This window comes from Zea mays, chromosome 2 (genome assembly GCF_902167145.1).
Source record: "Zea mays cultivar B73 chromosome 2, Zm-B73-REFERENCE-NAM-5.0, whole genome shotgun sequence".
Taxonomy (NCBI): domain Eukaryota; kingdom Viridiplantae; phylum Streptophyta; class Magnoliopsida; order Poales; family Poaceae; genus Zea; species Zea mays.
In genome coordinates, this window is record NC_050097.1 from 5,410,897 (window position 1) to 5,482,412 (window position 71,516).

Below are 71,516 nucleotides of genomic sequence, written 5' to 3' on the forward strand. Positions count from 1 at the left end.
CTTCTGCCCATACAGGTAATGTCTCCAGGTCTTTAAAGCATGAACCACTGCTGCCAACTCCAGGTCATGTGTGGGATAATTTTTCTCATGGATCTTCAGGTGTAAAGATGAGTATGCTACAACTCTTCCTTCTTGCATTAGCACACATCCCAATCCGGTGTAAGAAGCATCGCAATACACTGAGAATGGCTTGTGAACATCAGGCAGGACTAACACAGGAGCTGTAGTCAATCTATTTTTCAGTTCTTCGAATGCTTCCTGACACTTTTGGGTCCACTTAAACTCAACTTTCTTCGCTAGTAACGCTGTCATTGGTCTAGCAATCTTTGAGAAGCCTTCGATGAAACGCCTGTAGTATCCGGCCATTCCGATGAAGCTCTTGATCCCACGAACATCCTTCGGTGCTTTCCAGTTCAGGATATCTGCTACTTTCTTTGGATCCACTGCCAACCCATCTTGGTTTATGATGTGACCCAGAAATAAGACTTCATGAATCCAGAACTCGCATTTGCCCAGCTTGGCATACAACTGATGCTCTCAAAGTCTTTGCAATACCATCTTCAAATGCTCTACATGATCTTCCTCACTTTGAGAGTATATGAGAATATCATCGATGAACACTACCACAAACTTGTCTAGATAGTCCATGAACACATTGTTCATCAGGTACATAAAGAAGGCTGGCGCATTTGTCAAACCAAAGGACATAACTGTGAATTCATATAACCCGTACTTGGTGATGAATGTTGTCTTCGGTATGTCCGAGGGTTGGATTCTGAGTTGATGGTAGCCTGACCTCAGATCTATCTTCGAGAATACGCTGGCACCTCTGAGCTGGTCGAACAAATCTTCTATCCTTGGCAGGGGGTACTTGTTCTTGACAGTGACTTCATTCAAGGCTCTGTAGTCTATGCACATCCTTTTGGTACCATCTTTCTTCTCTACAAACAACACTGCAGCGGCCCAAGGCAAGGTACTTGGCCTGATGTAACCCTTCTCTAACATCTCATCTATCTGCTTCTTGAGTTCCACCAATTCTGGTCCAGACACTCGATAGGCCCTTTTGGAAATGGGGGCGGTACCAGGGATAAGCTCTATGGCAAATTCGACTTTTCTCTCGGGTGGCATGCCCATTAGCTCCTCGGGAAACACGTCCGGGAAGTCCGACACAACCTTGATAGCCTCGAGCGGGTTGGGCTCCTTACTATCAACTGAAATCTGGTGACAGACTCCCTCCGCTGATTTAGGCATCCTTAGCTCGGCCACTACCTCTTCTCCTGACGGGGACTTCAATGTTACGGTCCTCTTGTCACAACTAACATTTGCTTCATACTTCATTAACCAATTCATCCCTAGAATAACATCTATCCCAGGGGTGTCTATTACTATTAAGTCACTGGGGAATCCTATCCCCCTTATTTCCACCATTATATTTGAGCATATTTTATCTGTTTGCACCTTGCCACCAACCGAATTAATCCTCATGGGCGGCATCATTGCCTCTACTGAGATGTTATGCAATTCTACCCATGTTGCAGTGACAAATGAATGAGTTGCACCAGTATCAAATAGCACTTTTGCGGGATGAGATTCGACTGAGAACATACCTACTGCCACATCTGGTGCATCCTGGATTGCTTCGGCCTCCAAGTGGTTCACCTTTCCACGGTTGTACGCTTGGCTACGATTGCCTGCTGCCGGCTGCAGTACACCTTGCCTTGTTGGAGCATTGGGGTTGGTCTGCTGCTGCGCCATCTTCTTTGGGCACTGCATCGCCTAGTGGCCTTGTTCTCCACAGTGGAAACATCCTCTGCCTCCTCCTTGTGCTGAGGCTGCTTGGTTGCTCTGGTTTGCTGCTGGGGCAGGAAGGCGAGGTGCCTGGTTGTTCTGCTTCTGATACTGATTACCTCCCTGCTGGCCGTTCTGACGATACTGCTGCTGTTGTGGGTACTGCCTCTGAAACTGCTGCTGATGCGGACGCTGATTCTGATTCTGGTATCCCTGTGGGTGACCAGGCCTGCCTTGCTGAGATGAACTGCCTGAGAAACGTGGACGGCTGATGCTTCCGGACTGGGGTCCACTCATCTTGCGCTTCCGATCTTCCATATCCTTACGCTTCTTCTCAGTCATAACTGCCCTATCGATCAGGTGCTGGAAGGTGGGGAAGGTGTGGTTCATCAGCTGGTAATGCAGGGGATCCACTAAACCCCTCATGAACCTGTACTGCCTTTTAGCATCAGTGTTGACATCCTCAGGTGCATAACGAGATAGCTGCAGAAACTTGTCTCTGTATTCACTAACAGACAGGGGTCCCTGCTTCAGAGCCAGAAACTCCTCCTTCTTCACGATCATCAGTCCCTCTGGAACATGGTACCGACGGAAACTCTCGCTGAATTCCTCCCAAGTGATAGCCTCAGGGTCAGCATGGGTGGCGAGGTAGGACTCCCACCAGGACTGGGCTGCTCCCCTTAGCTGACGGGGACCATACAGAACCTTCTCCCTGTCGTCACATTGGGCGGTGCGCAGTTCCCTTTCCACTGCGCGCAACCAGTCTTCTGCATCCATGGGGTTAGCAGAATGGGCGAAGGTAGGAGGGTGCCCTCTCATGAACTCGCCACGCTTATCCCGTGGCATCTGGGGCATCTGCACTTGCAATTGGGGTTGGGGTTGCTGTTGAGCCTGCTGCATGGCTGCCAGAGTCTGCCCAATGGCCTGCACTGCCTGAGTTTGCATCAAGAACATCTGCTCCACTGTCATCGGGGGTGGTGGGGGAGGCTGCCTCTGTTGTTCCTCCTGCTGGGCATGCTGCTCTTGCTGAGCACGCCTGTTGCATCGGCGCCTGTTGTCAGACATCTGTGGAAGACATTCATACATCAACATTGATCTTACAACCCTTCAGCATAAGAAAAGAGAATACAGAATTCTTCATGACACTGAGTGAACAAAGAGCTTCACTGATCCTCATTATGATTCAACACAGCTTCTCCGATAGAAAGGAAAGTAGAAGTAAATGGCTTCCCAACTAAATAACTGACTTCATTAACATTATAGCTAGGCCAAACTGCAGGAGAAACCCACAGGTTGGCAACAGTCATTACAAAGATTCAAATCCAGCACAAGTTCATCATAACAAGCATGTAAGCAACTGATAAGCAAACTAAGCTAAATGGAAGCAACTGATAAGCAAACTAAACTAACTATCTAAGACTGAGACATCTGACTTAAGAATTATTACAAACTCCGACGCTAACGATCTAAGGATCCAGATCTATCCTGGTCTTACAGGCAGGGGAACCATAAGTGTGGTGACCACGTGGCGGCGAGCGGTAAGGGTGCTGAGTCCCAACAGGAGCGGGGGAACCACCCTCCTGGTGATGGCGCTCTGCCAGCTCAGCACGCAACTCCGCAATCTCCGTTCGAGCCCTGCTTAGCTCGTCCAGAGAGTGATCCAGCTCAGTGTTAAGCACTACGACTAGGTTAACTGTGCTGCTCAACCTAGGGTTAGCCTCACCAACAGGTGAGACAACCACACTCTCTGTGCTGCCAGTAGGGCGGCGGGGGTAGTACCGAAGGTTAAGACCGTCGGCCACCCCACCGAACAAAGAACAGTACTGGGAGAGTGCACGTCGTGCTGCATCCTGCATAGCCGCCTCTGCAGTGTCCCTCTCGGAGATGGAGTAGTGCTCCGAAACGGCCTCTGCTCCCCGGAGATCATCCTCCGGACGGCGAACTAGGCAGGTAGCCTCCCAGCGGTCCAGGTACCTCCCGCGACTGTGCTGGTAGACTACACAACGATACTCGATCGACGAGGTGTGCCGGTCGAAAGCCTGGCGCAGCAAGGTGTCGAGTGCGTCGTGGAAGTGACAACCGCGAGCGGCGTCACGGGTGATGGGTCGGTCGACCCATCCTTCCGCCTCCTGCGGCTCAGAGGACTCCGTGCTGTGGTCTGAGTCGTCGGGGTCTCCTCCAGGACCTCCTCCAGTAGCTCCTCCAACAGCCGGGACGTCCCGTGGTGGTGCAGGGGGCGCCTCCAGCTGGGCAACAGAGGAACGGCGCCTCACGGACTCCACCTCCTGCTGGGGTGGGGAGGAAGAGCCCTGCCGCTCTCTGTGCTGGCGCCGGCGTTCCTGCTCCTCACGCAGGCGGTGGTGCAGTCTCTCCAGGTGACTCGACTGACCGGACACGGTGCGGCGCAGAGGACGCTCCGCAAGTCGAGACGGCAGGAAAGGAATCACCGACTTACGTGCAGTGTGTCTAAGACGAGCCATCTACAAAAGACACCGTAAGCATAAGAGTAAGAGCAGAACTAATATGACAAGTGAATAAACCATAGACAGAACAAGATAAAAATTTTAACAAGGTATAATATAGTATATATATGTAGTAAAACATAGGGTTGGTCGAGGTGACCGACTTTTGAAGTAACATCAGAGGTCAAGGTGAGAGGGAAGGTCAATAGTCCTTAGTACGACCAGTGCTACTCTAGGTCAGCGGTCCTACAGTCAGCACGGCTTTGATACCAGTTATGTCACACCCGGTTTTGGAAGGTAAACCGAGTGCGAACTATGTACGTGCCAGGATCAGAACTCACGTACACAGCGATTACATAAATGAACATCAATGCACATTGCTCGAATAATAACATAAAAGAGTATTAACTTATTACATCACAGAGTCATAGACATCCACAAAGTCATCGTCTTAACAGATAGATCAAAGTGCTAGCGAAACGCAGTAAAGATAAGGCCTCCACAGGCAGCTGACTGGGGGTTGCCGCCAACCCACACCTAGAATTCATCGTAATCTTGGAACTCCTGGAAGTCTCCTTCCACGGCTTCACCTTCTCCTGAGCAGTGGTTACAATGTGGACAACCTGGTGTTTTGTGGTAAAGCAAGGGTGAGTACACATCAACGTACTCAGCAAATGTCCCGTTTGGCTGAGGTGGACTAGCTTTATGTGGGGTTAAGGTCAAAGCAGTTGCTTTTATTTGGTCAAGTATTTATTATTAGTGGAAGCCAAGTTTTAGTAATAACCAACCCGTAAACCATTCCCTCATCGAGGAGTAACATCATCATAGTCGAACCGAAACCATAGCATAATCATTGTATCTCGAACCATCTGTATCTCTAATCAAAGAGGATCCCAAGGCTGCTCTTAACCGTGAGCACGGCTGATATATCAGTTTCACTACCCTCTGCAGAGGTCGCACACTTTACCCATGAGCCGTGATTCCCTTTCTACCCGGGGAGAGCTAATCCCCATTGACCACTACCTAGGTGGTCCGGCAGGGCATCACTACGTAGCTTTTACAAAGATTCCCTAGAGATCATAGCTGCCCGTTAGGTTTCTCCAGTTTGATAAACACAGTACTCCTCCCCGCAGGAGAGTGACTAACAAAAAGCAAAACGAAAGAACCTCGGCACTCAGCCTCGGCAGAGCAAGCACTGTGCCTGGACCCCATTGACGGCATGACGGCTAAGCAACTACACCTCTAGTTCCTCTAATTAATTGGCTAAGAGCATCCCATTTCACCCTCATGGTTGCACTGTTATCCCGGGTGGTCTCTCAACGAACAGGTCCTTACGGAGAGGTACTCAGGAAACAGCCTGAGCCCCCTAGAGTATCACAAGATCATCAACATCATCATGATAACAGTATCACAAATAGTCACATCATGTTCATTGATTAAGTTAAGGCAATAGCAGAATGCTAACCATAACAGCCCATAAGGTCATCAAGGATAAACTAAAGTGTAAAGCTAGTCAATCCTTAGGTTTCAAGTAAGTAATGCGGGATAGTAAGTTATAAGTGAATAGGACATAATGGGTCAGAGGACACTTGCCTTCACCAAACTGCTGATCAGGGACTCCCTCTGCAACTTCCTCGGGAAACACAGACTGCTCGTTGTCTACGTAAAGTAATCATTCACACTATGCACTTGGGAAATAACAAACAAAAGCAATATACCAAACATATGCAGCAGAGAGATCACAAGTTCATAATAGAAAAGGATTGGCCCTCTGGTGTTCCCTAGGTCTAAGGTAGAGGACTATACAAAGTGATTCATTATCCACTAATCAGGTCTAAGTCAGTGGTGGGGTTAAATCATTACATGATTTTAAGTCCCTAAACTTAGGTGTTTAAATCCATAAACTTAGGTGCTCCAACTTTTATTAAAGTCTACTATCTTCTATTTATCTCAAATAGGGTTCCAATAACCTTAATCTTATCCTAATGATCAACTATTAATTGGGACATGAAAACAGCAGGGGAACATTGGTTAAATAGGTAGACAAAAATACTATGAGCATTTTGCAATTTGAAGCACCTAATTTGGAGTTCATATGACAAAGTTATGAATTTTACAAGATTAGGGATTAAAAATATGCCTTAAATACTTATTTTGAATTAAATAAAAGGTCTGAGGTCCTAACTGTGAGAATCCAGGGACGGCGGGTTAATTTGCGGAAAGGCGGGGGTCTCTTTCAGAAAACGCGCGGGCGAAGGGGTATCGGGCTCTAATAGCCGTTGGATCTCGGATCAACGCCCGAGATTAGATCCGCGGGCGGGCGCGCGAGCGCGCGGCGGCCTGAGCGGCTGACAGGCGGGGCCAGGCGGGCAGCGCGGGCGCGGGCGGCTGACAGGCGGGGCCAGGCGGGCAGCGCGGGCGCGGCCGGCTGACAGGCGGGGCCGGCGGGCAGAGCGGGCGCGGGGTGTGGGGGAAGCGGCCTTGGGCCGTTGGATCTCCGGTAGGCGGCCAGGATCGGGCTCGGGCTATTTAAAATAGGGTCATCCGATCTGAGATGGACGGCGGGGATGGGGCGGCTGGCTTCTGTCTTCCCCTCCGGCTAGCAGAGGCGGCGGCGCCCGTCCCCGCGGCGGAGGAGCTCGCCGGAGACGAGGGGCGCGGGGGCTCTGCGGGTCCTTAGGCGTCCGGGGTGGCCTGGGAGGTTGGGGAAGGCGCGGGGAATCTTCTGGCGGGGGCTAGGTCGGGACAGGGGCACCGGAGGGGGGCGGTTCACGGCGAAGCGGCTCGGCGGCGGCGTTAATCGACTCCGGCGAGGAATTAAGCGCAGCAGAGAGCAATAGAAAGGAAGGGAGAGGGCAGGGGAGGTTCCTTACCTCAAGGCGAACTCCGGGGACTCCTTGGTGGCGGCAATGGCGCGACGACGGCCCGGGTCGACGGTGGCGGACCTCTGCGGTTGCACGGAGGGCGGCGGGTGAGCGCGGACAGGGGAAATTAGAGAGGGGGAGGGGGAATTGGGGCGTGTCCCGGGTTGCGGACGTCGAGGCGAAGCTCACCGTGGCAGAGGGCACATCGGGGCTCCGACGTCGACGGAGAAACGGGCTCGGGACGGCGGCGGTTTAATGGCGGCGGCGCTCTGGCGTGCGCGCAGCGTGGGGGAGGCGAGAGAGGGGTCTACAGGTGCGCAAATGAGGGAGGGGGAGAGGGCGAGCTAGGCTCCGGGCTCAAGTGACCGAGGGCGAGGCGGTTGCGAGCTTCACGCGCGACGTGGGCGCGGAGTCCGCGGCACGCGCGGACCGGGGCGGCGGTTACGCGAAGACGGAGAAGCTGACAGCCGGGGCCTGCGGGCAGAGAGAGAGGGGAAAGCGGGCGCGGGGAAAGCGGACGCGCTGACGGGCGGGCCCGCCAGGGCAGAGAGAGAAGGGGGGGGAAGAAGGCGCGCGCGGGGGATGGGCCTGGTGGGCCGAAAGGCCGAGGGGGCGGGGGGAGTGGGCTTCTTTCCTTTTTCTTTTATTCTGCCATTTGTTTTCCCTTTTTCTTTTTATTTATTCTATTTGATTCAAATCCAAATAGGCCACAATTCAAATTAGCATTTCTAAGGATTATGCACCAAACAAAAGTGAAATCTAGGGTTCAACATGATGCAACATTTCATACTCCCTTGGAGTTTAGCCTACTAGTTTATAATTACAAATAAGAATAACCACTCTTCTTCTATAGAAGTGAGAAAGAGGAGATTAGGGGAAGATGTGAAAAGAGAAGTAACACCTGAATTTGTGAATATGAGCAAAGAAATTTTATACCCCCAAATTCAGGGTGTTACACTTGCGTAGAATTGACACCCTTGGCAGGTGCGTACAATTCTAGTGGCGTCGGCCACCGCGGTTGGCCAGTAGAAACCTTGTCGGAAGGCATTCCCAACGAGGGCTCGAGGTGCTGCGTGATGACCGCAAGCCCCCGAGTGTATTTCTTGCAACAGCTCCTGACCTTCGGCGATGGATATGCATCACTGGAGGATGCCTGAGAGGCTGTGGTGGTAGAGCTCTTTTCCGTCACCCAGCAAGACGAACGACTTGGCGCGCCGCGCCAGTCGCCGAGCCTCGGCTCTGTCAAGGGGTAGCTCCCCTCGGTGGAGATATTGCAGGTACAAGGTCTACCAGTTTCGATTAGGCGGGACCCCATTCCGCTCTCCCTCGACGCGCAGTGCCTCACCCTCGGCGGCCGAGGGTGCCTCGGGCAGGGCCGAGGCCTTCTCGGGCTCGGGCGTGTCGTCGGTCTTGATGGAGGGTTGATGTAGGTCTCGGGAGAAGACGTCCAGGGGAACTGTTGTCCGCCCCAAGGCTATCTTAGCCAGCTCGTCCGCAGTCTCATTGTATCGTCGAGCGACGTGGTTGAGCTCGAGCCCGTAGAACTTGTCCTCCAGGCGTCGAACCTCGTCGCAGTAGGCTTCCATCTTCGGGTCGCGGCAATGGGAGTTCTTCATGACTTGGTCGATGACAAGCTGCGAGTCGCCATGAGCGTTGAGGCGCCGAACCCCTAGCTCGATGGCGATGCGCAACCCGTTAACGAGAGCCTCGTACTCGGCCATGTTGTTGGACGTTGGGAAATGGAGGTGCAACACGTAGCGGAGGTGCTTCCCAAGGGGTGAGATGAAGAGCAGGCCCGCGCCCGCTCCTGTTTTCATCAGCGACCCGTCGAAAAACATGGTCCAGAGTTCCGGTTGGATCGGAGCTACTTGAAGCTGGGTGTTGACCCATTCAGCCACAAAGTCCGCCAAGACTTGGGACTTGATGGCCTTCCGAGGAGCGAATGAGATTGTCTCGCCCATGATCTCCACCGCCCACTTTGCAATCCTACCCGAGGCCTCTCGGCACTGGATGATCTCCCCCAGGGGGAAGGATGACACCACAGTCACCGGATGAGACTCGAAGTAGTGTCGCAACTTTTGCCGCGTCAGAATTACCGCGTACAGTAGCTTCTGAATTTGCGGCAGATTTTGGTCTCGGAAAGTACCTCACTGATGAAGTAGACTGGCCTCTGGACGGGCAATGCATGCCCTTCTTCTCGTCTCTCGACTACGATCGCGGCGCTGACCACCTAAGTGGTTGCGGCTACATAGATCAAGAGGGCTTCTCCCGCAGCGGGGGGCACCAAGATGGGCGCGCTTGTAAGGAGCGCCTTTAAGTTCCCGAGGGCTTCCTCGGCCTCGAGGGTTCAAGTGAAGCGCTCGGTCTTCCTTAAGAGGCGGGACAGGGGTAGGCCTCTTTCGCCGAGGCGCGAGATGAAGCGGCTCAGAGCCGCAAGGCATCCCATGACCCTTTGTACTCCTTTCAAGTCCTTGATGGGCCCCATGTTGGTGATGGCCGCGATTTTCTCCGGGTTGGCCTCGATGCCCCGCTCGGAGACGATGAACCCCAGGAGCATGCCTCGGGGACTCCGAAGACACACTTCTCAGGATTAAGTTTTACGCCTTTCGCCTTGAGACACTTGAATGTCGTTTCAAGGTCAGCGAGGAGGTTGGAGGCTTTCCTCGTCTTGACTACGATGTCATCGACGTAAGCCTCGACCGTTCGACCAATGTGCTCTCCGAACACGTGGTTCATGCACCTTTGGTATGTCGCGCCTGCATTCCTCAAACCAAATGGCATAGTGATGTAGCAGTAAATGCCAAAAAGGTGTGATGAAAGAAGTCGCGAGCTGGTTGGACTCTTTCATCCTGATTTGGTGATACCCTGAGTAGGCATCGAGGAACGATAGGGTTTTGCACCCAGCAGTGGAATCCACGATTTGATCGATGCGAGGCAGAGGGTAGGAAACTTTCGGACATGCTTTGTTTAGACCAGTGTAGTTTACACACATCCGCCATTTCCCACCTTTCTTTTTCACAAGCACAGGGTTGGCTAGCCATTCGGGATGGAATACCTCTTTGATGACCCCTGCAGCCATCAGCTTGTGGATCTCCTCGCCTATGGTTATGCGCTTTTCTTCGTCGAATCGGCGCAGAGGCTGCTTCACGGGTCGGGCTCCAGCTCGGATATCCAGCGAGTGCTCGGTGACATCCCTCGGTATGCCAGGCATGTCCGAGGGACTCCACGCAAAAACCTCGGTGTTCGCGCGGAGAAAGTCGACGAGCACGGCTTCCTATTTGGGGTCGAGCTCGGAGCCGATCCGGACTTGCTTGGAGGCGTCGTTACTGGGGTCGAGAGGGACGGACTTAACCGCCTCTGCTGGCTCGAAGTTGCTGGCGTGGCGCTTCGCGTCTGGCACTTCCTTGGAGAGGCTCTCCAGGTCGGCGATGAGGGCCTCGGATTCGGCGAGGGCCTCAGCGTACTCCACGCACTCCACGTCGCATTCGTACGCGTGTCGGTACGTGGATCCGACGGTGATGACCCGTTGGGGCCCGGCATCTTGAGCTTGAGGTAGGTGTAGTTGGGGACGGCCATGAACTTGGCGTAGCATGGTCTCCCCAGCACTGCGTGGTAGGTTCCTCGGAACCCGACCACCTCGAACGTGAGGGTTTCCTTTCGGAAGTTGGAGGGAGTCCCGAAGCAGACGGGCAGATCGAGTTGCCCAAGGGGTTGGACGCGCTTCCCGGAGATTGAAAGGGAATTAGGCTTACACCTATTTCCTAATTGATTTTGGTGGTTGAATTGCCCAACACAAATAATTGGACTAACTAGTTTGCTCTAGTCTATAAGTTATACAGGTGCCAAAGGTTCACAAAAGGCCAATAAAAAGACCAAGAAAAGGGTTCAACAAAAAGAGCAAGGGATAACCGAAGTGTGCCCTGGTCTGGCACACCGGACTATCCGGTGTGCCACCGGACAGTGTCCGGTGCACTAGGGAACTCCAAGCTGAACTCAACACCTTCGGGAATTCTCAGAGGCGCTTCACTATAATTCACCGGACTGTCCGGTGCACCACCGGACAGTGTCCGGTGCTCCAAGGAAGAGCAACTCTGAACTCGCCAGCTTCGGGAATCCGCTCCGCTAAAATTCACCGGACTGTCCGGTGAGTCACCGGACAGTGTCCGGTGTGATGGCGGAGCAACGGCTACTTCGCGCGCAACGGTCGACTGCAACGCATTAAATGCGCGCCTGCGCGCGCAGAGGAGCAGAGCACGCGCGGGTGGCACACCGGACAGCCTACAGGGCCTGTCCGGTGCACCACCGGACACCCAGGCGGGCCCACACGTCAGAGCTCCAACGGTCGGAACTCAACGGCCTGGTGACGTGGCTGGCGCACCGGACTGTCCGGTGCGCCCGTCGACAGCAGCCTTCACCAAACGGCTAGTTTGGTGGTTGGGGTTATAAATACCCCCAACCACCCCACATTCAAGTAATCCAAGTTTTCCACCTTCCAACTACATTACAAGAGCTAGCATTCAATATAAGAAACACCAAAGAGATCAAATCCTCTCCCAACTCCACACAAAGCTTTAGTGATTAGAGAGAGTGATTTGTTGTGTTCATTTGAGCTCTTGCGCTTGGATTGCTTCTTTCTCTCATTCTTTCTTGTGATCATCTCATTTGTAATTGAGGCAAGAGACACCAATTGTGTGGTGGTCCTTGTGGGAACTTTGTGTTCCGATTGATTGAGAAGAGAAGCTCACTCGGTCCGAGGGATTGTTTGAGAGAGGGAAAGGGTTGAAAGAGACCTGGTCTTTGTGACCACCTCAACGGGGAGTAGGTTTGCAAGAACCGAACCTCGGTAAAACAAATCCGTGTGTCACACTCTTTATTCGCTTGCGATTTGTTTTGCGCCCTCTCTCAGACTCATTATTATTTCTAACGCTAACCCGGCTTGTAGTTGTGATTAAGTTGTTAAAGTTCAGATTCGCCCTATTCACCCCCCTCTAGGCGACTTTCAATTGGTATCAGAGCCCGGTGCTTCATTAGAGCCTAACCGCTCGAAGTGATGTCGGGAGATCACGCCAAGAAGGAGATGGAGACCGGCGACAAGCTCACTACAAGCCACGGGAAGACTTCATCGGAAGAGTTCCGCAACAAAGGGAAGGGGAAGGAAAAGAAATCCTCTTCCCACAAGTCGCGTCGGAGTGGCGACAAGAAAAAGAAGATGAGGAAGGTGGTCTACTATGAGACCGATACTTCATCGCCTTCCACCTTCGGCTCCGACGCGCCGTCCGTTACTTCTAAGTGCCATGAGCGCAAGAAGATTAGTAAGATCCCCCTACGCTATCCTCGCATTCCTAAACATACACCTTTACTTTCCGTTCCATTAGGCAAACCACCAACGTTTGATGGTGAAGATTATGCTAGGTGGAGTGATTTGATGCGATTTCATCTAACCTCACTCCACAAAGGTATATGGGATGTTGTTGAGTTTGGTGTACAGGTACCATCCGTAGGGGATGAAGATTATGATGAGGACGAAGTAGCCCAAATCCAACACTTCAACTCACAAGCCTCAACTATACTCCTCGCCTCTCTAAGTCGAGAGGAGTATAATAAGGTGCAAGGGTTGAAAGGTGCTAAGGAGATTTGGGACACACTAAAAACCGCGCACGAAGGAGACGAAGTGACCAAAATCACCAAGCGGGAAACAATCGAGGGGGAGCTCGGTCGCTTCTGACTTCGCCAAGGGGAGGAGCCACAAGACATGTACAAACCGGCTCAAAACCTTGGTGAACCAAGTGCGCAACCTTGGGAGCAAGAAATGGGATGACCATGAAATGGTCAAGGTTATTCTAAGATCCCTCGTTTTTCTTAACCCTACGCAAGTTCAATTAATTCGAGGGAATCCTAAATATACACTAATGTCTCCCGAGGAAGTAATTGGGAATTTTGTGAGCTTTGAATTGATGATCAAAGGCTCAAAGAAGATCAACGAGCTTGATGGCCCCTCCACGTCCGAAGCACAACCGGTCGCATTTAAGGCGACAGAGGAGAAGAAGGAAGAGTCTACATCGAGTAGAACACCCATCGATGCCTCCAAGCTCGACAACGAGGAAATGACGCTCATCATCAAGAGCTTCCGCCAAATCCTCAAGCAAAGGAGGGGGGAAAGATTACAAGCCCCGCTCCAAGAAAGTTTGCTACAAATGTGGTAAGCCCGGTCATTTTATTGCAAAATATCCTATTTCTAGTGACAGTGACAGGGGGCGACGATAAGAAGGGAGAAGAAAGGAGAAGAAGAAGTACTACAAGAAGAAGGGCGGCGATGCCCATGTATGTCGCGAGTGGGACTCCGACGAAAGCTCTAGCGACTCCTCCTCCGACGAGGACGCCGCCAACATCGCCGTCACCAAAGGTCTTCTCTTCCCCAACGTCGGCCACAAGTGCCTCATGGCAAAGGACGGCAAAAGGAAGAAGGTAAAATCAAGATCCTTCACTAAATATGAAACCTCTAGTGATGAGGATAATGCTAGCAATGAGGAGGATAACTTACACATTCTTTTTGCCAACCTCAACATGCAACAAAAGGAAAAATTAAATGAATTGATTAGTGCCATTCATGAGAAGGATGATCTCTTGGACACCCAAGAGGACTTCCTTATTAAAGAAAATAAGAAGCATGTTAAGGTTAAAAATGTTTACGCTCTAGAAATAGAAAAGTGTGAAAAACTATCAAGTGAGCTAAGCACTTGCCATGAAACTATTGACAACCTTAGAAATGAGAATGCAATTTAATTGCTAAGGTTGATTTAAATACTTGTGATGTTTCAATTCCCAATCTTAGAAATGATAATGATGATTTACTTGCTGAGATTGAAGAATTAAACATTTCTCTTGCTAGCCTTAGGATTGAGAATGAAAAATTGCTTGCTAAGGCTAAAGAATTAGATGTTTGCAATGCTTCCATTTCTAACCTTAGAAGCGAAAATGATATATTACATGCTAAGGTTGTAGAATTAAAATCTTGCAAACCCTCTACATCTACCGTTGAGCATGTTTCTATTTGCACTAGATGTAGAGATGTTGATATTGATGCTATTCATGACCATATGGTATTAATTAAGAAACAAAATGATCATATAGCAAAATTAGATGCTAAAATTGCCGAGCATGAACTTGAAAATGAAAAATTTAAATTTACTCGTAGTATGCTTTATAGTGGGAGACGCCCTAGCATCAAGGATGGCATTGGCTTCCAAAAGGGGGACAATGTCAAACTTAATGCCCCTCCTAAAAGATTGTCTAATTTTGTTAAGGGCAAAGCTCCCATGCCTCAGGATAACGAGGGTTACATTTTGTACCCTGCCGGTTATCCCGAGAGCAAAATTAGGAGAATTCATTCTAGGAAGTCTCACTCTGGCCCTAATCGTGCTTTTATATATAAGGGTGAGACATCTAGCTCTAGGCAACCAACCCATGCTAAGTTTCCTAAGAAGAAAACTCCTACCACATCAAATAATCATGACATTTCATTTAAAACTTTTGATGCATCTTATGTTTTGACTAACAAATCTGGCAAAGTAGTTGCCAAGTTTGTTGGGGGCAAACACAAGGGATCAAAAACTTGTGTTTGGGTACCCAAAGTTCTTGTATCTAATGCCAAAGGACCCAAAACAGTTTGGGTACCTCAAACAAAGAACTAAACTTGTTTTGTAGGTTTATGCATCTGGGGGCTCAAGTTGGATCATCGATAGCGGGTGCACAAACCACATGACAGGGGAGAAAAAAATGTTCTCCTCCTACGAGAAAAACCAAGATCCCCAACGAGCTATAACATTCGGGGATGGAAATCAAGGTTTGGTCAAAGGTTTGGGTAAAATTGCTATATCACCTGACCATTCCATTTCCAATGTTTTTCTTGTAGATTCTTTAGATTACAATTTGCTTTCCGTTTCGCAATTATGTCAAATGGGCTACAACTGTCTTTTTACTGATGTAGGTGTCACTGTCTTTAGAAGAAGTGATGATTCAATAGCATTTAAGGGAGTGTTAGAGGGTCAGCTATACTTAGTAGATTTTGATAGAGCTGAACTCGACACTTGCTTAATTGCTAAGACAAACATGGGCTGGCTCTGGCACCGTCGACTAGCACATGTTGGAATGAAGAATCTTCATAAGCTTCTAAAGGGAGAGCACATTTTAGGGTTAACAAATGTTCATTTTGAGAAAGACAGGATTTGTAGCGCATGCCAAGCAGGGAAGCAAGTTGGTGCTCATCATCCACACAAGAACATCATGACGACTGACAGGCCACTGAAGCTCCTACATATGGACCTATTCGGCCCGATAGCTTACATAAGCATCGGCGGGAGTAAGTGCTGTCTAGTTATTGTGGATGATTATTCTCGCTTCACTTGGGTGTTCTTTTTGCAGGAAAAATCTCATACCCAAGAAACCTTAAAGGGATTCTTGAGACGGGCTCAAAATGAGTTCGGATTAAGGATCAAGAAAATAAGAAGCGACAACGGGACGGAGTTCAAGAACTCTCAAATTGAAGGCTTCCTTGAGGAGGAGGGCATCAAGCATGAGTTCTCTTCTCCCTACACCCCACAACAAAATGGTGTAGTGGAGAGGAAGAATAGAACTCTATTGGACATGGCAAGAACCATGCTTGATGAATACAATACTTCAGATCGGTTTTGGGCCGAGGCGGTCAACACCGCCTGCTACGCCATCAACCGGTTGTATCTACACCGAATCCTCAAGAAGACATCATACGAACTCCTAACCGGTAAAAAACCCAATATTTCATATTTTAGAGTCTTTGGTAGCAAATGCTTTATTCTTGTTAAAAGAGGTAGAAAATCTAAATTTGCTCCTAAGACTGTAGAAGGCTTTTTACTAGGATATGATTCAAACACAAGGGCATATAGAGTCTTTAACAAGTCCTCAGGACTAGTTGAAGTTTCTTGTGACGTTGTGTTTGATGAGACTAACGGCTCTCAAGTAGAGCAAGTTGATTTTGATGAGATAGGTGATGAAGAGGCTCCGTGCATCGCGCTAAGGAACATGTCCATTGGGGATGTGTATCCTAAGGAATCCGAAGAGCCTCCAAATGCACAAGATCAACCATCCTCCTCCACACAAGCATCTCCACCAACTCAAAATGAGGATGAGGCTCAAGTTGATGAAGGAGAAGATCAAATAGATGAGCCACCTCAAGATGATGGCAATGATCAAAGGGGAGATGCAAATGATCAAGACAAGGAGGATGAAGAACCAAAACCGCCACACCCAAGAGTCCACCAAGCAATCCAACGATATCACCCCGTTGACACCATCCTCGGCGATATTCATAAGGGGGTAACCACTAGATCTCGCGTTGCACATTTTTGTGAGCATTACTTTTTTGTTTCCTCTATTGAGCCACACAGGGTAGAGGAAGCACTACAAGATTTGGATTGGGTGGTGGCGATGCAAGAGGAGCTCAACAACTTCACTAGGAACGAGGTATGGCATTTAGTTCCACGTCCTAATCAAAATGTTGTAGGAACCAAGTGGGTGTTCCGCAACAAGCAAGACGAGCATGGTGTGGTGACAAGGAACAAAGCCCGACTTGTGGCCAAGGGTTATTCACAAGTCGAAGGTTTGGATTTCGGTGAAACCTATGCACCCGTAGCTAGGATTGAGTCAATTCGTATATTATTAGCCTATGCTACTTACCATGGCTTCAAGCTTTATCAAATGGACGTGAAAAGAGCCTTCCTCAATGGACCAATAAAGGAAGAGGTCTATGTTGAGCAACCTCCTGACTTTGAATATAGTGAGTACCCTAACTATGTATACAAACTCTTTAAGGCGCTTTATGGGCTCAAGCAAGCCCCAAGAGCATGGTATGAATGCCTTAGTGATTTCCTTATCACTAATGGATTCAAAGTCGGAAAGGCCGATCCTACACTCTTTACCAAAACACTTGAAAATGATTTGTTTGTATGCCACATTTATGTTGATGATATTATATTTGGGTCTACTAACGAATCTACATGTGAAGAATTTAGTAGGATCATGACACAGAAATTCGAGATGTCGATGATGGGGGAGTTGAAGTATTTCTTAGGATTTCAAGTAAAGCAACTCCAAGAGGGCACCTTCATTAGCCAAACAAAGTATACTCAAGACATTCTAAACAAGTTTGGGATGAAGGATGCCAAGCCCATCAAGACACCCATGGGAACCAATGGGCATCTCGACCTCGACACGGAAGGTAAATCCGTCGATCAAAAGGTATATCGGTCGATGATAGGCTCCTTACTCTATTTATGTGCATCTCGACCGGATATTATGCTTTCCGTATGCATGTGTGCAAGATTCCAAGCCGACCCTAAGGAAGCTCACCTTACGACCGTAAAACGAATCTTGAGATATTTAGTTTATACTCCTAAGTTTGGGCTTTGGTATCCTCGGGGATCCACATTTGATTTAATTGGTTATTCGGATGTCGATTGGGCGGGGTGTAAAATTAATAGAAAGAGCACATCGGGGACTTGCCAGTTCTTGGGAAGATCATTGGTGTCTTGGGCTTCAAAGAAGCAAAATTCCGTAGCTCTTTCCACCGCTGAAGCCGAGTATATTGCCGCAGGACATTGTTGCGCGCAATTGCTTTGGATGAGGCAAACCCTTAGGGACTATGGTTACAAATTAACCAAAGTTCCTCTTCTATGTGATAATGAGAGTGCAATCCGCATGGCGGATAATCCCGTTGAGCATAGCCGCACTAAACACATAGCCATTCGGTATCATTTTCTAAGGGATCACCAACAAAAGGGAGATATTGAGATTGCATATATTAACACTAAAGATCAATTAGCCGATATCTTTACCAAGCCACTAGATGAACAAACTTTTAACAAACTTAGACATGAGCTAAATATTCTTGATTCTAGGAATTTCTTTTGATGTCTTGCATACATAGCTCATAAATATACCTTTGATCATATCTCTCTTATATGCTATGACTAATGTGTTTTCAAGTGAATTTCAAACCAAGTCATAGGTGTATTGAAAGGGAATTAGTGTCTTCGGCGAAGACAAAGGCTTCCACTCCACTCCATAACTCATCCTTCGCCGTCGCTCCGAGCATCTCTCCATCTTTGGTATAATCTTCACTCATATGTTATTTACCAAAGGGGGAGAAAGTAGTTCAAAAGGGGGCTTATATTTCATTCCAAGTATCCATTTTTGGCAATTCATGCCAAAGGGGGAGAAAGTGTTAGCCCAAAGCAGGACCGCACCACCACCTAATTTTAAAATGATTCTCAAATTGGTATCTTATTATGGTCAAAAGGGGGAGAAAGTAGCACTTTCAAAAATTTGATATCTTAAAACCCTCTTGAACACTAAGAGGAGGATTTCATTAAGGGGGAGTTTTGTTTAAGTCAAAGGAAAAACATTTGAAACAGGGGGAGAAAATTTCAAGTCTTGAAAATGTCTCTCGAAATCTTATTCATTTACCTTTGACTATTTGCAAAAGAACTTTGAAAAGAATTTACAAAAGAATTTGCAAAAACAAAACATGTGGTGCAAGCGTGGTCCAAAATGTTAAAAATAAAGAAACAATCCATGTGTATCTTATAAGTATTTATATTGGCTCAATTCCAGGTAACCTTTGCACTTACAATTATGCAAACTAGTTCAATTATGCACTTCTATATTTGCTTTGGTTTGTGTTGGCATCAATCACCAAAAAGGGGGAGATTGAAAGGGAATTAGACTTACACCTATTTCCTAATTGTTTTTGGTGGTTGAATTGCCCAACACAAATAATTGGACTAACTAGTTTGCTCTAGTCTATAAGTTATACAGGTGCCAAAGGTTCACAAAAGGCCAATAAAAAGACCAAGAAAAGGGTTCAACAAAAAGAGCAAGGGATAACCGAAGTGTGCCCTGGTCTGGCACACCGGACTGTCCGGTGTGCCACCGGACAGTGTCTGGTGCACCACCGGACAGTGTCCGGTGCACCAGGGAACTCCAAGCTAAACTCAACACCTTCGGGAATTCTCAGAGGCGCTTCACTATAATTCACCGGACTGTCCGGTGCACCATCGGACAGTGTCCGGTGCTCCAAGGAAGAGCAACTCTGAACTCGCCGGCTTCGGGAATCCGCTCCGCTAAAATTCATCGGACTGTCCGGTGAGTCACCGGACAGTGTCCGGTGTGACAGCGGAGCAACGGCTACTTCGCGCGCAACGGTCGACTGCAACGCATTAAATGCGCGCCTGCGCGCGTAGAGGAGCAGAGCACGCGCGGGTGGCACACCGGACAGTCTACAGGGCCTGTCTGGTGCACCACCGGACAGCCAGGCGGGCCCACACGTCAGAGCTCCAACGGTCGGAACCCAACAGCATGGTGACGTGGCTGGCGCACCGGACAGTGTCCGGTGGCGCACCGGACTGTCCAGTGCGCCCGTCGACAGCAGCCTTCACCAAACGGCTAGTTTGGTGGTTGGGGTTATAAATACCCCCAACCACCCCACATTCAAGTCATCCAAGTTTTCCACCTTCCAACTACATTACAAGAGCTAGCATTCAATACAAGAAACACCAAAGAGATCAAATCCTCTCCCAACTCCACACAAAGCTTTAGTGATTAGAGAGAGTGATTTGTTGTGTTCATTTGAGCTCTTGCGCTTGGATTGCTTCTTTCTCTCATTCTTTCTTGTAATCATCTCATTTGTAATCGAGGCAAGAGACACCAATTGTGTGGTGGTCCTTGCGGGGACTTTGTGTTCCGATTGATTGAGAAGAGAAGCTCACTCGGTCCGAGGGACCATTTGAGAGAGGGAAAGGGTTGAAAGAGACTCGGTCTTTGTGACCACCTCAACGGGGAGTAGGTTTGCAAGAACCGAACCTCGGTAAAACAAATCTGTGTGTCACACTCTTTATTCGCTTGCGATTTGTTTTGCGCTCTCTCTCTCGGACTCATTATTATTTCTAACGCTAACCCGGCTTGTAGTTGTGATTAAGTTGTTAAATTTCAGATTCGCCCTATTCACCACCCCCTCTAGGCGACTTTCAGGGATGATCCCGTGAAAGGGCGCTGCGCCGACCCGGATCGTGGACAGATCGATCTGCAAGAGCCCGAGGGTCTCGGCGTAGATGATGTTGAGGCTGCTGTCTCCGTCCATGAGGACCTTGGTAAGCCTGACGTTGCCGATGACGGGATCGACAATGAGCGGGTACTTCCCCGGGCTCGGCACGCGGTCGGGGTGGTCGCCTTGGTCGAAGGTGATGGGCTTGTCGGACCAGTCTAGGTAGACTGGCGCCGCCACCTTCACCGAGCAGACCTCCCGGCGCTCTTGCTTGCGGTGCCGAGACGAGGCGTTCGCCACTTGCCCATCGTAGATCATGAAGCAGTCATGGACCTCGGGGAACTCCTCTGCCTTGTGGCCCTCCTTCTTGTCGTTGTCGTGGGCTCTGCCACCTTTCGCCGGGGGCCCGACCTTGTGGAAGTAGCGCCGAAGCATGACGCACTCCTCAAGGGTGTGCTTGACGGGACCCTGATGGTAGGGGCAGGACTCCTTGAGCATCTTGTCGAACAGGTTGGCGCCCCGGGACGCTTCTAAGGGTTCCTGCGCTCGGCAGCGGCGACAAGGTCTGCGTCGGCGGCGTCGTGTTTCGCTTGCGACTTCTTCTTGCCCTTCTTCTTGGTGCTGCGCTGAGCGGACGCCTCGGGGACGTCTTCCGGCTGGCGCCCCTGAGGCTGCTTGTCCTTCCGGAAGATGGCCTCGACCGCCTCCTGACCAGAGGCAAACTTGGTGGCGATGTCCATCAGCTCGCTCGCCCTGGTGGGAGTCTTGCGACCCAGCTTGCTCACCAGGTCGTGGCAAGTGGTGCCGGTGAGGAACGCGTCGATGACATCTGAGTCGGTGATGTTGGGCAGCTCGGTGCGCTGCTTCGAAAATCGCCGGATGTAGTCCCGCAGGGATTCTCCCGGCTGCTGGCGGCAGCTTCGGAGATCCCAGGAGTTCCCAGGGCGCACGTATGTGCCCTGGAAGTTGCCGGCGAAGGCTTTGACCAGGTCGTCCTAGTTGGAGATCTACGCAGGAGGCAGATGCTCCAGCTAGGCTCGGGCGGCGTCGGAGAGGAACAGGGGGGTTGCAGATGATGAGGTTGTCATCGTCCGTTCCACCCAGCTGGCATGCCAGCCGGTAGTCCGCGAGCCACAGTTCCAACCTTGTCTCCCCCGAATACTTGGTGATGGTAGTCGGGGTTCGGAACCGGGTCGGGAACGGCGCCCGTCGTATGGCTCGGCTGAAAGCCTGCGGACCGGGCGGTTCGGGCGAAGGGCTCCTATCTCCCCGCTGTCGTAGCGTCCCCCATGCCTGGGGTGGTAGCCTCGGCGCACCTTCAAGTCGAGGTGGGCTCGACGGTCGCGGTGGTGGTGCTCGTTGCCGAGGCGACCCAGGGCCGCAGGCGCTGTGTCCCACGTGCGCCCGGTGTGGACCGAGGCTTCCCGCATGAATCGGGAAGTCGCGACGCGATGCTCCGGGGGTACCCCTGCCTTCGGGAGGCAGAGCTTTCGGTCCGCCGGACCGCGACATCCTCCAGGAGATTCTTGATCTCTCCCTGGATACGTCGCCCCTTGGTGGTGGATGGTTCCGGCATTGCTCGGAGTAGTATTGCTGCTGCAGCCAGGTTCTGGCCGACCCCACTGGAGGTCGGGGGCTGCCTTGCCCTGGGATCATTGGCGATGCGGTGTTGGACGTCCTGGGCTAGATGACGCGCTTCTCCGGCCAGAGCTCGGCCTGCCCACTCCTACCCGATGTTCTGCCGGAGCTGCACAAGTTGTCCTGCTTCCTCGTCAAGCCTGGCCTGCATATCGCGGATTTGCTCGAGCTGTGTGTCCTGACCCCCCGCAGGGACTGGGACCACAGCTAGCTCCCGAAGGATGTCAACGCGAGGCGCAGGCCTAGGGGGATCGCCGTCCTCCGGCATACCAAGATGGTTGCCTTCGTTGAGACCCCCTAGATTGACATGGAAACATTCGCGACTTGGGCCACAGTCCTCGTCGTCAAGGCTGTGGCCACCATCGGAGCAATCGGAGAGGCAGTAGTCACATGCAGCCATGAAGTCCCGCATGGCACTGGGGTTATCGAGCCCGGAGAAATCCCAACCAGAGTCGGGCTCGTCATCTTCCTCGGAACCCGGGGGCCCGTAGGTCGAGACGGCCGTCAGTCGGTCCCAGGTTGACCGCATATGGTACCCCGGAAGGTTAGGATATGCCTTTATGAAAGCGTCCACCGAAGCAGGATCGCTTGGTGGGTCGAAGCTGAATCTAAAAGGCACAGGGTGGAAAACGGATGGTACCTCTTGATCGACGGATGGTGACGAAGTCGCGTCGGGGACGGACTGCACCGTTATCTCAGGTACGAGGCTAACGCCCAGCAAGTCCTTCGTGAGCGTGCTGGCGTCGTCCGTCTGCTTGGGGTTGGCGTGTTGCGGGGAAACGACGCTCGTCTTTGTCTCAGACGCGAGGTCAACGTCTGTCGTGTCCCTCGCTGGGGCGCCGGCGTCGTCGACTCGCTCGACAGCCAACGAGGTGCCACCTTCTGCTTGGCCATGGTTGCCCCGCCTCCTCCTCCATCGGCGGGGAAGGTGATGGGACAGACCCGGATGCTGCTCTTCCGTTACGCGGGGAAGACGTCGTCGATTCCGCCGCCGTCGATTCCGCTGCCGTCGGGCGGGCTGACGGCCGTCGTTGTCGTTGTCACGCGGCGGAGGAAGGAGTACCATGTCGTAGCTGCCGTCGAGGGACATGAACTCGAGACTCTCGAAACGGAGCAGCGTCCCGGGCTGGAGAGGTTGCTGGAGACTACCCATCTGGAGCTTGACGGGAAGCTGTTCGTCAACACGCAGCAGGCCCCTACCTGGCGCGCCAACTGTCGGCGTTTCGACCCCGGGGGGTCCCTGGACCGACGAGTAAATTGTCGCTGCGTGTCCCAGCCCAGATGGGTCGGCGCGAGACGGAACACAAGGGGGAACAATAAGGGGAACTGCGGCTCGTGTTGTCCTGCGCCTAGGGCGGATGCGCTTGCAGTAGGGGGTTACAAGTGTTCGCGAGGGAGAGAGAGAGAGAGAGAGAGAGAGAGAGAGCCTGTCCGTCAGCCCGTTCTCCCGCGCGACCACCTTCTCGTACGAGGGCCCTGAACCTTCCTTTTATAGACGTAAGGAGAAGGCCCAGGTGTACAATGGGGAGTGTAGCAATGTGCTAACGTGTCTAGCAAAGAGGAGCCAGAGCCTTATGTACATGCCGACGTGGCTGTTGGAGAGGTGTTGGTGCCCTATTCATGTGATGTCGTGGCCGTCGGAGGAGCGCTTGAGCCCTGTAGAAGCACAGCTGTCGGGGCTATCGGGTCCTTGCTGACGTCTCCTTGCTTCTGTAAGGGGCTGAGAACCGCCGTCGTCATGGAGCACGCGGGGTGCCATCATTACTTGTTTTACTGGGGCGAGCCAGATGGGACGCCGGTCTTGTTCCCCGTAGCCTGAGCTAGCTAGGGGTAGGGTAATGATGTACCCCCCTGCGACGTGGTCGGTCCGAGCCCAAGGTCGGGCAAGGCGGTGACTCCTCCGAGGTCGAGGCTGAGTCCGAGCCCTGGGGTCGGGCGAGGCGGAGACCGTCTTCCGAGGTCGAGGCTGAGTCCGAGCCCTGGGGTCGGGCGAGGCGGAGACAGTCTTCCGAGGTCGAGGTGGAGTCCGAGCCTTGGGGTCGGGCGAGGCGGAGACCGTCTTCCAAGGTCGAGGTGGAGTCCGAGCCCTGGGGTCGGGCGAGGCGGAGACCGTCTTCCGAGGTCGAGGTGGAGTCCGAGCCCTGGGGTCGGGCGAGGCGGAGCTTCCTATGGCGCCTGAGGTTGGACTCGGCAGCTGTCAGCCTCACCCTGGCGGGTGGCACAGTAGTCGGAGCAGTGCAGGCGGCGCTGTTTTCCTATCAGGTCAGTTAGTGGAGGGGCGAAGTGACTGCGGTCACTTCGGCCTTGTCGACTGAGGAGCGTGCGTCAGGATAAGGTGTCAGGCGATCTTTTCATGAATGCTCCTGCGATACGGTCGGTTGGCGAGGCGATCTGGCCAAGGTTGCTTCACTGCGAAGCCTGCCCGAGCTGGGCCTCGGGCGAGTCGAAGGTGCGCCCGTTACTTGAGGAGGCCCTCGGGTGAGGCGTGAATCTGCCTGGGTCTACTATTCCTGCCCGAGGCTGGGCTCGGGTGAGGCGAGATCGTGTCCCTTGGACGGAGCCTTGACCTGAATTGTGCCCATCAGGCCTTTGTAGCTTTGTGCTGATGGTGGTTACCAGCCGAGTTTAGGAGTCTTGGGGGTACCCCTAATTATGGTCCCGACAACTAGTGTAAGTTATAGATTCTCACATTTTCTTATCTCCAATTTAGAATATTGGTTTAGTCTCGAACTCAACTATATATGCACCTTTTCTGAAATCTCCCAATCTGAAGCCAATAAGGTGCTCAAAAACATTCCTAAAGACATCTAGAAGTTATCCAAACATGTTAACTAGTCATAGCTCACTTCATTCAAGTTTTGTCATATTTTGCCTCTGTTTAAGCTATAAGTTGAGTTGGATTCCACAAATTGACATTTATGAACCTGCAAGTACACACTTAGCAAACTAGTTAGTACTCAGGTTTATGTTAGTCAGTAATCACCAAAACCAAATTAGAAAAATCATATATCACATTTCCCTTTCACATCACTAACAAAGCACGCTCGTCGGTCTGCCTCCACAGACAACGATGACTCTAAGCCCACTTGCGCGATCACGCTCTCCACCAACATCCTCGGACATTTGGTTGTGACGAGCCCTCTACCACTCCTATGATGATTGTCTCAACATCAAATCCTAGACTTACACCTCCTTAATGTGTGGGCAACCACTATTGTGGGAAATCTAAGCTTTTGTAGGAAGCATCATTTATTATCTAGGACGAAGCCTGAATGACTAGTATCCAGTTGGTGGAGGCATTAGACAATATTTTAATGGACATAATGAGCCAATCAAGATGGCTATTCGACAGGAAGGATTATGTTCAGAAGATATTTTAGACAAATCCTACCAATTGTCAAAAAGGGGTTCAAGGGCTCAGATAGTCGGTGCATCATTGTGCATGTCTTACCTTTGGAAGTGCATGTGTCATCAAAAGCTGGTGTGTAACATGAGGGCACAAAAGTGACCCATGGTTTGCTAAAAATATCTATTGTGAGTCGGTCATGGCATCTAGGAGAAGGATGATAATGTGCAAATATGTATTCTAGACGCAATAAGTGTGCCTTATATGAGAGAGGGTGCTAACCTTGGTAGATTTATTGAAGATGTGGATAGAATCAAACGAGGATGGTTATGTGGATAGAATCAAAATGAGGATGGTTGGTCGTTCATAGAGCCATCTTGTCTACACGGATGATTGTCGTTTTTTGAGGGAAGGAGATGGTTTACCATAGCTTCAATCGTGCTGAGGACGATCCTCACAACTACTACCCACCAAAAATTCTTAACTATTTAACCTCTAATGGAATGCCTCCCCATGTTTTGAAGCTCAAGATAAATTGTATAATCATTTTTATTAGAAACACTGATTGATCCAGCCAATGGGTTTTGTAATGTCACAAGACCGACGGTTCACGAGTTTCAGAAACAATGATATTGATGCAGAAATCGTTGGAGGAAAACATGCTAGAAAGAGGGTATTCTCTAGCTCATATATCCCATTGTGGTTATCGATGATATGTTTTTGCTTCGATAGAAATTTTTTTTTATTAAACTTAGCTTTGTTGGCTGAGATCCTATTATCTCATGGTCAGTTATACGTGGCATTATTTAGAGCCATGGCTAAAAGTAACATCAAGGTCCTCGCTAATATAGATAAAAAAGCAAGGTAGAGAAACACTCAAAGCGAGATAAGAGAAAGAATCGCTCAATTCAGAGTGAGACGTACACCCGAAACATCGTCAAAAAAGAGGTTCTCTTTGTGTAACTAAGGTTGGTATTTGTTGTGTTGATTGGTTGCTCATAATTATTATTAAGTTCATGTAGTATTGCTATACATCTGATGAATCGAAATGTGCCACTCTAGTCACGCAAATAGAAAAATGATTGGGGGAATTTTCTTATTTAGGGCCTTCTCAATCAGTAGATTAACAAGTTATAAGGGTTTTTCGATTCGAAATAAAGCTGGTTGTTTGAACTGCTGCAACTGCAATATATAGAGATAAAATACTGTAGAGTAGAAGCCGGTACGGATTAAAATCAAATGAACATACCATAAAATTCTTTCTGTTTTTAAATCTCATCCAATCCATATTGAATAGAAATATCCGAACAAATCTTTTAAATGTTATAAATTGCATGGAAGTTTATGACAAGACATTTCACATGTCTGATACATCTTATTACGGTGCTTTTGCTCTTTATGTGCTAAATGAAACTGAATCCACATAATCTATTTATCAAGTGTTATTATACAGTTCCGTCTAAATTTTATGTATACGAAGCAATACACGGGTCAATAACTAGTAATCACTCCCTTCATTCCTATTTATCTTATTTTAGTTAAAAATAAATTAGCCGACGATAAATATTTAAGAATAGAGTTACTACTAGTCGGTTGACTGTGCGTTACGACGGCTTACAACAATACCCACGTAAACTATCCATAAAAAAATTCAAGATTTTTTATTGATTGTCTACGCTCTCTGTATAATATATTTTTTGATTTGGCTAACTGATGTTATTGTTTGCTCCATGCAAATATGTCTTGGTACAACACGGCCAATGAAGTGAGCGATTAGAAGAGAGTTCACAACGATTGACTGAATGAACAGAGATTATAAAAGAGATTATAAAATGACATAATTCTATCATACATAGACCAAATAAGAGAAAGTTTGTGAGATCAAGTTTCTAAAATAAGTCTCATGAAGTCAAACTTATAAAAAAGATAGATCAAAATATAGAGTGATTGCTAAAGTCAGACATCAATAAAAACTGAATGCGCTCCATATAAATTATGTTACTTCGTAGCAATTACTAACGTTTAAAACCAACAAATAACCTTTCATTTTGTTGTTAGTGTGACAAATCATTGCTGCTCCATCCAATTCAGCAACCTCAAACACCATGTAGTCCATTGCGCCAATGTGGTCTCAGAAACGACCTAATACTTGCAAAAGCCAAGAACATCATGTCGTGCTTGAGCTGTAGCCTCGGCCCGATACGATTATATTTTTATTTTACAAAAAAAACATATATACCCATATACAATTTATATTATTAAAAACATCTTAGCGTGATGTTCTACTGGTTAGACAGTTTCATCAAGTGTCTCCCGCCCTTCTTCCATCAGGGCATGAGTTCGAACCCCACCTCATGTACCGTTTTTTAACATTTTACGCTGATTTAATTAAATGGATCGACGGGCTGGCCCGACACAGTTAGCAGGCCGGCATGACGTGTCTGTGCCATAGTTGTGGCCCGCGTGTATCTAGCCCGTGTCGGGCGTCGTTACGCTGATTTAATTAAATGGATCGACGGGCTAACGGGCTGGCCCGACACAGTTAGCAGGCCAGATGTGTCATAGTTGTGGGTCGCGTGCATCTAGCCCGTATCGGGTGTCTTTTGGCATCTATAGACGTGCAGTAGATTAATTTGAAATGACACATGACGACCGTTGAAACTGATGCTTTAATTATAGTATAGATATAGATAACTTTAGCTCTAACTAATATACAGTAGCCTGTTAATTTTAAAAACATGCATGAGCTGTTAGCTAGCTGACGTACACGTGGCCGCGTGCGTTTGTGTTGTTTGGACGCGCTGTCTGCTGTTGACGTACAGTACAGGACGGCCGTTTCTACCCGCGGTGAAAACGACGCCCCCGTTTCCCTGGTCTCTCCACTGGTCCACCGTCCCCAACCCATCCCCCGCCCGCTCCGCCACAGTCCACACAGGCCCCAGCCATGGAGGCGGCCCCAACCCCCGAGCCGGGGCCGCACGTGCTTGTCATCCCCTTCCCCGCGCAAGGCCACGCGCTGCCGCTCATCGACTTCGTCGCCCTCCTGGCGGCGCGCGGCCTCCGCCTCACCGTGGTCACGACCCCGGCAAACCTTCAGCTTCTCTCCTCTCTCCTCGCCGCACACCCCACCGCCGTCCGCGCCGCTACCTTCCCGTTCCCCTCCCACCCATCCCTGCCCCCGGGGCTCGAGAATACCAAGGGTTGCAGCCCGGTGCAGTTCCCCGCCTTCGTCCACGCCTTGGCCGAGCTGCGTGGGCCCATCCTCGCGTGGGTTAAAGCGCAGCCCGATCCCGTCGTCGCCGTGGTCGCCGACTTCTTCTGCGGATGGGCTCAGCCGCTGGCCCGCGAGATAGGCGCCGCTGGGATCGTGTTCTCGCCGTCCGGCGTCCTCGGCACCGCCGTCCCGCACTCGACCTTCCGCCGCCTGGTGAGGCGCCCCGCGGAGTGCGATGGCGACGACGAGTTCAGCGTCTCGTTCCCGGCGATTCCCGGCGAGCCGTCTTACCAGTGGAGAGAGCTCTTGATGATGTACAGGAACTACATGGCAGGCGCTCTGGACGAGCAGGTCGGCGCGTCGGTGAGGCAGAACTTCATGTGGAACCTGCACGACAGCTGGGGGTTCGTGTTCAACTCGTTCAGAGCGCTGGAGGGGAGGTACCTGGAGCAGCCTCTCGAGGACCTGGGCTTCAAGCGCGCCTGGGCAGTGGGCCCCGTGGCTCCGGAGGCGGACGCCGCGGTTGCCCGCGGCGGGCAGGCAACCGTCGAGCTCGCCGATCTCAGCGCGTGGCTGGACGCGTTCCCGGAAGGTTCGGTTGTATACGTGTGCTTCGGGAGCCAGGCCGTGCTGAGCCCCGCCGTGGCGGCGGCGCTGGCCGAGGCGCTTGAGCGCAGCGCCGTGCCGTTCATGTGGGCCGTGGGCGACGCCGTGGTCCCGGACGGGTTCGAGGCGCGCGCCGCGGCGTCGGGGCGCGGCTCGGTGGTGCGCGGGTGGGCGCCGCAGGTGGCGCTGCTGCGGCATCCGGCGGTGGGGTGGTTCGTGACGCACTGCGGCTGGAACTCGACTTTGGAGGCGGTGGCCGCGGGGGTGCCCATGCTGGCGTGGCCCCTGACGGGCGACCAGTTCTTTGACGCTCGGCTGCTCGTGGACGAGGCCCGCGTCGCGGTCCGCGCATGCAAGGGCGGCCTCGGCTTTGTCCCCGACGCAGGTGAGCTGGCGTCCGTGTTGGCCGACGCCACCGGGGAGAAGGGCCACGACGTGAGGACCCGCGCCAAGGCACTCGCGGCAGAGGCCGCCCGCGCCATGAAGCCTGGCGGGACATCGTACGCGGATCTAGAGCTGTTGGTGCAGGAAATTCGGAATCGGAAGCTTAGCTAGCTCCCTCTCCAGGAATACATCAGGTACCCTTCTAGATCAAAGCAGATACTTCCATGCATTCGGACTCATTTGTTAAAGCTGAACTTCGCTGTGGCTTCAGCTTGAACCTATTTAAGTGCCTTCCCATGTGTGCACGGGAATAATTGGTTTCCGTTTGGCACTCAGTTGTGCTGTGTTTTTGCAGCTTTGCATGAACTGAAGACCAGCTAAGGCCCCGTATGAATCCACTCAGTTTATTAGAAACTGGTTTTAAAAGTTATAAAGCCTCCAAACAAATCAAGTTTTTATTCAGTTTCTAAAAATTACTTTCTAGGTTTCTTAAAAACCAAAAAACTGGTTAGCATTAGCTAAAACCAGTTTTTTAGATGGTTAGCCATTGTTTATATAAAAAATATTAACCATTTTTTAAAACTAGTGGATCCAAACACATTTATGTATTTTTTTTTTTTGGTCTAAAAGCTAGTTTTTAGAAACTAAGTCTAGAAACCAGTTTTTAAAAGAATAGAGTGGACCCAAACACGGCCTAAGGCTAGTTTCAACCGGAGCGATAACGCTCGGTGATGTAATCCGGCGGGCAGACGCGTCCTAATGTTCCGGTCCCAACGCCGGGTGATTCGGACGACGATGGGTCGATTGGTCGTGTGCCGGTCCTAATGTTGGCCCGTTTGGATGATGGGTCAATGAGCCTATCGATCAGTTGTTTGTATCGGTATCAATCGTGTTAGACTGTGTCTAGTTGGTACTGACCGGTGATAAAAACCACTTCGCTAAATGGTTGGTTTGGATGATCGCGTCGATACCGACCGACCGATTATACGTGTCCAATCCTAATCGGTTGGTTTGGTCGGCTTTAGCAACGTGACATTTTCTGATTAGTTTACATATGACACATTAGCTAATTGATTTTAAATGTTTTAAATTAAAAAAATAAAATAATTCCTAGAATCTAAACTATAAACATAGGGAGTGTTTAGATTCATTCACAATCTTCACTCTCTATTTCGCTCATCTTTCTTCATATTATAGTCCACTATTTATTTTAATATTGATATCAGATAGAGTCTGGACTTCAAGCCTTCATAGATTTGTTCAATATCCAATTTCCACATCTTTCTGACATCCCTGTGGGGACTGGGGAGATCTTCGACGACGGTCTTTATCCTGTGCAATGTCGTTCGAAGAATGTTTGTGTCCTTCTCCTAGGGGTGGGCATTTTAAAACCGAAAACCGAACCCGAACCCGAACCGAACCCGAATAGACCGAATTGTGAGTCTATTCGGGTTTTCGGGTTCGGGTTCGGTTCCTATATGTGCTATATTTCGGGTTATGGGTTCGGGTTCGGTTCCTAACCTTTAAAACCCGAATAGACCTAATAACCCGAAATATAAAAAAACTCTTAATATGTGATGGTATTATTATATGATTTATGAACTTATTAGCTAGAAATAATGATATCATCTTAACAATAGTATATATATATATCTTTGTATGCTAATTTTTATAGTCACTTGTTGTAGTAATAGTACTTTCAATTAATTATTCATTGTATATATTTTAACAAAATATACTAGTCTCTCTACAATTCGGGTCTATTCGGTGGACCGAATAGACCGAACCGAAATTGTGAGTCTATTCGGGTTCGGTTCCTAAAATATTTTTGGAAATTTCGGTTCTCATTTTTCAGAACCCGAAATTTCACAAACCCGAATAGACCGAACCGAATTACCCTAATAGACCGAATGCCCAGCCCTACCTTCTCCATTCGTTCACTCTAGAAGCTCTGTTTCCGTACACATATGTTCCTCTCTTTTATGGCAATCGACCTTCTATGATGCTCTTTCTTCTTTCAATGAGGCAATGATGGTTCTACTATCGACGTTTCTCTTTTCATTAAAGCCCCTCCACCGGCGTTTCTCCTTTTTTTTCACTGAAACTCACACCACCATCGACATTTCTCCTTTTTTCACAAAAGCCCCCATCCTCCTCTACCAATAAAAGCCTTGAAAAGTTAACAAAACAACGTTAATTAGAGGTGGAGGAAAAGCATCAAAATAGGTGGAAGAGGAACATGAAAACGAATAGTAGTAGTTTATTAGGTATATTTATGGATTATGTAAATTTTATTCTTTATGTTTAAACTATGTTATTTTCAATTATTTATGAACTATACAATTTTATTTGTTTAATTACGTAATTGAACGGCATTTAACTAAAAATCTATATGAAGAAGTTGATATGACGTTGCGGTAACCGTAAGCTGAGTATAAATGTTGTGTATTAGAGTAATGGGCATAGACTAGAATATAACCGGTGTTAGCGCTACGATCTCTGAGAGGGAAGAGAAGGGGTAGACACAGGAGAGGAGGGGTAGGCGATGACCATAGCAGCAACGCGAGTTAGGGGGAGGAGGCAGCGAGATGATGGGATGGGGAGGCTGGGGTCGCACTAAGGAAGATGAATAATCTAAATAATATTGTCCATTGAAATTGAAAAAAAGGAGATAAAGTTATTCAGCGATTTAAAACGTTGATTTTGATGATGTGTTAAGCATGCATGTAATTTGTTTGGTGGATTTAGTGGATGCTATAGGTGTGAGAGTGATTTTTTGATTTGATTGAGTGTGTTTTGCAATAATTAAATTGCTAGATTATATAGTGGTATAAATAAGAGTTGACGAAGGAGTCGATAGTTGTACTGAGGAAGGACGTAACAGATCGCTAGTAAAGTGACAAGTGCAGGTCATGAATTTACTCGGAGCATGTGAGGTTAGTTCGATAGTGTCGATGTTGCCCTTCCCGAGTGATGCACTGTATAATACTGTAGTCATATTGTATAAACAATAAAAGTTAGTATGAATGAAAGCCAAACGAAAAGGCTAACAAGCATTACCCTTACACACATTGTTTTCAGCTCGATTCCCATGCGATCTAACTTGATCGCACTGAAAGATGATGCAAGATGATACAATACTGAAAGATGATACAAGACTTTAAGTTATGTAATTTTAGTTGTTTTGTATGAATTGTATAATTTTATCTATTTAATTGTGTATTTGGATGTATTTATTCAATAAAATAACATATTTTATGTCACCTAAAGTCTATAATAGATTGACGTTTCGCTAAGATAACTGTAAGCTGAAGATAAAGGTTTTATACTAAGATCGTCTGGATAAATAATGGCCCATAAAAGTCGATAGGAGAGTTGATAGTACGATTGATGTGGCACGATCACGAAGGTCGATAGCATTACTCCCTCTATTTTTTATTTGATGTTTTCTAGTTTAATTTTGCATTCTCTAAACTCTAAAGACTGTACTATCTCTATCATTTTTTATGTGATGCTAAATATATAAAGGGATATAGCTGATTGCGGGCACCAACAATCAAACCAAAATCAATGTATCTTTCGTTCTTTAACTTTTGTTCTATCAGTAGACAGCAATATAGCATCTCTTCAACTCTACATTGTCTGGAGATGTTTTGGGTGATCTATCGATTAAAAGACAAATCCTAGGATCTCTACTCCCCGACGGAATACCTCCCGGGAGCGAGATTCAGATGTTGTTGATGAACGTCGTCGTCTCTACGCACACGCGGACAGTCCGGCGACTCCAGCCACAGACGTGGACCGTCCGACTTCACCACATAGAAGATCCGTTTCTGTACCAGGTTGCAGATCGACCGACCTAGCCGTGTTGTCGCAGAGAGCACCGCCGCTTATAAATCTAACTTCATCCGCTCGACTCCCATTCCATCTAACTGCAACGCAATGAAAGTTCATGCAGGAAGAGCAAGTGTCATGCTCACCAAACCATTTGAAGGCGGCCTACTCAGCTCCCTCTCCCCAGATGCCTACTGGGCTGGGCTGGCTTCTGTGTGAGGCCGCAAGTGAGAAAGCAAACACAGCCAGAGGAGCCGCCAATCCGATGAAGACGAGAAACATGTGGTGTTCGATTCCCAAATGCCGACGTTTGACTCGACCTACCCGGCCCAACGCCATGCCGCGCCATTATCTGATGAGGAAAATTAGCGAGGCAGCAACCCATGTGCATCCGCTGCCGGCTTTCCTGGGGCGAGCTGGTGGAGGTGGAGAGGAATCTTTGCGTCCTCCCCTGCTTTTAAGCGTCTGCTCCTGCATCAGCATCGATCTCTCAGGAGGACCTTCCAAGTCCAATCACTGGTTCTGGTTGTACCCCTTTTCTCCCCATTGTTTCAACCCAAAGCAAAGGCAAGAACCACCTCCCTGGCGCCTTCCTCACCTGAAAACACGTTTCGCCGCTCAGCTGGAGCCAAGTTGTGAACCATGTGGGCGAATTCGCTGGAAGCACCACGGGCCATTAATTAGGTCACCTGAGAGCTGGCAGCTACACTAATCGTGTAGTATATTGCACTAGAATCGATTTATCTACTGTCTTCGTTGGAAAGTTGCACGGGTAAACTAGTAGCGCTGCTCACGAGCCAAGTCATTCCCACTGCTTTTACCACTGTTCCCTGACCGACAAAATCTGTTACGCAGCATGACGTCCGATAATTAGGCCTCCCCAAGTCAAGGTTATTCATTGTCGAATGGTCCAATCCATGCAACACAAACATGATCCCCAACAGAAATGAAATGGTCCGGAAAAGAGGAGCACGTAACGTCAGACGAAAGCTTAGGTCTTTTTTGGCCTAATGCTAGGGCCGTGCATGCATGCATGTCTCTGCATATGTAGCTCTGAAGAGATGTGGCCTGCGAGCCACACGTTAGGTCAAATATTAATAAGTTGGTTTATGGGCTCAGTGGGAGGCGTACTATTATGACCTCATATGATTGCTGTCCTGTCCTCTAGTGTTGTGCTGTTGGATTGTCCAAAAGCAAGTTAATTAGTGCGGTTCCCATGCAGTGGAGGTAAAAAGTTTGATGTGCCCTGTGACTAGACTAAAAATGGAGTCTACCTGCCTCTAATTGCGCGCGGTTTATCAGTGTACTCTGTCCTGAGTCAAAGTTCTACTTGAACCATGGCTTAATCGTGAGGGTTTCATTCTGTCCTGCAAATGGACTGAATTTGGAGTTGTTTTACTCCTGCAAACTGGAAGGGTTTTGCCGCGGAACTCTCAAATAGCCGTTGAACAGTTGAATGTCTATTGCTATTTGCTACGTATTACTACCTCCTCCTAGTACGAGATAATAGAAATAGATATATGTTTGTGTATTTTTATTTTGGAAAGTAGACAGAAACAGTAGGCAGCATATCTTCTAATTGGACCAGTTGGCTCTTATGAGTTTTGCCAGTACTGTCCTTGTTTTTTTTACATCATTTTGCTACTGAATTAATGGACGCCCCCCGGCCGTTTCTTCTCCCAAGCGTCCTTGTATTCTTCTGTAGAGTGCACACCACACACCGCCACAGTCTCAGACATGTGCAGAGATCAGCCAGAGCAGAGCATGTGATCGGCACAGAGCAATAGTTAATGGTAGTTAGAGAGCATCGGCAGCTCGTTTCCTGGACGCAGCAGATACCGGGAAGAAGCGAAAACAGCCGCCTTTCTGCCGGAGAAACAACGCGCTCCATCGTCGGCCTGGCCCCCGTCGGCTCCTACCGCCGCCGGCGAACCAAACAGGCCATAGTTTTTACTCCCACCCTGACCTGCTGCTCTAACTACACACGCAGCAAAAGGATTTCCTGGTCTGCACTGGACATAACCTGAGCCCCCACCCCACTGTTTCCCTTGAGCTGCAAGCGTTGCCATCCCCTGGCACTGGCACGGCACGGACGGCGTTTAGCGTAAGAGAGAGGACGCCACAACTACTGCTCCAACCAGCTGGTGCCTAAACAAGGCAATTGCAACCCAGACGTCGCTTTTTTGTCCCCCGTGGCCGTCAGGGAATGATTAGTTTAGTTCTTCCACGAGCTATAGCTAGCTGTTAGCAAGTGACTATTGCCGACCACTTGAGCAGCATATGGCACCTTAAACAATTGCAAAGTGTTGACGCTTTTTTGGTGCGCCAAACACTCAACAAGAACCGTGGCGGTGCCCTCTGCACAGGGGCGGACGGTCCGCGCGCAGGGGCCGGACGGTCCGCGGCCTGGTGCGAGGCGCGGTGGTATTTTCTGCGCAGGGGCGGACTGTCCGCGGCCAGGGGCCGGACGGTCCGCGGCCTGGTGCGCAGCCGAGGCTTCTCTGCCTGACGGCCGGACGGTCCGCACCCTGGGGCCGGACGGTCCGCGCGTACGCAGAGGCGGCGGAAGTCGCCAGCAGCGCCTGGATCTCGCTCCCGGGAGGGACCCCGTCGGGGAGGAGAGATCCTAGGTGGTGTCTAGGCTCGGGCCGGCCGACCTAGACTCCTCTAATCAACGTAGAGCCGAAAAGAGACGAAGAATTTGGGGATTGGGAAGCTAAACCTAAACTAGACTAGAACTACTCCTAGGATAAAATGCGAATAAAAGTTGTATTGATTCGATTGTTGATTGTTACAAATCGGCCGTATACCTCTCTATTTATAGAGGAGGGGGGCTGGACCCTTTACAAACTAATTTCCGAGCTTATCCCATGATTTTAGCTAACAACCGTAGCACAAAACTCGGAACCCTAATCTGTTCTGCGCACGCGCGGACCGTCCGGCCCACAGGCGCGGACCGTCCGGACCGCGGACCGTCCGGCCTCAGGGCCGGACCGTCCGCGCTCAATTCTGGTTCGAACATATGCCCCCCTGCCTTTTGGTGGAGCTGAGCGAACCAAAAGCAACTAACTCGATGTTATCACATCGGTTTTCTTAGGCATCTTGCCACTTACTAGGATGGTACGCAGTGGCCTTGGTCTCGATGGTTGACTCAACGGACGTGATCCCTTTAGATTTGATCGAACTGTCAGTCCCAACATCGCCGAGCGTCATACTGGTCCTGACCAATTCGTCACCTTGCCTTCCTAATTCTCTAAGTGTTCTGGCGTAGCTCCGTAGTCGACCAGGTCTTCTTCTTGCAGGTCGTCTTCCTCCATGGGCGTCGGTACGTCGTCGGAGGTGTCTTGGTGTAGTGCGGATGGTTCGGCCTCAGGGGTCGGATGGTCCGCGTCCTGTGCAGATAATCCGGCCTTTATAGCCGGACAGTCTACCATACCTGCAGAGAGATGCACAGTTGTTGTTTTATTTACTATCTTTGTGGCCGTTTGACTTTTCTCAACGGCCTTTGGTCTCCATCTCTTTTGCGGTGGCGGATACTGCGGATGCGTGTCGTTGAATATTCTTTCTGCCTCTTTTTCCTGATTCTCCTTTGCTCTGAGGCGCTGTAATTTTCGCTTTTGCGACCGTGTTAATCCCGATGGACACCATCGGGGCATGGAGTATTTTGGATCGGCTATTTTATTGACAGTCGTACTTTCTTTTTTGTTTGTGTTGGCCGATTCACCAAAAATCATCGGCCCTTCGTTATTTTGTTGTACGACGACATCTGTCGCTCCTATTTTAATGACCTCTCCCTTTTTCGTACTGTTGGAGGTTATAGTTGTATGCCCCCCTGCCGGATTAGTCAGCCTTTGGGGCCGAATTGTTCGGCAATCTTGCTGGGCCTGTGCTCGTGGACCAGATTGAGGGGCTCTCAATCGGTCTTGTACTGGAGGTGTCAACCTATTGAATACAGATGTTTGGGGTGCCCCCCAAGCGGGGTACTGTGGCATCCCAAATAGGTATGGTGGCATGCCCCACATTTTATTTGGGACGTATGGTGGAGGTATGTATGTGTATGAATATGGCATAGATGGATATGGTGGTGGAGGTGTCCATGCAGGTATGTTAGGTCTTAATTGAACATTATGACCTCTCGTCCTTTCCGATTGGTGTGGTGGTCCAATCGGCCTAACCTGCCGTCGCACCTGGGTGGGTAAGCGAGGTCCCTTTGGTGGACGGTCGCTGGGGCCAGCCTTCTTTTTCACATATTTAGACAATAATTGATCAAAGGTCAGGCTAGATTTTACCAACCGACCAGTTGCCTTGAACGTGTTAGTTTTCCACGTACCTATTTTTGGTCGTCGTGGTTTGAAGGTATGTGGTCGCCGCGGCTCTTCGGCGTTGCCGGACCGTCCGCTGGAACGCTCCGGACCGTCCGGTGATGTTACGGACCGTCCGCGCCTGGACACCGGACCGTCCGCGATGCGTAGTATGGGTTCTCGCGCATATCTCCTTGTCTGTGCTTGCCCCCCAGCGCTGGAGTTTGTGATGGTTACCTTCAGTGTCTCCCCTCCATCAGGAGTTTTCTCGGCCATCACTTTCCTGCAAGAAATTTTGTTGTTTTCATCGGCCTCCCGTGCGTTGCCGATGATGACTTCTTTGTCTTTGCCCTTATCGGCTGTGTTGGGCCGAATTAGGACCTTTTTGCCATTAAAGTCGATCACATTCATTGGGAAGGGCTCCGTGTCCTCCTGAAATTTCAATCGTCCCTCATTAATGGCCGATTGAATTTGTCGTCGGAACACATTACAATCATTAGTGGCATGAGAAAATGAGTTGTGCCACTTGCAGTATGCGCGACGCTTTAGTTCGTCGGCAGGCGGAACGATATAATCAATTTTAATGTTACCATTTTTTAGTAATTCATCGAATATCTTATCACATTTGCCGACATTAAATGTAAACTTAACCTCCTCCTGTCGTTCCTTTTGAACTGACTGCAAGGAGTAGCAAGCCGAAGATTTGGCCTGCTCGGGCCAAACTATTTCGGCAGTGTAAACTTTCTTTGGTTCATCGTCCGAACTACTTTGATTGTGTTCTACTATAGGGACATTATGATGAACCGTTCTGACTAGTTCTTTGCTTCGGCTTTCACAAGCCGAAGCTCTCTGATGTAATTGTGCTAGAGTAAAGAACTGGATGCCTTCTAATCTCTCTTTTAAATAATAACGCAATCCATCAAAGGCTATTCCCGCCAGTTGTTTATCTGTTAAATGAATTTGAAAGCATCGGTTTCTCGTATCCTGGAATCTCCGGATATAATCACTAACCGATTCATCCTTTTCTTGTCGTAGGGTCACTAAGTCTACTAAATCTAGCTCATAATCACCAGAGAAGAAATGTTCATGAAATTTTTGCTCTAAGTCTCCCCATGACAAAATGGAATTAGGAGGGAGCGTGACATACCATGTGAATGCAGTCCCTGTTAAGGATAATGAAAATAAACGCACACAGAATGCTTCGGTGTCGGCCAATTCTCCTAATTGTGCTAGGAACTGGCCTATGTGCTCACGCGTGCTCTTTCCTTGGTCACCCGAAAACTTTGCAAACTCGGGTATCCTGGTTCCCTGTGGGTATGGGTGGTGATCAAATCGGCTGTCATAAGGCTTCCGATATGATTGCCCCCCAGGGATCATGCTTACTCCGAGCTTATCTCGGAACGCCCCGGCTATTTCTTCCCTCACTATACCAATGGCAGCCGGTGCAAGACCACCGGCTCTCTGGTCAAACATAGGTTGGGTTGGTTGCATGTTAGTATGTTGTCGTTCCCCCCATTGGTTTGAGCTACGTGGTGCATTTCCATTTGCCCTATATGGCTCATATGTTTGATCGTTTCTTTCCGGCCTTCTAGGTGGGGCCGGAAAGCTTTCCTGGGCTCTGAATCCTGAATTAATGGGCTGGTGCATTGCATAATGTGATGGGAAGTGTTGCTGGGACGAGCGAGGATTCAGGTAATAATCCCCCTCAAAAGACTCATGCGCGGACTGTCCGGATACGTACCCGGACCGTCCGTGATTATATGCGGACCGTCCGTCGTTGTATGCGGACCGTTCGACTGGATAGTTTAAATTCGGTGCCCTATGTGGTGGCTCGGGTGTGTGTCTAGGTAACTCATTAAAAATGGGCCCGACTGTGGCTGACCCGGACGGTCCGTGCTCGCGAGCGGACGGTCCGGACATGTGTAGATCGGCTGGTTTACTGCCGATTTGCGTTTGCTCAGGGTACGTGTCCATCGGCATCCCATAAGGGGGTTGTGACTGGTCGTGACAACCTTTAGCCGATGTATTACGTGTATTATCTCCTAATTCAACCTCGTGTGAAGGAAAATTTGCTATACTAGATTTATCAAATGCACGTACTAGTCTCCTACAATCGTTTTGCATAACCCCTATGATATTTTGCATCTGTTCTCGCTGTTCGTCTATGTAAGCTTTAAGAGATTGGAGTTCGTTGGTGCTACTTACATTTGGGGTAATCGTAGTAGGTCGGAGCGAAGCCAGATCTGTCGCCCGTTGCCGAACGACTTTGTTGTTCCTGTCCACTTTGAAGTCAGCCAGGAACTTCGCCTTTGCTTCTTGGATCAGCTGCTCCTGGCGCTCCTCGAACAGAAGTTGTTCTTCAGCCGGCAAGGCTTCCCATGTCGGTGTGATGATATTGCTGGTGGAAACCTCAGAGCTATCTTTTGAACCGGCCATTGAGGGCCGATTTGATAGGTCTATATGTGTTGTCCCCAGCGGAGTCGCCAAAAGTATGTTGACGCTTTTTTGGAGCGCCAAACACTCAACAAGAACCGTGGCGGTGCCCTCTGCACAGGGGCGGACGGTCCGCACGCAGGGGCCGGACGGTCCGCGGCCTGGTGCGAGGCGCGGTGGTATTTTCTGCGCAGGGGCGGACTGTCCGCGGCCAGGGGCCGGACGGTCCGCGGCCTGGTGCGCAGCCGAGGCTTCTCTGCCTGACGGCCGGACGGTCCGCACCCTGGGGCCGGACGGTCCGCGCGTACGCAGAGGCGGCGGAAGTCGCCGGCAGCGCCTGGATCTCGCTCCCGGGAGGGACCCCGTCGGGGAGGAGAGATCCTAGGTGGTGTCTAGGCTCGGGCCGGCCGACCTAGACTCCTCTAATCGACGTAGAGCCGAAAAGAGACGAAGAATTTGGGGATTGGGAAGCTAAACCTAAACTAGACTAGAACTACTCCTAGGATAAAATGCGAATAAAAGTTGTATTGATTCGATTGTTGATTGTTACAAATCGGCCGTATACCTCTCTATTTATAGAGGAGGGGGGCTGGACCCTTTACAAACTAATTTCCGAGCTTATCCCATGATTTTAGCTAACAACCGTAGCACAAAACTCGGAACCCTAATCTGTTCTGCGCACGCGCGGACCGTCCGGCCCACAGGCGCGGACCGTCCGGACCGCGGACCGTCCGGCCTCAGAGCCGGACCGTCCGTGCTCAATTCTGGTTCGAACACAAAGACAAAGGGCAGGGGGAGAAATAGTCCGTGCTGCTCATGCGGTCGTAGTATGAATTATTAGTATAATGTATAATATTATAGTATTGTATTGTGGAGAGACTGACGCCTATGTTCTACGTTCACGTTTCACCGAACGGTCAGTACGTCAGGCCTGGCAGAACGAATGTTCAGACTTGTTCGCAGAAAAGAAGAAGAAGAAAAAAAAAGAACTGACCGAGACTGCAACGCAACTGAAGAATTGCAAGAAACGTGCCGGCGGGTCAGCTGGTCTACTACTGCTGCTGCCACGAACTGTCTGTTGCACGGGCTGGCAGTTCGGATGCAGCAGTCACCAACCAAAGCGTAGGTGTTGCGGTGGAGGAGAACGTATATCCATTTCAAAAGGACGGAACCAGCTGATGTCATGCATGTGCGTTTGGCATTTTTTGGCTGGCTACTTGGCTAGGTATGCATGACCGTTCTTGATCAAGACATTCAGCTCTGCTCTGCTCTGCTATGGGCTGGCTGTTCATGAGTCCATCTGTACGCCAAGACTTGGCTTTTGTTTGTGTCCGCCGGAGTGGTAGACCGTTGCCAAATGCCAATCGACCAATCGGGCAGAGCTCTTGGCAAGGTTACTGCAGCGAGCGAGCCCGCGCTCGATCTGCACCGTACTGATCGACCATTGCTGTATTTATTAGTTTCTTCGAGTGAGGTCTGAGTTCCTTTGCAAATTTGTTTCTGGATTCTGAAAATCAATGGGGCGGCTGCAGTTTTCCTGTCACATATGTCTCCGAGAAGGGCCGGTAACGGAGCAAAAACCACTTTGACAAACCCTATTTTCCAAAGAGATTCCTATTTTTTACAAGGTAAATTAGTTCATTTAGTTTTAAATAAAAATAAAAATCATTAACAAAATAAAGTTAACAAACTAGCTCTAAATAACTAAAGATCTTATTAAAATAAAACTCTTCGGAATTAATGCACAGTGAAATCACAAAAAATCCGGAGAGGATAGCTCGAAAGGAGAACTCGACCCCGTCTACAACTAGCCAGTTCTAGTTTCCGGACCAAGGATCTGGCAGACGCGTTTCCCGATGAAAGGAAAAATGATAGAAAAAAATGTCAGACGACATTCAAGCGTCAAGCGGGGGTAGAGCAGAGGATGAAAGGATAGCAAATTCTTTTCATGGAGACTATGTAAATGACAGGGAGAACATGGTACAGTTGCTACCCCGAAACAGCGTTCTTTTAAGATCCAGCAGTGCCGTGGATCCGGCAAGGCATCACAGTTCATATAAGGGCTCGCACGTGAATACCATCACTCGTAAAGGCCAAGGCAATAAGCGACCATGAAACCCTGCAGCAGTTTACAAGGTCGCATGGTAGCGCAACATGGCGACACAAGCTTCACTCCTTGCCAATCATCAGTCTTTCTCTCTCTCTCTCTCTCTCTCTCTCTCTCTCTCTCTCTCTCTCTCTCTCTCTCTCTCTCTCTCTCTCTCTCTCTCTCTCTCTCCAATCATGTTTCATCCTCTCCACTCTGGCACTCTCCATATTCTTTTGTACCGTGTATTAATACTTCTTTTGTTGATATGGGAAGGATAGTTTCTTTTGTTGATATAGAATTTCTTGCTAACAAATCTTGTAATGCAGAAACTATCATAGTTCCTAGGTGCATTAATTATTACTCTATCATATAAGTTTTTTTTTGCTGATGTGGTAAACAACTTAATAATAGGAGAGAAGAAAAACAATTTCTTAATAAAAAAACTATATATCTACATAGAAACCAACCATCTATCCTCCCGTCCCGTCGGAAAAGCTGGGAATGGCCGCCATTTCAGACCCACGGCCTGACCTGACACGGCGGGCGCCGTGTTTGGCGCGTCCTCCCGCCTCTGTCCTGGACCGGTCGAATTCATGAATTGCTTTACGCTCTCGCCACGGCCTGGGACGCCTCCACGTACTCCGGTACCATACCAGTACAGTACCCACCTTGCTAGTGATGGTGCGCTCCGGTTCGGCAGCGGGGCGTACGTACGGCGGCAGCGCTGAATGCGAAACAGATTTATTGCGGGTGCAAGGGTCGGTCGGTCGGTTCTCGTGTCTGCTCCATACGATCCGAAGCACAAACACGGCAGCTGCCACCGCATAGCTTAGCGCACATCCATGATTCCTCGCGGTAACCTATCACCGCCGCCGCACCGCACCGCATGGTCTCATGCCGTCATGCCTGCGTTTCAGCTTGTGAGCAGTAGTAAGGCTATTCACGATGGGGATTTCATGTCCCTGTTTCCAAAAATGCCACATAAGATTTATGAATGAATGAAATACCCTCTCTCAATAGAGAGTTTCATCTCACTATTTCATATGTCAACATACTTCTTAAATGCTACATATAAATAACCAATAGAATTTACTCAATTATATGAAGATGAAACAAAACACTCTCAGTGGAGGTTTCACACAGTTTCCAAGATCTTGGAAACGAGTTAACATGGTTTCATCCCCATGAAACTCCATGAAACTCTTCCTTCTTAAATGGTGTGACATGTCATCAAAATAGCTGATGTGGCAAACTAATTAATACATGAAACACCCCATGAAACCTCCATTGTGAATAGCCTAACCACCTCTGTAGCTCAAAGGCGTTTACCCGAGCTCAATACCCTTGGCTGGCTGTCAGGGCTTCATAAAGGGAATGATGGCCTTTTTCTTTAAGACGGCGCGCAGTGCACGAAAGCGTGTTTTTTTCCTGCCTAACGGCCGAAATATTATTCTCACCCTTTCTGGAGTCTGGATGCCACTGCCAGTCTGCCACCCACCCAATTCGGGTGTCCTTTTCCTTCCGGGCGCTTCGTGTCGCACCAGACCACCAGGCCGGCACTGCTCCTCGCTGCCGATTGCCAAATTCCCAGGGCGCGGAAGGGGCCATCATCCAGCCCCACGCCCCCACCAGGCCACCACAACCATCCCCCACCACCAGCCGCTTGCCCTTCCTCCCCTGCTGCTGCTGCCGCGCTCCTAATAATTGCATCGCCCCGTCGTCCCCGCCCTGTTAATCCTGCAGCGGTAGCCTATCCTGCCTGCCACCTGCCACCTCGCTGCTTATATCACCGGCTAGCTCTCCATCAACGCCACCGCCCGCTGGCTGGCTGGCTGGCTTAGCGCGTGCTGTGAGCCTGTGACCGACTGCGAGAGCACCGCACCGGAGGCCGGAGCACGCCCGCGCGCGTGAGAACCGCAGCGCAGAGCCAGGGGCGCGCAGGGGATCTTGTCCGCAGGTCGGTAGGCATGAAGCTGCCGCTGCTGCGGCCGCTGTGGCTGGGCCTGGGGTCCGCGGCGGGGCCGCCCGACGCGGCGCCGGAGCCGGCCAAGCCCTCGCTGCCGGCCGCGTGGCTGTTGCTGCACGCGCTCTTCTGCGCCACCTCCATGGCCGTCGGCTTCCGCTTCTCCCGCCTCATCGTCTACCTCCTCTTCCTGCCCACCCCGCCCATCAACCCCGCCGCGCACCTCGTCTCGCTCGTGTCACCGCCCGCCGTCGTGCTCGCGGGCGGCAACGCCACGGCCATGGCCACGATCACCACCACCACCACCACCACGACAACCGTCACCACCACCACCACCGTGGCCGCCGAGATCAGCGCGCGCCCGCAGCACCACCACCACCACGGCCCCGTCTTCGTCGGCCGCCACCCGATCCGCGTCCGAGCCTGGCCCCACCCGAACCCCAGCGAGCTTCTTGACGCCCACCGCATCCTCGCCGCCGTCCAGAACGCGCAGCGTAGCGCCAAGCGCCGCGGCGCGGGGCCCGCCAGGCCCGTCATTGCCGTCACCCCGACCACCACCTCCGCGCTCCAGGTGCCATCGCTCACGTCTCTGGCGCACACCCTCCGCCTCGTCGACGCCCAGCTCGTGTGGATCGTCGTCGAGCCGGGGCACCGCACCGACGCCGTCGCCGCGGTGCTCTCCCGCTCCAACCTCGACTTCCTCCACATCACCGGCCCTGGAGACTCCACCGCAAGCCTGCGAATGCACGCCCTCAGGTACGTACGCTGTACGCATGCTCCAACCACGAGATGGGATCTCATCTCACGCACGCACTCATCACCTCTCGCTCATTAACTAGCACGATTCCTTCCTGCTCATAAGTCATAATTCCAGATCTCCCTCACCACCTCTTCGTCTCATTAATAATGTAACAGGGAGATTCGGGCGAAGCGGATGGACGGCATCGTGGTGTTCGCCGACGAGAACAGCATCCTCCGTACGGAGCTGTTCGACGAGGCGCAGAAGGTGACCACCGTGGGCGCCGTGCCCGTCGGCATCCTCGGCGAGGACGACGGCACCAGCGAGTCCTTCCTCCAGGCGCCGTCGTGCGACGCGGAGGGGAAGCTGGTGGGCTACCACGTCTCGGAGGAGACCGTGCTGCCGGCGAACCGGAGCGACATGCTGATGGCCAGCAGGCTGGAGTGGGCCGGCTTCGTGGTGAACGCGCGGGCGCTGTGGGAGGACACCAAGGAGCGGCCGCTGTGGGTGCGCGATCTCAGCGCCATCGACGATGCAGACGCTCGCGCCGCCAGCCCTCTCGCGCTCGTCACCGACGCCGGCCGCGTCGAGCCGCTCGCCAGCTGCGCCCAGGCGGCTCTCGCGTGGTCGCTGCGTTCCGACAGTCTCCACGAGGTCAAATTCCCACACGAGTAAGTTCGACAGAGACCTCGCCTGCTACTTTGGAATTTCAAGTATACAAATTTGCCTGCACTGCAGTTAGTATTACTGCCTGATAGTTAATTACCCATGCTAGCTAGTTGCATGCTTATAGATCTACCAGATTTCGATTCGTGGTGCGACACGAGGTACACTTTGGTTGCTCAAATTATGGTTGGTTATGGTGTTCCTAATTGATTCGGTGGGGGTGGGGGTGGGGGTGGCGCGATGAAAGCAATTTGCGTAGGCCTTGATCACATCACATGCCCACCAAACATAATAGGGACTGTTTTAAGAACAATTCCACAAAGAGTACTGTTAGCACAATAGCACTGTCACAGAATACTCGTTGTGTACAGATCAGACATTGAGACTGCGAGTTGTGATCTGTCTATCTCAGTCTCCACTACCTGACGCCGCCGGTGGTTGCCGTTTTCATGAACAGAGCTTGTGTCGTTGGTTCTTCCACCTTCGTGTCATTGCGCCTCGTGTTATAAATTAGTGTTCCCTAAATACAGCCATGATATTAGGATTCATCCTTTTAATATAAGCTCCGTACCAAAATAGTATTCGGTTTAGTTTTCCATTTTTATATCTATATTTATCTAGGTGATGATGAATATAGACTCATATATAGAACACATGTACCAAATATTGTATGAATCCACTAAAACCAAAAAACTTTTTTTTAATAGAACAGGTAGATCTCGTGCCGGCTCGTTCAAAAAAACTAAAAACCAAAACAAATTTTGTTTTGGGACAAAGGGAGTACTAAACATACAGCGTGGCGCTTCATTGACTGAGGAAATCGTTTTCCTTCAAATCAAATCATTTCATGATCTTCGTGGTGCGTGTTGTTTAATCACAAAGGATTATATAATTGACGTACACCTTACTTTCTCCAAAAGCTCTCTATTTGCTCCACATGGCCACCTAACCTAGCTGTCTTATCATACTCCTATCAAAAGCAGAGCCAGGTCATTCTAAATACTCATACCTATCACTTCAACTAACATATCCTTCCTACTCCACCGATGGAAATCTTTAGACCAGTAAGTAATATTTTGGGTACAAAATGCGCGCGTCATGGTTACTTTGGTGTTTAGTTGTTTTTGTCATGCACACAAATTCAGATTTGAAGGTTTGGAGTGCTGAAGAGTGAAGACTGAAAACTGCTGTCGGCATCTGGCACCTCTGGACTCTGAAGGGACCAAACTTTGGTCAATGCACGCCTAGTTAAATTTAAGGGACCAAATCTAAGATCTTATTATGCGGCACATATATATTTGAACATACACATTCAACCCAAATAACAATAAATGATGAAACAAATAATGTCGTGGAGCCATGGGCCCAGCTATTCTGCCGTTCTTCACTTGTTTACTCGTGTCATTACAACTATACATCACCATGACTATATGTATGTATGCATGTATGTATGTATGTGCTCCTACTAACTAGTTAAGTTGTTGCTGCTTTTTTCATACAGTAAATGCATGTTTAATCATGTGGCATTTTGGGTGCAGGTGGAAAATCGATCCGGCACTGCTGAATACCGGTGCCCGTCAGCAAACTGTTCAACCAGAGACACAACCGATGCAAACTACTCTAGCGAGCACTGAAGACCAGCACTAGAGGACTTTTTTTTTTGTGGACAGTAGAAGTCAGAGCAAATCAGGCAGCTGTTGCTCCCCAAGATTTGTCAAAAGTGTTTCCTCAAGTAAAAAAAATGACTAAAGTCCCCAGTTCCCCACTGATGCACCGTCGGTGCCAACCTCTGCCAAAGTAACAGAAGGCCTCAGCTCAGCTCATTTCTTTGGACTCCAGATAAAGCTACCAGCAGCACATGTAATCTTGGTCACTTCGTCGTCCAAATCCCCATGTATCGACGTATAAAAAAATAGGTAAGAAGTTTAATTATCCATACCTCCGTTCCCCTTGCTGTAGAATACTAGCATTTTAGGCATATTGTTTTCGTGTAAAATAGATGAGAGCAGGGACTTGCAAAAGGCTTGTGGTTTGGGAATCCGAAGCATTGGTTGTACACTTGTATGAAATAATGATGGTCCAGTTTTCACTTCGCTTTCTATACACGTCGTACGTATGTCAAGATGTTTGGCCGTGCAACCCCTGGCGGTCAATTGGTCTTGGTGTTCCTAACTTTGAAACCATACTTCCACAACTGAATCATTACGTATTTTAGATGCATATTTTATCCGACTCAGATATTTTTCAACGTATTGTTAACAGAAACGGCGAGTAAAAAACGAAATAAATCAACCAATAAATCACAGAGCACAACACATAGATTTACACAGAAAACCCTTCAATGTGAAGAGCACAACACACAGGTTTACATGGAAAACATTTCAATGTAAAGGGGGAAAATATGAGCACCAGTCAGACGAAACCTTCACTATATGTGGAGTGTTTACATAACGCCGTCCGTAGACGACGGCTTACAAGATAAGTAAATGACGACGCACAGCAAACTCTAATTTGAGTCACTAATATATATGGATAGTCTATGCCTACCGGCGATGAGCCTCCGCTCCACTCACCGCTATGTAGAATTTGGATCATAAACTCAATACGTATTATATCCTACTAGCGGTCCTATATTTTCTCACAGCCTGCATGACTCTGTCCAGATCATCGTTTCCGAAGTCCTGAACTGATGGCTCAAACAATTTGTCCACATGTTCTCCTACCCTAATAAATATAAACTTGGGAATTGGAGGTTGCGTCGTCGCATGGACCTGGGCCGTCTGACATTTGTGGCAAGGAGTTCTCTGGCCCTCCACTAGTAGGCTGCGATAGGAACAAGAAAGGATCTCTTGTAGAGTTTAAAAATGCCAGCCCGGTCCACGGCGTGTGCACGACGAATCCTTATCCATCATGGACGTATAGCTGGATGGGCTAGTGATGAATCCACCCATAACAGCCCACGGGCCACCTTTTTTCCCCCCCATTTATGATGAATCTTCAGTTCTTCACTAGACTGTGGCCATAACACCTATGAATTGAGTGGTGCTGAACGAACACTTCTGACTCATAAGCATCCTATCAGATTTTTTTTGATCAACTACGTGTTGATAAACACACTTTCTACTTGCCTAAGGATGAACTGTTCTACTGATTGGATAATTAAACTGCAAATGAGAAATGTGTTTTTGCTAAAACTGCGTTACAATTTAGGAGGAATCCAAACAACCACAACCACTAGAGCCTGGTCGGGAAGGTAGAGCCCACACTACCCTTTTTATATTTTCCCCATGTGTAGTACTGCTATAATTCGCAACAAAAAAAAAAAAAATCTCGGCAACCGGTGAACCCGCCATCGATCGCTGTCTCTCGTCTCGTCACCCGGGGGCACGGCAACGGCAAAGGACCGAAATATCTCGTGGAACTCGGATTTTTTTTTCGCCCAGCTCCGCGCGTTGCGCTGAACTGGAGAATGGGGGTAGTCTCTCCGGTGTCACAAGATTCAGATACGTGACAAAGGAGACCCGTGCTGGCGTTTCCGCATGGTTTTCGATCCACCGGTCACGCCCGGGCCCGGCTCTATGGCGCGCATCACAATAATATCAAATGATCATGGTTGGATCCATGTTCTTCTTGAACCTACAATTGCTAAATATATTATCAAACTTGAGATACAATTGTATCGATACTTGTTTGAATCCATAAACGGATTTCTTCGGACGACATCCTAGTTTTTGTCCTTCATGGTAGAACATTCATGTATATATTTTCAACTACCTCACCATTAACAATTGTTGTCTTTACATGCTTTGACTGGTGCAATGAATATAGTAAGACATATGTATTAGACATGTCCACTGTATTATATTGTATTTTAGATGTGTCTTATACTTGAATTACCGTGCAACAATGTTAAAATTGTAGATGCCCTTTATGTATCGAGAAGATATTTGTTACGAAAAATCATATTATGTAATTCTTGTTTTTATATGAACAATTTCTTACATAAATAAAGAATATTCGTTAATTATACATAATATATACCTTGCGTTTATGGATAATAATAATAATAATAATAAATATTAGAAAGGGCATGTCGGCGTTTCGAGACGGGGGTCCCTAAGCCGACGAGTGAATGTCGCCGCGTGCCCCAGCCTAGATGGGTCGACGCGAGGCCGAGCGCGAAGGGGGGAAAGTGAGGCGTCCGGAGACCGGCGTGAGAGAGGTGGGAATCCCGCGGCCTTCGTGTTCGTCCCGTGCCCAGGTCGGGTGCGCTTGCAGTAGGGGGTTACAAGCGTCCACGCGGGAGAGGGAGCGAGCGGCCTCACGCGAGCGCCTGTCTCGTCCTCGTCCCCGCGCGGCCAACCCTCTCTAAGAGGACCCTGGTCCTTCCTTTTATAGGCGTAAGGAGAGGATCCAGGTGTACAATGGGGGGTGTAGCAGAGTGCTACGTGTCTAGCGGAGGAGAGCTAGCGCCCTAAGTACATGCCGTTGTGGCAGCCGGAGAGATTTTGGCACCCTGCTGGTGTGATGTCGTGGCCGTCGGAGGAGCGTTGGAGCCTGGCGGAGGGACAGCTGTCGGAGCTGTTGAGTCCTTGCTGACGTCCTCTTGCTTTCGTAAGGGGGCTGAGAGCAGTCGTCGTCACAGAGTATGCGGGGCGCCATCATTGCCTATCTGGCGGAGCGAGCCAGATGGGACGCCGGTCTCGTCCCCCGTGGCCCGAGTCAGCTCGGGGTAGGGTGATGATGGCGCCTCCTGTTGACGTGGCCGGTCTGCGCCCTAGGTTGGGCGACGTGGAAGCTCCTCCGAAGCCGAAGTCGAGTCTGTCTTCCGTGGCCGAGGTCGAGTCCGAGCCCCTGGTTCGGGCGAGGCGGAGACCGTTGGCTGAGGCCAGGGCGGAGTCCGAGCCCTGGGGTCGGGCGAAGCGGAGTTCGTCGTCTTCTGGGGCTGAGCCCAAGTCTGAGCCCTGGGTCGGGCGGAGCGGAGTTCGCCGTATTCCGGGGCTTAGCCCGAGTCCGAGCCCTGGGTCGGGCGGAGCGGAGTTCGCCGTCTTCCAGGACTTAGCCCGAGTCCGAGCCCTGGGTTGGGCGGAGCGGAGTTCGTCGTCTTCCGGGACTTAGCCCGAGTCCGAGCCCTGGGTCGGGCGGAGCGGAGTTCGCCGTCTTTCGGGAGTCTGTCAAGTGGCACCGCAGTCGGAGCGGCGCAGGCGGCGCTGTCTTTCTGTCAGGCCGGTCAGTGGAGCGGCGAAGTGACGGCGGTCACTTCGGCTCTGTCGGCTGGGGGGCGCGTCAGGATAAAGGTGTCAGACCACCTTTGCATTAAATGCTCCTGCGATTTGGTCGGTCGGTGCGGCGATTTGGTCAGGGTTGCTTCTTGGCGAAGACAGGGCCTCGGGCGAGCCGGAAATATGTTCGCCGCTGGAGGGGGGCCTCGGGCGAGACGGAGATCCTCCGGGGTCGGCTGCCCTTGTCCGAGGCTAGGCTCGGGCGAGGCGTGATCGAGTCCCTCGAATGGACTGATCCCTGACTTAATCGTACCCATCAGGCCTTTGCAGCTTTATGCTGATGGGGGTTACCAGCTGAGAATTAGGAGCCTTGAGGGTACCCCTAATTATGGTCCCCGACAGTAGCCACCGAGCCTCGAAGGGAGTGTTAGCACTCGCTTGGAGGCTTTCGTCGCACTTTTTTGCAAGGGGACCAGCCTTTCTCGGTTGCGTTTTGTTCCGGTGGGTGCGCGCGAGCGCACCCGCCGGGTGTAGCCCCCGAGGCCTCGGAGGAGTGGTTTGACTCCTTCGAGGTCTTAATGTCTCGCGTAATGCTTCGGCTGGTCTGGTCGTTCCCTCATGCGAGCTGGCCGTAGCCCGGGTGTACGGTCGGGTCCCAAGTTCTCAGGCTGGTATGTTGACGCTGTCAACGGTTCGGCCGGAGCCGGGTTTGCGAGAGCAGCCCCCGAGCCTCTGCACTGGGTGAGAGGGCGATCAGGGACAGACTCGACTTTTTTACATACGCCCCTACGTCGCCTTTCCGCAAGGAGGAGGGGGAAAGCGCCATGTTGCCCTCGATGGGCGCCGAACATGGTGTCTCCGGTGAGCTGCAAGCGGGTGATCCGAGTGGACGTACGTGCCCCATTCGTTAGGGGTCGGCTAGGGGCCCGGAGGCACGCCCAAAAGTACCTGCGGGTGATCTGCCGGACTCGGTCCCCTGGCGACGGGGTCCGAGGGCTCGATGCCTCCCTCTGATGGGATTCCGTTACAAGATCGTTCCCGCTGGTCTCGGAAATGCCCTAGGGTACCTCGGGAGCGCATCCCGAGCCTTGGTTATGTATCGAACGTACCCATGGTCATCCCTCGCTCTGTGTCTGAGGCGGCTGTGAACCCTTTGGGGGCCAGCCTTCGAACCCCTGATCAGTAGTGGGCGCGGAGCCCGAGTAGCCTGAGGCGGTCGTTGAACCCTGAGAGCACCTAGAGGGGGGGTGAATAGGTGATCCTGTAAAACTTAAAAACTTAAGCCACAAAACTTTGATTAAGCGTTAGCACAGTTAATGCCAAGTGGCTAGAGAGAAGATCTTGTATAATACGATAACCACAAAGAGTTCAACACAGAGAAGACACAGTGGTTTATCCCGTGGTTCGGCCAAGTACAAAACTTGCCTACTCCATGTTGTGGCGTCCCAACGGACGAGAGTTGCACTCAACTCCTCTCAAGTGATCCAATGATCAACTTGAATACCACAGTGTTATGCTTTTCTTTTCTTATCCCGTTCGCGAGGAATCTCCACAACTTGGAGTCTCTCGCCCTTACACTTGAAGTTCACAAAGAAACACGGAGTAAGGGAGGGAAGCAACACACACAAATCCACAGCAAAATGCGCACACACACGGCCAAGAATCGAGCTCAAAAGACTATCTCAAAGTTCTCACTAGAACGGAGCTCGAATCACTGAGAATGACAAACGAATGCGCAAAGACTGAGTGTGGATGATCAAGAATGCTCTAAGGTTGCTTGGTGTCTTCCTCCATGCGCCTAGGGGTCCCTTTTATAGCCCCAAGGCAGCTAGGAGCCGTTGAGAGCAAATCTGGAAGGCCATTCTTGCCTTCTGTCGTCGGGTGCACCGGACAGTCCGGTGCACACCGGACACTGTCCAGTGCCCGATTTCCTTCCTTAAATAGCGAAGCCGACCGTTGGTAGACTTGGAGCCGTTGGCGCACCGGACATGTCCGGTGCACACCGGACAGTCCGGTGCCCCCTTCTAGCCGTTGGCTCGGCCACGTGTCGCGTGCGGATTCCGCGGCCGACCGTTGGCTCGGCCGACCGTTGGCTCACCGGATAGTCCGGTGCACACTGGACAGTCCGGTGAATTTTAGCCGTACGCCGTCGGCGAATTCCCGAGAGCGGCCACTTCACGCCGAGTCAGCCTGGCGCACCGGACACTGTCCGGTGCACCACCGGACAGTCCGGTGTGCCAGACTGAGCTGAGTCTTGGCTGTACACAGCCAAGCCTTTTTCACCTCTTTTCTTTTCTTCTTCTTTTTGTTTCTAACACTTAGACAGATATATTAGTACACAAAACCAATGTACTAAGGCTTAGAAACATACCTTTACTCTTGATTTGCACTTTGTCCGTCCATGAGCATAAATTCACATTTAAGCACTTGTGTTGGCACTCAATCACCAAAATACTTAGAAATGGCCCAAGGGCACATTTCCCTTTCAATCTCCCCCTTTTTGGTGATTTATGCCAACACAACATAAAGCAACTAGAACAAGTGCAAAATCACTTCAAATAAAACTTAAATTTATTTTGATTCATATTTGGCATATATGGATCATCCTTTGCCACCACTTGGTTTGTTTTTGCAAATCAAACTCAAATCTCTATCTCTAAGTCAAACACACATGTTGAAGCATAAAGAGAGTCATTCCAAAAGAGATTGATCAAAGATTTCAAAAACTCCCCCTATTTCCCATAATCAACACTTCTCCCCACAAGAGGCCAACTTTTGACAAAAGAGACAATGCAGGAGTTTTGACAAACCAAAAGCTCTATTCTACTATTTTCAAAGTTTCTCAAGTGGTAGCTGATCCATCTATTGCTTTGGCCTTTATTTTCTCCCCCTTTGGCATCAAGCACCAAAACGGGATCAATCTTGGCCCTATAACCCCATTGCCTCACCAAAATCTTCAATGAAGAGCAAATAGGCAATAAGAGTTTAAAGATGAACTTGGAATAGTTACTCTTTTCATCGGAGTGCAGTGGAAGTCTTGCATGGTCCAAGTCCACCTTTCCCTTTTAATCCTCCTTTGAGGCTAAAACAACCAAACTCAAGCATATGGTTAGTCTCAAAGGGTCAAGTTGTAACACATCTCCCCCTAAATATGTGCATGACTGACACAAGGACTTGTGAGGTCCGGGGAGTGCTTGTACAACTTGAGCACCATAATAAACAACACAATGCAGAATGAACATGATCAAAGGCATAAACACATGTATGCTACAATTCAATCCAAGTTCCGCGAATCTAAGACATTTAGCTCACTACGCAGCCTGCAAAAGGTCTTCTCATCTAGAGGCTTGGTAAAGATATCGGCTAGCTGGTTCTCGGTGCTAACATGAAACACTTCGATATCTCCCTTTTGGTGGTGGTCTCTCAGAAAGTGATGCCGGATGTCAATGTGCTTTGTGCGGCTGTGTTCAACAGGATTTTCCGCCATGCGGATAGCACTCTCATTGTCACATAGGAGTGGGACTTTGCTCAGATTGTAGCCAAAGTCCCGGAGGGTTTGCCTCATCCAAAGTAGTTGTGCGCAACACTGTCCTGCGGCAACATACTCGGCCTTAGCGGTGGATAGGGCAACAGAGGTTTGTTTCTTAGAGTTCCACGACACCAGGGACCTTCCTAAGAATTGGCACGTCCCTGATGTACTCTTCCTATCAACCTTACATCCAGCATAGTCGGAGTCTGAGTATCCAACCAAGTCAAAGGTAGACCCCTTTGGATACCAGAGCCCGAAGCAAGGCGTAGCAACCAAATATCTAAGAATTCGCTTCACCGCCACTAAGTGACACTCCTTAGGATCGGATTGAAATCTAGCACACATGCATACGCTAAGCATAATATCCGGTCTACTAGCACATAAATAGAGCAAGGAACCTATCATGGACTGGTATGCTTTTTGATCAACGAACTTACCTCCTTTGTTGAGGTCGGTGTGTCCGTCGGTCCCCATCGGAGTCTTTGCGGGCTTGGCGTCCTTCATCCCAAACCACTTTAGCAGATCTTGCGTGTACTTCGTTTGAGAGATGAAGGTGCCGTCCTTGAGTTGCTTCACTTGGAACCCAAGGAAGTAGTTCAACTCGCCCATCATTGACATCTCGAATTTCTGCGTCATCACCCTGCTAAACTCTTCACAAGACTTTTGGTTAGTAGAACCAAATATTATGTCATCGACATAAATTTGGCACACAAACAAATCACCATCACATGTCTTTGTAAAAAGAGTTGGATCGGCTTTCCCAACCTTGAAAGCATTAACAATTAGAAAGTCTCTAAGGCATTCATACCATGCTCTTGGGGCTTGCTTAAGTCCATAGAGCGCCTTAGAGAGCTTACACACGTGGTCGGGGTACCGTTCATCCTCGAAGCGAGGGGGTTGCTCTACGTACACCTCCTCCTTGATTGGCCCGTTGAGGAAAGCGCTCTTCACATCCATTTGGTACAACCTGAAAGAATGGTGAGCGGCATATGCTAGCAAAATACGAATTGATTCTAGCCTAGCCACAGGAGCAAAAGTCTCCTCAAAGTCCAAACCTGCGACTTGGGCATAACCTTTTGCCACAAGTCGAGCCTTGTTTCTCGTCACCACCCCGTGCTCGTCCTGTTTGTTGCGGAACACCCACTTGGTTCCCACAACATTTTGCTTGGGACGAGGCACCAGTGTCCAAACTTTATTTCTCTTGAAGTTGTTGAGCTCTTCCTGCATGGCCAATACCCAGTCCGGATCTAGCAAGGCCTCCTCTACCCTGAAAGGCTCAATAGAAGAGACAAAGAAGTAATGCTCACAAAAATTAACTAATCGAGATCGAGTAGTTAATCCCTTGCTAATGTCACCCAGAATTTGGTCGACGGGATGATCCCTTTGAATCATCGCTCGGACTTGGGTTGGAGGTGCCGGTTGCGCTTCTTCCTCCAACACGTGATCATCTTGTGCTCCCCCTTGATCACACGCCTCCTTTTGATGAACCTGTTCATCGTCTTGATTTGGGGGAGGCACCATGGTTGAGGAAGAAGGTTGATCTTGCTCCTTTTGTTCCTGTGGCCGCACCTCTCCAATCGCCATGGTGCGCATAGCGGCCGTTGGAACGTCTTCTTCATCTACATCATCAAGATCAACAACTTGCTCTCTTGGATGGCCATTAGTCTCATCAAATACAACGTCGCTAGAGACTTCAACCAAACCCGATGATTTGTTGAAGACTCTATACGCCTTTGTATTTGAGTCATAACCTAACAAAAACCCTTCTACAGCTTTGGGAGCAAACTTAGAATTTCTACCCTTCTTTACTAGAATGTAGCACTTGCTCCCAAATACACGAAAGTAAGATACATTGGGTTTGTTACCGGTTAGGAGTTCATACGAAGTCTTCTTGAGGAGGCGATGAAGATAGACCCTGTTGATGGCGTGGCAAGCCGTGTTCACGGCTTCCGACCAAAAACACTCGGGGGTCTTGAATTCTCCAAGCATCGTCCTTGCCATATCAATTAGCGTCCTGTTCTTCCTCTCTACCACACCATTTTGCTGTGGTGTGTAGGGAGCGGAGAACTCGTGCTTGATCCCTCCCTCCTCAAGGAACTCCTCCACTTGAAGGTTCTTGAATTCGGACCCGTTGTCGCTCCTTATCTTCTTTACTTTGAGCTCAAACTCATTTTGAGCTCTCCTGAGGAAGCGCTTGAGGATCCCTTGGGTTTCAGACTTATCCTGCAAAAAGAACACCCAAGTGAAGCGGGAAAAGTCATCAACAATAACTAGACCATACTTACTTCCTCCTATGCTCAGATAGGCGACGGGTCCGAAGAGGTCCATATGCAGCAGCTCCAGGGGTCTTGAAGTGGTCATCACATTCTTGCTGTGATGTGCTCCTCCCACTTGTTTACCTGCTTGACAAGCTGCACAAGGTCTATCTTTTTTGAATTGCACGTTAGTCAAACCTATCACGTGTTCTCCCTTTAGAAGCTTGTGAAGGTTCTTCATCCCCACATGTGCTAAGCGGCGATGTCACAGCCAGCCCATGCTAGTCTTAGCTATTAAACATGCATCTAGACCGGCCTCCTCTTTTGCAAAGTCAACTAGATAAAGTTTGTCGTCTAATACACCTTTAAAAGCTAGTGAACCATCACTTCTTCTAAAGACAGACACATCTACATTTGTAAAAAGACAATTATATCCCATATTGCATAATTGACTAACCGATAGTAAATTATATCCAAGAGACTCTACTAAAAACACATTAGAAATAGAGTGCTCATTTGATATTGCAATTTTACCTAACCCTTTTACCTTGCCTTGATTCCCATCACCGAATATTATTGAATCTTGGGAATCTTTATTCTTGACGTAGGAGGTGAACATCTTCTTCTCCCCCGTCATATGGTTTGTGCATCCGTTGTCGATAATCCAGCTTGAACCCCCAGATGCATAAACCTGCAAGGCAAATTTAGGCTTGGGTCTTAAGTACCCAACTCATGTTGGGTCCTACAAGGTTAGCACAAATATCCTTAGGGACCCAAATGCAAGTTTTGTCTCCCTTGCATCTTGCCCGTAATTTTCTAGCAACTATCTTCCTATCCTTTCTACAAATAGCAAAGGAAGCATTTAAAGCACAATAAATTGTAGGAGTTTCATTCACTACTTTCCTAGAAGCATGAATAATATTTTTTGTAGGCACATGATGAATAGCATTTCTCCTAGACATATTTCTACCATGCATATAGGAAGAATTAGAGGCAAACATGGCATGAGAGTCAAAATCATCATAAGCATTATAACTCCTATAAGCATTTCTAGTTTGTCTCCTATAATGATACATAAAGGCATGGTTCCTTTTAATACTACTAGCCATAGGAGCCTTCCCTTTCTCCTCGGCGGAGATAGGAGCCTTATGGCTTGTCAAGTCCTTGGCTTCCCTCTTGTAGCCAAGTCCATCCTTAATTGAGGGGTGTCTACCAATTGTGTAGGCATCCCTTGCAAATTTTAGCTTATCAAATTCATTCTTGCTAGTCTTAAGTTGGGCATTAAGACTAGCCAATTCCTCCTTTAATTTGGAAATTGAAACTAAATGATCACTACAAGCATCAACATCGAAATCTTTACACCTCTTACAGATTGTAACATGCTCTACACAAGAATTAGATTTACTAGCTATTTCTAGTTTAGCATTTAAATCGTCATTAACACTTTTTAAAGAGGCAATGGTTTCATGACAAGAAGATAACTCACTAGAGAGCATTTCATTCCTTTTAATTTCTAGAGCAAGAGATTTTTTAGCACTAACAAATTTATCATGCTCCTCATACAAAAGATCCTCTTGTTTTTCTAGCAAACTATTCTTGTCATTCAAAGCATCAATCAACTCATTAATCTTATCAATTTTAGATCTATCTAGTCCTTTGAATAGGCATGAGTAATCTATTTCATCTTCATCACTAGATTCGTCCTCACTTGAAGAAGCATAAGTAGAGTCTCGAGTACATACCTTCTTCTCCCTTGCCATAAGGCATGTGTGACGCTCGTTGGGGAAGAGGGATGACTTGTTGAAGGCAGTGGTGGCGAGTCCTTCATTGTCGGAGTCGGACGAAGAGCAGTCCGAATCCCACTCCTTGCCAAGATGAGCCTCGCCCTTTGCCTTCTTATAATTCTTCTTCTTTTCCCTCGTGTTCCCTTGGTCCTGATCACTATCATTGTCGGGACAGTTAGCAATAAAATGACCAAGCTTACCGCATTTGAAGCATGAGCGCTTCCCCTTGACTTTGGTCTTGCTTGGCTGTCCCTTGCGACCCTTAAGCGCCGTCTTGAATCTTTTGATGATGAGGGCCATCTCTTCATCATTAAGTCCGGCCGCCTCAATCTGTGCCACCTTGCTAGGTAGCGCCTCCTTGCTTCTTATGGCTTTGAGAGCAAGAGGTTGCGGCTCGTTGATCGGTCCATTCAAGGCGTCGTCCACGTACCTCGCCTCCTTGATCATCATTCGCCCGCTGACGAATTTTCCTAGGACTTCTTCGGGCGACATTTTGGTGTACCTGGGATTCTCACGAATATTATTCACCAAATGAGGATCAAGAACGCTAAAGGACCTTAGCATCAGTCGGACGACGTCGTGGTCCGTCCATCGCGTGCTTCCGTAGCTCCTTATTTTGTTGATAAGGGTCTTGAGCCGGTTGTATGTTTGAGTTGGCTCCTCGCCCCTTATCATTGCGAACCGTCCAAGCTCGCCCTCCACCAACTCCATCTTGGTGAGCAAGGTGACATCATTCCCCTCATGAGAGATCTTGAGGGTGTCCCAGATCTGCTTGGCATTGTCCAAGCCGCTCACCTTATGGTACTCGTCCCTGCACAAAGAGGCTAGCAACACAGTAGTAGCTTGTGCATTTTTATGAATCTGTTCATTAATAAAAATGGGACTATCCGAACTATCAAAGTGCATTCCACTCTCTACAATCTCCCATATACTAGGATGGAGAGAAAACAAGTGACTATGCATTTTGTGACTCCAAAATCCGTAGTCCTCTCCATCAAAATGAGGAGGTTTACCAAGTGGAATAGATAATAAATGAGCATTTGCACTTTGAGGAATACGAGAGTAGTCAAAAGAAAAGTTTGAATTGACCGGTTTCTTTTTCTCGTAGTCGTTGTGGTCGTCGTCCCTTTGGGAGGAAGTAGACTCATCGCTGTCGTAGTAGACGATCTCCTTGATGCGTCTTGTCTTCTTCTTCTTCCCATCCTTGCGTCTGTGGCCTGAGCCCAAGTCGTTGGACTTGTCATCCTTTGGCTCGTTGACGAAGGACTCCTTCTCCTTGTCGTTGATCACGATTCCCTTCCCCTTAGGATCCATCTCTTCGGGTGGTTAGTCCCTTTCTTGAAGAGAACGACTCTGATACCAATTGAGAGCACCTAGAGGGGGGGTGAATAGGTGATCCTGTAAAACTTAAAAACTTAAGCCACAAAACTTTGATTAAGCGTTAGCATAGTTAATGCCAAGTGGCTAGAGAGAAGATCTTGTATAATACGATAACCACAAAGAGTTCAACACAGAGAAGACACAGTGGTTTATCCCGTGGTTCGGCCAAGTAAAAAACTTGCCTACTCCATGTTGTGGCGTCCCAACGGACGAGAGTTGCACTCAACTCCTCTCAAGTGATCCAATGATCAACTTGAATACCACAGTGTTATGCTTCTCTTTTCTTATCTCGTTCGCGAGGAATCTCCACAACTTGGAGTCTCTCGCCCTTACACTTGAAGTTCACAAAGAAACACGGAGTAAGGTAGGGAAGCAACACACACAAATCCACAGCAAAATGCGCACACACACGACCAAGAATCGAGCTCAAAAGACTATCTCAAAGTTCTCACTAGAACGGAGCTCGAATCACTGAGAATGACAAACGAATGCGCAAAGACTGAGTGTGGATGATCAAGAATGCTCTAAGGTTGCTTGGTGTCTTCCTCCATGCGCCTAGGGGTCCCTTTTATAGCCCCAAGGCAGCTAGGAGCCGTTGAGAGCAAATCTGGAAGGCCATTCTTGCCTTCTGTCGTCGGGTGCACCGGACAGTCCGGTGCACACCGGACACTGTCCGGTGCCCGATTTCCTTCCTTAAATAGCGAAGCCGACCGTTGGTAGACTTGGAGCCGTTGGCGCACTGGACATGTCCGGTGCACACCGGACAGTCCGGTGCCCCCTTCTAGCCGTTGGCTCGGCCACGTGTCGCGTGCGGATTCCGCGGCCGACCGTTGGCTCGGCCGACCGTTGGCTCACCGGATAGTCCGGTGCACACCGGACAGTCCGGTGAATTTTAGCCGTACGCCGTCGGCGAATTCCCGAGAGCGGCCACTTCACGCCGAGTCAGCCTGGCGCACCGGACACTGTCCGGTGCACCACCGGACAGTCCGGTGTGCCAGACTGAGCTGAGTCTTGGCTGTACACAGCCAAGCCTTTTTCACCTCTTTTCTTTTCTTCTTCTTTCTGTTTCTAACACTTAGACAGATATATTAGTACACAAAACCAATGTACTAAGGCTTAGAAACATACCTTTACTCTTGATTTGCACTTTGTCCATCCATGAGCATAAATTCACATTTAAGCACTTGTGTTGGCACTCAATCACCAAAATACTTAGAAATGGCCCAAGGGCACATTTCCCTTTCAAACCCTTCCGAGGGGCCGGCCTTCGAACCTCTGACCAGTAGTGGGTGTAGGGCCCACGTGATCTGAGGCGGCTGTCGAACCCTTCCGAGGGGCCAGCCTTCGAACCTCTGATCAGTAGGGAGGCTCGGAGCCTGGTTCCTTCACGGGGAAGGATCCTTTTCGGGGTATCCCCCTTTCCCGATCCCTATTGCAAGAGAGAGAAAGAGGAAAAAAGGAAAAGGATATGAAATCGAACGACGCGACGTACCTTTTTTGACGCGGTCATTATGGCGAAGGCGAAGCGTCGCCCGCTTCTCCTGCCAGAGGCACCGCCTGTCCCGCCGCGGAGTTAATGCTACGGGGCGAGTGGTTCGCGGGGCGGCCGTTGCGCATGCGCGAGCCGTTCGGGGAACGGCTGTTTCGCTTTGCGTTTTTGAATCCCGCGTCCGGTCCGGGCGGAACGTTGAACCGGTCTCGCCTTGGTCTTTATATACTCGGGAGAGGGTCTGGCGATGGTTCTTTGCTCCGCTTCCTGCCTCCCTCTTAGGTTTTCGCAACCCGAGAGACTTAGCCAGAGAAGAGGAAACCGCCCTCCCTGTCCCTTGCGCCGCCACCCCTGCCGCTCGGTGATGGCCGACCGGGTGACCATCATATCGCCGCGCGACCCATGGCCTTTTTCCACGGTGACGGCGAGTGATCTGGAGGATCTTGTTGGCGAGGGTTTACTTCGCCCTCTCACTGATGAGCGGCGGCCGGAATGGATTCCCCTCGTGGGCGGAGCCGCTCCGTCCCCACCGCCGGGGTACATCGTGAGCTTCGTCTCCTTCCACGAGCGGGGATTTGGTGTGCCGGCGAGCCGCTTTATGCGGGCGATCCTGCACCACTACGGGGTGGAGTTGCACAACCTCAGCCCCAACTCCATCTCGCAGGCCGCCATCTTCGTAGCGGTGTGCGAGGGGTACTTGGGGATCGCCCCCCATTGGGATTTGTGGACCCATCTCTTTTTCGCGGAGCTTTTCGCTTCGCCGACGAGGGAGAGGAAGGTCCGCGCGGTAGTGCGGGCCGGCGGCTACACCCTCCTGCTGAGGCAGTCGCGGGCGTCGCTGTATATTCCCGCCATCCTCGCGTCCTCGAACAAGGGGTGGCAGCGCCGGTGGTTCTACCTCCGGAATGACGGCGAGTTGCTCCCGCCGTTCTCCCAGCGAGTAGTCACCACCGCCGCCGATGCTTGGCGCCACGGGACCCCGCACGAAAGACAGAAGAACCTTGAACCCCTTCTCAAGGCCTTGGAGGCGTTGCGGAAGGGGGGACTCACCGCCGCAGGAGTGATTGCCGCCATCCACCGCCGGAGGGTGCTTCCCTTGGCGGAGCGTCGGTTGCCGCTTTGGGAGATGACACCGGAGGCTGACTTGGAGGGCCTGCGGATGTCCTCGGACCCTCTTCCCTTCTACGTCCTCCATGGGCGGGTGGCCGTCGCGTTGGGGAAACCGGACCCCAGCGCCTTCTCCCAGCCTTTGATGCGCCCAGACCAAGGGTGCGTGACTCTGGTGAGTGTCCGCTCCTTCCTTCCTCTTGCATCGAGTTGCTCCGGGTTCTTACGGTTGGGATTTCCCTCCGTCTTCAGGAGGTGGGGTGGCACAAGCCTTCCCTGCCACGGGTCCCGCAGGATGCGGTGGACCGAGCAGCGCGGCGGGTTGCCGCGGAGGAGAAGAAGAAAAAGAAGGACGCGGAGAAGGCCCGGGCCCGCGAGCGGATGCGGGCTCGAGACGCCTTGGAAAAGCTTCGCCGTCGGCAGGAGAGGGAGGGGCTCCCGAGGGAGCCATCGCCGGAAACGCCTGACAACGACGACGATGATGAAGATTATGACGAGGAAGACGACATGGCTGCCCGCCTTGGCCTCAGCCCTGGCTTGGGGTTAGGCGAGGGGCCGTCAAGCCAGCCCCCGAGCGGGCTGATGCCGTTCGTCCCCGGAGTCGGGACGCCGGGGTCCCGGCCCGAGGAGCGGGGGCAATCCGAGAGGGTACTTGACCCCTCAGCTGGAGGAGTTGAGGCGACCCCGGGGAGCCAGGCTGAGGCGTCTGCTCCCCGAGAGCCGCCGCCCACGCCGGCAGCGCAAGAGAGCGACCCTCAGGTCGCCGTGGCAGTGCCTGGGCAGTCCGCCCCCGGGTGTTCAGAGCGCCCAAAGCAAGGGTGGTGCCGAAGCTGCCGGCGAAGCGGACCTCGGCGGTGGCTCCGGGGGTCGAGATCCGAGAGACCTCCCCCCAGGCACGGTTGATCATGGCCCGGAGCGGGTAAGTATCTTGGAATGTCTTCGTCCTGGCTTTTCATTCGTATGTCCCGGCCGTGATTTTTCTTTTCCCCTCAGCAAGCGAAGCCATGGCCTGACCGACCTGGCTCCCCGAAAGGCCCTTAAGACGGCGCCGGCTTGCGCGGCCGGCGCCGCTCCGGGCCTTGCCGTTCAGCTGACCTTCTCGCAAGGTGCTCCACAGCAGGGGGCTCAGGCGGGACCAGTCGCCGTGGAGCGAGTTCCCGAGGCCGGCTCTTCTGCTAAGGCGGCCATTGTGCTAGGGGAGGCGGCTGATGCGGACGTGGCCCCGGGCCCACTGGACGTGCCGGCGGTGCCGGCACCTGTCGCTACTGAAGTCGCCGCTGTCCCAGTCGGGGAGCGACCGGTCGCTGCCGACGCTGAGACGGCTGAGGCGTCGACGCTTGGTGCCTCGGAAGAGGGGGGCGTGGAGACGCGATCCGTCCCGCCGGGCGGCAGCCTCGTCGCTGTGCGGCGGAGCTCCGAAGGCCGGCGCCAGTTGCTCCGGTTCCGGACCCGTGAGGCCTCGGATCCCGTCTTCGTTCTCGACGATGAACGGGAGGACCAGTCCTGGGACGAGCTCCGCGAGTGTGCCGAAGCAACGGTGGGGTCGCTCCGGTCGTCGCTGGAGGTTTTCTGCAGGGACGTCCCCAAAATCCTCCAGGTAACGGTTTCAGGCATACCTTTTCTCTTTTGTGACCAAAGCGTCTTTCGTGACGCCCCGCTTCCTTCCCTCAGGATATTACGGATCTGAGCGCCGCCAAGTCGTCGTTCATCCGCCGCGAGGTCGACGTCTGGGGCTCGCTGCGATCCCTGAGGACCTCACTCGCCGGGGCTACTGCGCGCCTCTCTCAGCAGGGTGCCGAGGTGGCGGACCTTCGGTTGCTCTGCACCGATCTGAGAGCCGAGGCGGCAGCGGCGCGCGCGGAGGCGGCCACGGCGCGCGCAGAAGCGCAACGACAGCAGTCGGAGTTCGACCGGGTCGTCAAGGAGCGGGACCAATCTCGGGGCCGGGCTGCCGAGGCCGAGAGCCGGGCTGAAACCCTTGCAGTCGACCTAGCCGTAGCCCAGGTCGCAGCCTCGGAGCAGCGTGCCCGAGCCGGAGGTACGCCTTGGCCATCTTCGGTTTTCGTTCCTGCTTGTTTCCTCTGCTTGTGTTTGAGATCTTTCTTCTGGCTGTTCGCAGAGCTCGAGTCCGCCCTCGATGAGTCCGCCAAGGCGCTTGCCGGGGCGGCCGAGCAGAGGGAGGCCGACCACACGGCCATGTCCGAGGCCGTCTCGGACTTTTGCCGGGTGCTTGGCTCCGGCGACGTCCCCTCAGGAAGCTCCCCTCAAAGTCGCCTGCAGGTCTTGGGCGATCATGTGCGTGACAGACTCCGCGAGGCGCTACACCACGGCATCAGGCGGGCCTTCGCCGTGCTCGCTTCCCACTACGTTGTGGACCTGGAGCGGGTCAGCGAGGGGTATTGCCTTCCCGACGAAGACGAAGCCGCCCTGGCAGAAGTCCAGAGGCTCGATGCGGCCGCCGCGGGTCCGAGCGCAGTGCTGGCGACCACCTTTGAGGCAGAGATCCTCCCGCCTGCGCCGTCGTCGGAAGCCGGGATGGACTTTGCCGAGGGTGGGGACGAAGCCGAAGGCGCGGCTCCTTCCTGAGGCGACGCCTAACTCTGTTGGAGCAGTTTCTGTTGGATGCACGTGTGTCTTTCTGCGGCCGCTGAGGCCTGGACACTTTGTTACCGTTGCATGAAGTCGTACTCCTTTCCCTTTCATTTTGCGTGTCCGGCTTCGCCTGTTAGTAGCAGGGTGGCTTCCCCAAGTAGGGGTCACTTTTCGTGGCGGGTGACGAGTGAGGTGTCCGTAACCCGGAGGCATAGGAGTCCCTCGGCACAGTCGGCCTTGCCACTTACATGCACCCGCGTTTGCTCCTTGGGGTCTTGCTTCCGACATAGCCGTGGGAACGCAAAAGCCTTTTCGATTGAAAATTTTGGACGCAGAGGGGTTCCCCAATCTTGGCGCAGAGGGGTTCCCCCCCTTTTTAGCCCCCGAGGGAGGGTCGGGCTCTGCCGAGGCAAGGCTGACCCTTCCTTGACGACTAAAACTGGCGTGGGAGAGAGGTATATGAACAACTTGAAAACATCTTAAGGGTAGGAGCGACGTAGCTTTTGGATGTTCCAAGCGTTGCTGTAGACCTCGCCTTGGCTGTTGGCCAGCTTGTACGTTCCGGGCTTCAGAACTTTGGTGATGACAAGCGGCCCTTCCCAGGGGTGCGTGTAGCCCCCGGGTGTCTTCAACAAGGGCTCGGAGTGCTGCGCGATGGCCGCGATCTTCTCCGGGTTGGCTTCGATGCCTCGCTTGGAGACGATGAACCCCAACAGCATGCCTCGGGGCACCCCGAAGACACACCTTTCGGGATTGAGCTTGACGCCTTTCGCCTCTTTGGTGAACCCTGCCGCCATTAGCTTGCGGATCTCCTCGCCTATGGCTCTGCGCTTCTCCTCGTCGAATCGGCGCAGGGGCTGCCTGACGGGTCGGGCTCCGGCTCGGATGTCCAGCGAGTGCCCGGCGGCATCCCTCGGTATGCCGGGAATGTCCGAGGGACTCCGCGCGAAGACGTCGGCGTTCGCGCGGAGAAAGTCGACGAGCACTGCTTCCTATTTGGGATCGAGCCCGGAGCCGATCCGGATCTGTTTGGAGGCGTCGCCGCTGGGGTCGAGGGGGACGGCCTTAACCGTCTCCGCTGGCTCGAAGTTGTCTGCATGACGTTTCACGTCTGGCACCTCCTTGGAGAGGCTCTCCAGGTCGGCGATGAGGGCCTCGGACTCGGCGAGGGCCTCAGCGTACTCCACGCACTCCACGTCGCATTCGAACGCGTGTTTGTACGTGGGGCCGACGGTGATGACCCCGTTGGGGCCCGACATCTTGAGCTTCAGGTAGGTGTAGTTGGGAACGGCCATGAACTTCGCGTAGCATGGTCTTCCCAGCACCGCGTGGTAGGTTCCTCGGAACCCGACCACCTCGAACGTCAGGATCTCCCTTCGGAAGTTGGAGGGTGTTCTGAAGCAGACAGGAAGGTCGAGTTGTCCGAGGGCTGGACGCGCTTCCCGGGAATGATCCCATGGAAGGGCGCAGCGCCTGCCCGGACGGAGGACAGATCGACATGCAGGAGCCCGAGGGTCTCGGCGTAGATGATGTTGAGGCTGCTGCCTCCGTCCATGAGGACCTTTGGTGAGCCTGACGTCGCCGATGACGGGGTCGACGACGAGCGGGTATTTCCCCGGGCTCGGCACATGGTCGGGGTGGTCGGCTCGGTCGAAGGTGATGGGCTTGTCGGACCAGTCTAGATAGACTGGCGCCGCCACCTTCACCGAGCAGACCTCCCGACGCTCTTGCTTGCGGTGCCGAGCCGAGGCATTTGCCGCTTGCCCACCGTAGATCATGAAGCAGTCGCGGACCTCGGGGAACTCTCCTGCTTGGTGATCTTCCTTCTTATCGGCGTCGTGGGCCCTGCCACCCTCCGCGGGTGGCCCGGCCCTGTGGGAGTGGCGCCGAAGCATGACGCACTCCTCAAGGGTGTGCTTGACGGGCCCCTGGTGATAGGGGCACGGCTCCTTGAGCATCTTGTCGAAGAGGTTGGCGCCTCCGGGGGGTTTCCGAGGGTTCTTGTACTCGGCGGCGGCGACAAGGTCCGCGTCGGCGGCGTCGCGTTTCACTTGTGACTTCTTCTTGCCCTTCTTCTTGGCGCCGCGCTGAGTTGACGCCTCGGGGGCATCTTCCGATGGGCGGCCCTGGGGTTGCTTGTCCTTTCGGAAGATAGCCTCGACCGCCTCCTGGCCGGAGGCGAACTTTGTGGCGATGTCCATCAGCTCGCTCGCCCTGGTGGGGGTCTTGCGACCCAGCTTGCTCACCAGGTCGCGGCAGGTGGTGCCAGCAAGGAACACGCCGATGACATCCGAGTCGGTGATGTTGGGCAGCTCGGTGCGCTGCTTCGAGAATCGCCGGATGTAGTCCCGGAGAGACTCTCCCGGCTGCTGTCGGCAGCTTCGGAGGTCCCAGGAATTCCCGGGGCGCACGTACGTGCCCTGGAAATTGCCGGCGAAAGCTTGGACTAGGTCGTCCCAGTTGGAGATCTGCCCCGGAGGCAGGTGCTCCAACCAGGCGCGGGCGGTGTCGGAGAGAAACTGGGGGAGGTTGCGGATGATGAGGTTGCCATCGTCCATTCCACCCAGCTGGCAGGCCAGACGGTAGTCCGCGAGCCACAGTTCTGGTCTCGTCTCCCCCGAGTACTTTGTGATAGTAGTCGGGGGTCGGAACCGGGTCGGGAACGGTGCCGGTCGTATGGCCCGGGTGAAGGCCTGCGAACCGGGTGGCTCGGGCGAGGGACTCCGATCCTCCCCGCTGTCGTAGCGTCCCCCACGCCTGGGGTGGTAGCCTCGGCGCACCCTCTCGTCGAGGTGGGCTCGACGGTCGCGGTGATGGTGCTCGTTGCCGAGGTGACCCGGGGCCGCAGGCGCTGTGTTGCGCGTGCGCCCGGTGTCGACCGAGGCTTCCCGCATGAATCGGGAAGTCGCGGCATGAGGTTCCGAGGGGTACCCCTGCCTTCGGGAGGCGGAGCTCTCGGCCCGTCGGACCGCGGCGCCTTCCAGGAGATTCTTGAGCTCTCCCTGGATTCGCCGCCCCTCGGTGGTTGATGGCTCTGGCATCGCGCGGAGGAGCATTGCTGCTGCAGCCAGGTTCTGGCCAACCCCACTAGATGCGGGTGGCGGCCTGACCCTGGCGTCGTCGGTGACGCGGTGCTGGAAGCCCTGGGGTAGATGACGTATTTCTCCAGCCGGAGGTTGGGCCGCCTGATAGTCGCCTAGAGGGGGGGTGAATAGGGCGAAACTGAAATTTACAAATATAAACACAACTACAAGCCGGGTTAGCGTTAGAAATATAAACGAGTCCGAGAGAGGGCGTGAAAACAAATCGCGAGCGAATAAGCAAGTGTGACACGTGGATTTGTTTTACCGAGGTTCGGTTCTCTCAAACCTACTCCCCGTTGAGGAGGCCCCAAGGGCCGGGTCTCTTTCAACCCTTTCCCTCTCTCAAACGGTCCCTCCGACCGAGTGAGCTTTCTCTTCTCAAATCAACCGGGAGCAAAACCTCCCCGCAAGGACCACCACACAATTGGTGTCTCTTGCCTCGGTTACAAATGAGTTTGATCGCAAAGAATCAAAGAAGGAAGAAAGAAAGCGATCCAAGCGCAAGAGCTCAAAAGAACACGGCAAATCTCTCTCGCTAATCACTAAAGCCTTTTGTGGAATTGGAGAGGATTTGATCACTTGGGTGTGTCTAGAATTGAATGCCTAGCTCTTGTAAGTGGTTGAGAAGTGGAAAACTTGGATACAATGAATGGTGGGGTGGTTGGGGTATTTATAGCCCCAACCACCAAATGTGGCCGTTGGGAGGCTGTCTGCCCGATGGCGCACCGGACAGTCCGGTGCACACCGGACATGTCCGGTGCTCCTGCCACGTCATCACTGCCGTTGGATTCTGACCGTTGAAGCTTCTGACTTGTGGGCCCGCCTGGGTGTCCGGTGCACACCGGACAACTCCTGTTCATTGTCCGGTGCGCCAGAATGGGCGCGCCTGCCTTCTGCGCGCGCAAAGCGCGCATTAAATGTGCTGCAGGTAGCCGTTGGCGCCGAGTAGCCGTTGCTCCGGGGTTCCACCGGACAGTCCGGTGCACACCGGACAGTCCGGTGAATTATAGCGGACTAGCCGTTGGAGTTTTCCCGAAGCTGGCGAGTTAGGCCGACCTCCCTTGGCGCACCGGACACTGTCCGGTGTACACCGGACAGTCCGGTGAATTATAGCGGAGTCGTCCTGGAGAATTCCCGAAGGTGACGAGTTTAATTCTGAGTCCCCCTGGTGCACCGGACATGTCCGGTGGCACACCGGACAGTCCGGTGCGCCAGACCAGGGGAGCCTTCGGTTGGCCCTTTGCTCTTTTGTTGAATCCAACTCTTGATCTTTTTATTGGCTGAGAGTGAACCTTTTACACCTGTATAATCTATACACTTGGGCAAACTAGTTAGTCCAATTATTTGTGTTGGGCAATTCAACCACCAAAATTAATTAGGCACTAGGTGTAAGCCTAATTCCCTTTCAATCTCCCCCTTTTTGGTGATTGATGCCAACACAAACCAAAGCAAATATAGAAGTGCATAATTGAACTAGTTTGCATAATGTAAGTGCAAAGGTTGCTTGGAATTTAGCCAATATAACTACTTACAAGATATGCATGGAATGTTTCTTTCTTATATAACATTTTGGACCACGTTTGCACCACATGTTTTGTTTTTGCAAAATCTTTTGTAAATTCTTTTCAAAGTTCTTTTGCAAATAGTCAAAGGTAGTGAATAAGAATTCTGCAAAGCATTATCAAGATTTGAAATTTTCTCCCCCTGTTTCAAATGCATTTCCTTTGACTAAAACAAAACTCCCCTTAAATGAAATCCTCCTCTTAGTGTTCAAGAGGGTTTTGATATATTATTTTGAAATACTACTTTCTCCCCCTTTTTGAACATAAGTGGATACCAATTGAAAATATTCAACACTTAAGTTTTTGAAATTGGTGGTGGTGCGGTCCTTTTGCTTTGGGCTCTCACTCTCTCCCCCTTTGGCAGGAATCGCCAAAAACGGAATCATTAGAGCCCTCGAAGTGCGATCTTCTCCTTTGGTCATAAATAAAAGAGTTAAGATTTTACCGAAGACGAAGTCCTTTTGCTTTCTCCCCAAAAGATGGAGAGTGGCTTGGAGTGACGGCGAAGAGTGAGTTACGGAGTGGAAGCCTTTGTCTTTGCCGAAGACTCCAATTCCCTTTCAATATACCTATGACTTGGTTTGAAATAGACTTGAAAAAACATTAGTCATAGCATATGAAAGAGACATGATCAAAGGTATATAGATGAGCTATGTGTGCAATCTAGCAAAAGAAGTTGCGAGAATCAAGAATATTGAGCTCATGCCTAAGTTTGATAAAAGATTGTTCATCAAGTGGCTTGGTAAAAATATCGGCTAATTGATCTTTAGTGTTAATGTAAGAAATCTCGATATCCCCCTTTTGTTGGTGATCCCTAAGAAAATGATACCGAATGGCTATGTGCTTAGTGCGGCTATGCTCGACGGGATTGTCGGCCATTTTGATTGCACTCTCATTGTCACATAGCAAAGGGACTTTGGTTAGTTTGTAACCGTAGTCCCGCAGGGTTTGCCTCATCCAAAGCAATTGCGCGCAACAATGGCCTGCGGCAATATACTCGGCTTCGGCGGTGGAAAGAGCGACCGAATTTTGCTTCTTTGAAGCCCAAGACACCAAGGATCTTCCCAAGAACTGGCAAGTCCCCGATGTGCTCTTTCTATTAATTTTACACCCCGCCCAATCGGCATCCGAATAACCAATCAAATCAAATGTGGATCCCCGAGGGTACCAAAGCCCAAACTTAGGAGTATAAGCTAAATATCTCAAGATTCGTTTTACGGCCGTAAGGTGAGATTCCTTAGGGTCGGATTGGAATCTTGCACACATGCAAACGGAAAGCATAATGTCCGGTCGAGATGCACATAAATAAAGCAATGAACCAATCATCGACCGATATACCTTTTGATCCACGGACTTACCTCCCGTGTCGAGGTCGAGATGCCCATTTGTTCCCATGGGTGTCTTGATGGGTTTGGCATCCTTCATTCCAAACTTGGTTAGAATGTCTTGAGTGTACTTCGTTTGGCTGATGAAGGTGCCTTCTTGGAGTTGCTTGACTTGGAATCCTAGAAAATACTTCAACTCCCCCATCATAGACATCTCGAACTTTTGTGTCATGATCCTACTAAATTCTTCACAAGTAGATTCGTTAGTAGATCCAAATATGATATCATCAACATAAATTTGGCATACAAACAAATCATTGCTAAGAGTTTTAGTGAACAAAGTAGGATCGGCTTTGCCGACTTTGAAGCCATTTGCAATAAGAAAATCCCTAAGGCATTCATACCATGCTCTTGGGGCTTGCTTGAGCCCGTAAAGCGCCTTAGAGAGCTTATAAACATGGTTAGGATACTCATTGTCTTCAAAGCCGGGAGGTTGCTCAACATAGACCTCTTCCTTGATTGGTCCATTAAGGAAGGCACTTTTCACGTCCATTTGATAAAGCTTAAAGCCATGGTAAGTAGCATAGGCTAATAATATGCGAATTGACTCAAGCCTAGCTACGGGTGCATAGGTTTCACCGAAATCCAAACCTTCGACTTGGGAGTATCCCTTGGCCACAAGTCGTGCTTTGTTCCTTGTCACCACACCATGCTCATCTTGCTTGTTGCGGAAGACCCATTTGGTTCCTACAACATTTTGGTTAGGACGTGGAACTAAATGCCATA

At 50.8% G+C, this 71,516-nt stretch overlaps 2 protein-coding genes across 3 annotated transcripts; both read left to right on the top strand.

Annotated features, from left to right (window-relative positions):
- Positions 1 to 28,063: 28,063 nt before the first annotated feature.
- Positions 28,064 to 32,540, top strand: LOC103645845 (UDP-glycosyltransferase 89B1-like). Its single transcript, NM_001346064.1, is given in 2 exon segments — positions 28,064 to 29,571; positions 32,459 to 32,540. A coding segment is annotated over 1 exon segment (1,431 nt). The 5' UTR covers positions 28,064 to 28,117; the 3' UTR covers positions 29,549 to 29,571; positions 32,459 to 32,540.
- Positions 32,541 to 43,514: 10,974 nt separating this feature from the next.
- LOC606486 (glycosyltransferase) lies at positions 43,515 to 47,501 on the top strand. Of its 2 annotated transcripts, XM_008670438.3 has the most exons (3): positions 43,515 to 44,753; positions 44,913 to 45,407; positions 46,941 to 47,501. In XM_008670438.3, exons 1-3 carry the CDS (start codon positions 44,002 to 44,004, stop codon positions 47,047 to 47,049), a joined length of 1,356 nt encoding a protein of 451 aa, XP_008668660.1. In that variant the 5' UTR covers positions 43,515 to 44,001; the 3' UTR covers positions 47,050 to 47,501.
- The last annotated feature ends 24,015 nt before the right edge of the window (positions 47,502 to 71,516 follow it).

What these genes read in the sequence shown, in the direction of transcription:
- LOC606486 (XM_008670438.3), top strand. Translation starts at nt 44,002, where the DNA reads ATGAAGCTGCCGCTGCTGCGGCCGCTGTGGCTGGGCCTGGGGTCCGCG. An exon ending in CTGCGAATGCACGCCCTCAG is followed by an intron (nt 44,754 to 44,912) that starts GTACGTACGCTG and finishes ATAATGTAACAG; the next exon opens with GGAGATTCGGGCGAAGCGGA. An exon ending in GAGGTCAAATTCCCACACGA is followed by an intron (nt 45,408 to 46,940) that starts GTAAGTTCGACA and finishes TTTTGGGTGCAG; the next exon opens with GTGGAAAATCGATCCGGCAC.